The sequence below is a fragment of the Pteronotus mesoamericanus genome, unplaced genomic scaffold (assembly GCF_021234165.1).
Source record: "Pteronotus mesoamericanus isolate MK-2021 breed Mesoamerican mustached bat unplaced genomic scaffold, CSHL_Meso_final contig_82, whole genome shotgun sequence".
NCBI lineage: Eukaryota > Metazoa > Chordata > Mammalia > Chiroptera > Mormoopidae > Pteronotus > Pteronotus mesoamericanus.
The window spans coordinates 26,551,200-26,623,288 of record NW_026555265.1 but is presented as its reverse complement, the minus strand read 5'-3'; the positions used below and the strand labels follow the sequence as shown (position 1 = coordinate 26,623,288).

The 72,089-nt window shown below is 34.4% G+C and overlaps 1 pseudogene; it reads left to right on the top strand.

Annotated features, from left to right (window-relative positions):
* The first annotated feature begins 18,393 nt into the window (after nucleotides 1-18,393).
* Nucleotides 18,394-65,786, top strand: LOC129079832 (tropomyosin alpha-4 chain-like; annotated as a pseudogene).
* The last annotated feature ends 6,303 nt before the right edge of the window (nucleotides 65,787-72,089 follow it).

Sequence of the window (72,089 nt, the reverse complement as noted above, 5' to 3'; positions counted from 1 at the left end):
AGTTTCCTACATACACTATCATGTCATCCATGAATAATGATAGTTTTACTTCCTCTTTTCCAATTTGGATGCCTTTTATTTATTTTTCTTGTCTGATTATTGTGGCTAGGACTTCCAAGTTCATGGACTGGAAGAATAAACATGACTAAAATGTCCATACTACCCAAATAAATTTATAGATTCAATGCAATCCCTATTAAAATACCAATGACATATTTCACAGATATAGAACAAATATTCAAAAACTTACATGGAACCACAAATGACCCTGAATAGGCCAGCAATTTTGAGACAGAAGAATAAAGTGGGAAGGATCACAATACTTGATATCAAACTATATTACAAGACCACTGTAATCAAACCAATCTGGTACTGGCATAAAAACAGACACATAGATCAATGGAACAGAATACAGAACCCAGAAATAAACCTATGTCTCTACAGTTAATTAATATTCGACAAAGGGTGCAAAAGCAAAAATTGGAGTAAAAATAGTCTCTTCAACAAATGGTGTTGGGAGAGCTGGACAGCTACATGCAAAAAATTGAAATTTAACCACCACCTTACGCCATACACCAGAATAAACTCAAAATGGATACAAGGCTTAACTGTAAGTCCCAACACCATAGAAATCCTAGAAGAGAATATAGAAGAGAAACTCTCAGATATTCCATGCAGCAATATTTTCACCAATATATCCCCTAGAGCAAGGGACATAAGGGAAAGAATAGTAAACAAATGGGACTTCATCAAAATAAGAAGCTTCTTCAGGGCCAAAGGAAACATCAGCAAAAGGAAAAGGAAATCAACTATATGGGAAAACATATTTGTCAATGATACCTCAGACCAGGGTTTGATCTCCAAAATATATAAAGAACTCACACAACTCCACTCCAGGAAGACAAACAATCCAATTAAAAATATGGTCAAAGGGCCTGAACAGACACTTCTCCAAGGAGGACACACACAGGGTCCAGAGATATATGAAAGGATGCTCAGCATCACTAGCCATCAGAGAGATACAAATTAAAACCACAGTGAGATACCACTTCACACCAGTCAGAATGGCCATCAAAAACAAATCAACAAACAATAAGTTCTTAGGATATTGTGGAGAAAAGGGAACCCTAGTACACTGTTGATGGGAATGCAGACTGGTGCAGCCACTGTGGAAAATTATGGGATTTCCTCAAAAAACTAAAGATGGAACTGCCTTTTGAACCAGTGATTCTGCTGCTGGGTTTCTACCCTGAGAACCCTGAAACATGAATTCAAAAGAACCTATGCACCTCAATGTTCATAGCAGCACAATTTACAATAGCCAAATGCTGGAAGCAACCTAAGTGCCCATCAATAAATGAATGGATCAAAAAACTACGATACATTTACATGCTGGAATACTATGCAACAGAAAGAAAGAAGGAACTCCTGCCCTCCACAAGAGCATGGATGAAACTGAAGAGCATTAAGCTAAGTGAAATAAGCCAGGTGGTGAAAGGCAAATATCATCTGATCTCACCTATAAGAGGAACCTAATAAAAAAAAAACAAATAAGCAAGCAAAATATAAACAGAGACATTGAAATAAAGAACAAACTGACAATAACCAGAGGGGAAGAGGAGGAGGGTAATGGGAAAAAAAAGGGGAAGGGTTGTCAAGGAACACGTATAAAGGACCCATGGGCAAAGCCAAAGGGAGATAGGATTGAGGGTGGGAGGTGGGGTTGTGGGGTGGTGGGGAGTGTTGGGGGAGAAATGGGGACAACTGTACTTTAACAACAATAAAAATAAAATGTTAACATAAACTATTAAAAATTAGTAATAAAACTGCTTTATGACCTAGAGGTTGTAATCCTGGATATACACCCAAATAAACCCAAAATATTAATCTGAATAAACAGGTATTTTACACATCCCTCCTGATGACAGATTTTGCCTCTCTCATTGTATAGTTTCTTTTTAAACTCTATTAATTTTTCTATATTCAAGTAAATTCCAGTTTTTTGATAGTCATTTTCATCTTCATTATTTTTACTTGGTTGATCTCAAGATGAAATGTTACTCTATTATGTGTATATATATATATATATGGTATTATATTGAATAATGAATAATAAACTGAATAATTTGAAACAGCCAACTTGCGTAGGTATTGTAGTGTCACCTTATCAAATAATAAAGTTGAGGATTAAAGAAGTTAAGCACATATTCGTGTTACACAGTTGATAATTGTCCAAGCTGTATCTTGAACCCACGTTTCTAGAAACCGAGTGTCTAAGCATTTGACATCATCCTCTATTGATTCATTGTATATTTAATATTTAAATAGTTATTTTACTGAACTTATTTTTTATTTATTTTTTTAATTAATTTATTTTTTCAAATACATTTGTCTGTGCCTTCCGCCCACCACTTTCCCTTGCCCCCTCCCTCCCTCCCTCCCTCCTTCAACTTCTCCCCCCTGGTTTTGTCCATGAGTCCTTGCCACATGTTCTCCGACTTTCCCCTTCCCCTTATTTTACTCAAATACATATATGCATATGTTTACATACATACTCTATATATGCATGCATATATACATAGATATAATATATAAATTTTAATTCTCTTATAGTTTCTTAACCTATAAATTATTTTTTCTTGCCTATCCAAATATCTATGTCACTAATTTTGTTCTTAAATTCCGATGACTACACTTTCAGAAATGTTTTGAAAAATAGTGATGATGATAGACTACCTCATCTAGATTTTCACTATAATAAGAATATTCTTAATATTTCTCTATTAAGAACAGTACTTGTGTTTTATGGCATATTTACATGTGTTCTATTATACTGATTACTTTTATTGTAAATAAATATCATATATTAACAAATGTCCTTCCTGTATATATTAAGATATTTAAATATTTAATATATTGTCTACATGAGCGTTATCATTTCATTTCTAGAATATACTCTATATAAGTATGGAATAATTATTTTTATTTCTTCTTCTTAACTGTGGTTTCTGTTTGTAATGTTTGAATCCACTTTTGTGTTAAATTGTTATATGCTACCTGTTTACTCTCATGTGCTCTCTTTGTCAATTTTCAGTCCAAACATAATAGAGATTTTTAAATATGGGAAGATGTTCATTACATTGTTTGGAACAATATAAATGGCATATGGATCATCTTTACATTTATATTTTTAAGTTATATTTTGTTTATATTATCTTAGGTTCTCATGGTTTATTTGATTGCAATTTTTTAAAGTTTAGCTCTTTCAAGTTGTCTTTGATAGTTTTTTAAAAGATTTTATTTACTTTTATTTATTTATTTTTAAAAATTTCACACTGATCCCAAATTTTTTATTTTATTTATTTATTTATTTATAAACAGAGGGGAAAAGAGGGAGAAAAACATCAGTGTGTGGTTGCCTCTTGCACACCCCTTCCTGGGGGTCTGGCTCACAACCCAAGCATGTGCCCTGACCAGGAATCAAACCAGTGACTCCCTGGTTTGTAAGCTGGTGCTCGGTTCACTGAGCCACACCAGCCAGGGCTATTTATTTACTTTTAGAGAGAAGGGAAGGGAGGGAAAAATGAAGGGAAACATCAATGTGTGAGAGAACATGAATCAGTTGCCTCTCGCACACCCTAACAGGAGACCTAGCCCGCAAGCCAAGTATTGTCCTGACCAGGAATCAAACCTCTGAGTACATATTTGTCTCACTGCTTTACATTTAATTTTCAGTGATCTCAATATTCTTATAGTCTAGACAAAGGGATAGCAAATTGTGGCTAGGAACCAAGTGATGTCAACTGACTATTTTGTAAATAAAATTTTATTGGAACACAGAGACATTCATTTGTTTATGTATTGTATATCACTGCTTTCATGCTGCAAAAGCAGATTTGGGTAACTGAAATAATATCACATATATCACAAAGCCTAAATTATTTTATATATGTATCCCTACACAGTACGGTACAAGAAAAAAACAGATGAGCCAGGCTGTGGTCTTAGCTATGAAGAGCTTCAGCCTTATCCTTCTAGTAGACCTGGAACATAAATTGCATGGTAGATTTGGTCTCACAATGAAGAAAGATGCATGTATTTTTATCCCAATGTCAATCTGCCATTTAATGCATATGATCTTCAGTTGAGAAAGGGAGCTTAATTTCACAGGTAAGACAAAACCTGTTTATATGAAGTAAATTCTCCAGAGAAGATGCTTTGAGACATAACAACTAAATCATACAGCAGCTAGAGGATGGATGCACTTGCCAAATAAAGGCAATTTGGAGAGACACCAAAGCATTCACCAGTTCACCCATTGTGTCAGTCAGTTTTCTTTGCTTTGGAAAGTTTCACTTTACCTAGTCACAGCTTGTCTAAGATTCTGACTGGTTACAGTTTTACAAAAATAAACAAGATGGTAAAAAAAAAATTGGACTATAGCTTCTACTGCTGTAGTTGTTTCTGACATTATAAGTACTCATTATCTTCATTATTTGCTATAACTTTAGGTATAATTTCCTCTTGGCAAGCACTTCTGTTGGTTAAGGTAGCTTATTTGGTGATGGTATTCATGCCTACATCAGAAATGGATTTAAGCACCAGATACCATTCACTTTTCAGCCTATTGTCACTATATTTGTTTATTTATAATTACAAGTGGTAGTGGAATCCAAAGTGGATTGCCTGAGAGCTGAACATACAGTTCTCTACCCTTACTATTTTGTAATAGTCCCATGTCTTCATATTGACCAGAGTTAATTACCCCTACTAGGATGAGAGAACTACTTTCTGTGACTATTGGTTTGCCAGCATAAAATGATCGGGGATATTTTATAATCTCTACTCTTGGAATAAGAGTCAAAAATTCCATATGCATAAAAGATACTTTTAGCTCAGTTGGGTAGAGCATCATCCTGATATGCCAAGGTTGCAAGTTTGATCCCTTGTCAGGGCACCCAACAGTGATCAAACAGTGAGTGCATAGATAAGTGGAACACCAAATCTATGTTTCTTTCTCTCTCCTTCCCCTCTCTCTCTCTCCCTAAAAATCAATAAATAAAAATTATAAAAGAATATTGGTCTTTAGTTTTCTTGTCTTTTTTTATCTTTATCTGACTTTGATGTTAGGTTAATAATTGCCTCATAAAGTTACAGTATTCTTTACTATCCAGTTGTCTATAAGAATTTGAGAAAGACTGATGTTAATTGATCTTTAAAATTAGATAAAAGTCACCAGTAAAGCCCTCTAATCCTGGCCTTTTCCTTTTTGTATGTGTTTTGATTACTAAATCAATCTCCTTACTTATCATAGGTATATTAACGCTTTCTATTTATTCTTGAGTCAGTTTTGTTAGTTGGTGAATTTCTGAAAATTTAGAACAGTACACGCCCTTGATATTGTTTATCTGGGAGTGTCTTAATTTCTCCTTTATTTTGAGGCACTGTTGTGATGGATATAGATTTCTTGGTTGACTGTTTGTTTCTGTCTTGTTTTTCTTTGAGCATTTTGAATGTCATCTGTCTTCTCTTCTGTCTTCCATGGTTTATGGTAATATGCTGTTGTCATTACTGAAGATATTGTCTATGTTTTGAGTTGCTTCTGTCTTGCTGCTTTCATTATCCCATCTTTGATTTTGGGCTTTAAACTGTTTGATCAAATTGTCTCTCAGGGTGAATTTGTGTTTATCCTACTTGCAGTTGAATTTGTTCCCTTTTTATCTCCTTCCTCTCTTCCTGGGACTTCCACTTTGTGTATGTTGGTACACTTAATATGGTCCTATGGGTCTATTAAGCTTTATTTATTTTTCTTCATTCTTCTTTCAGTTCCTCAAACTGTATAATATCATATGACATATCTTCAAGTTTACTAATTCTGTGGGGGTTTTTTGCTCAAATTTGCCATTTAATTTCTATAGTAAACTTTTCATTTCCAGAATTTTGTTTTTTATTACCTTTAACCCTTTTTCTTTCCATTTGTTTTACTCATAGCTTAGTTCTATGAAGATATTTTAAATTCATGATTTCAAGTTCTTTGTAAATGCAATGTTTGGACATCCTCAGGTCAGTTTATATTGTTGCTTTTTTTCATAGGATAGGGCCATAATTTCTTGTTTCTTTGCATGTATCATAATTTTTTTTTGTCATTGAAAAACCAGACATTTTGTATACTATAATATGGCAAATCTGGATACAAGACTTTCTTCTTCTCTTGTTATTTGTTTGTTTTTGGTTGTTGTTTTTCACATGGGTTGTGATTATTGTTTATTTTTTGACTTTTATGACTAAATATTGCACTCTGTACTTTTAGTCATGTATTTTTGGTCCTCTGAATGTTTTGTTCCATTTAACTTAGTGATCAACTAGGGAATGGGCTGAGATTTCCTTAAATGCTTAGAACCAAAACTGAAAACCTACCAGTCTTTGCAAATCAAATCAACATCGTGTGTGTGTTTGTATGTATGTATATGTGTGTTAGGACATCCCTTTAACATTGAGTCAGTTGGAGTAATCCTCTACCTCACCACTTATTTCTTGCTTGCACGGAAGTTGAATGTTAGCCAGAGACAAAAACATAGACCCTTCTCATATCTTTCTTGAGCATGCACACAGCCTGGGAATCATCTAACTTTCTAGATTCCTGAGAATATGTTGGAGATTTTAAACGCCTTTACTTGCTAATCATCCTTTGCCCAGACTTTCCCCTCAAGATTTTAGTCTTTACTTGCACCAACTATTACTAATTGCTCTAGGCAACAAATACATTTGTGTGTGTGTGTGTGTGTGTGTGTGTGTGTGTGTGTAATCAATTGTGCATTAAGCAGCACCATTAGCACTTGGAGAGTTTGAGTTAGGTGAGATGAAACCAAGTCCCTTGAGGCTTTTCTCTGTGGCAACACCTGACAGGTCAAAATACACGATCACACATTTTATGTGTGAGTGGCATCTGTTCTGCTGTCTCCAGTACTGGTACCTGTGTTCAAAGTGCTGCCTGTTTTCTTCAAGGCCACTGCTTTTCTGGGGAAAGGGAGAAGGACCAGGGTGGTTTAACATACAACAAAATTCATTCCTCCTAGTGAGATAGAGATATTTTTTCTTGGTTAAACATTCTCCTGGTAGTAAAAGGGTTTTGATTAATATCCAAAGTTCTAAAAAAATTATTCTGACAGTCTTGCAAATTTTTTGTTGCTCTAATGGACAGACTTTTTATTGATTTTATTTGGGTGACACTGGTTAACAAATATATACAGGTTTGAGGTGCACAATTCTACAATATATCATCTCTACACTGTATATATATTCACCAACTCAAGTCAATTCTCTGTCCATCACCATTTATCACCCCATTCCCTCATCCACCTCATTACACTTCCCCTCTCCTGGCAATCACCACGCTGTGTCTTTATCCATGAGTTTGATGTTTTTTTCTATGTTTATTGCAGCATTATTTACAATAGCCAAGATTTGGAAGGAGCTCAAGTGCCCAACAGTAGAAGAGTAAATAAAAAAAGCTACGGTACATTTACACAATAGAATACAAGTTGGCCATAAAAGAAGAAGAAGGAAAAGGAGAAGCTAAAGAGGAAAAGGAAGAAGAAAATTAGGAAATTTTACCTTTTGCAGCAACATGGGTGGCTCTGAGGAGCATTATGATAGGTGAAATAAGCCAGTCAGAGAAACAGAAGTACCATATGATTTCATTCATATCTGGAATCTCATGAACAAAATGAACTGGTACGCACAATAGTGACAAACTCACAGAGAGAAAGCTGAGACCTGTCTGGGATAGGGACTAGTTGTGGGGGCAGAGGGACTGAGGAAAAAAAAAAAAACAACCACAAAGGGACAAACCTTTGGTGTTCTTTACACTACCATTCTCATTGATGTCCCTCTTTTCTTTTATTTTGAAAGTGGTGAATGATTACTAGAGAACTATCAGGTTTGATTTTTCATAAACATTATTTGATTCCATGTTAGTTGTTTTTACAAATTAAATTTATTCAGGTGGCATGTGTTAATAAATTTATACAGGTTTCAAGTGTACAATTCTATTATATGACACCTGTATATTGAATTGTGTGCCTACCACACATGTCTAATTTTCTTCTGTCCCTATATATTTGATGCACTTTACTCTTTTCTAGCCTCCATTCCCTTTCTTATTGTCTTATAGAAGATTTAATTAATTTGATTCCAAAGACCAGGAAAGTAAGGCAAAAATAATTGAGTGGCACTATATCTAACTAAAAAGATTCTGTACAGCAAAAGAGACTTCAAACAAAACTAAAAGGCAATCAACCAAATAGAAGATATTGGCAAAAAACTACTCCAACAAGGGGTTAATAGCCAAAATATATAGATAACTCATACAACTCAACACCAAACAAACAATCCAATTAAAAAATGTGCAGAGGTCTTGCTTGTGTCTTAAGAAACTCTCCTAGCACACGCATTACTCTGATTCATTGTGTCTAGTATGTATCTTAAAGAATTAGAGAATCTTCAAGTTACTTACTTTTTAACTCTTGCATGCAGAATATTTTTAAAAATATTTACTTACTTATTTTTAGAGAGAAGGGAAGGGAGGGAAAAAGTGAGAGAAACATCAATGTATGATTGCCTCTCATGGACCTGGCCCACAACCCAGGCATGTGCCCTGACTGGGAATTGAACAGGCGACCCTTTGGTTCACAGGCCAGCACTCAATCCCCTGAGCTACACCAGCCAAGGCAACATGTAGAATATTTTATTTTAATAGACTTATTATTATTATACTTCTAAATGACATATCTAGAGGTTTTATGTTTAACTATTTATATAGTTCAGGTGTCACTTTTGGTTGTTAATTTCATGTGTCAACTTGATTGTATCACAGGTACGCAGACATTTGGTAAACGTTTCTGGGTGAGTCTATGATGATATTTCTGGGTGACATTAGCATTTGAATTGGTTGTCTTGGTAAAGCAGTAAGCCCCGCCCCACCTACATGGGTGGGCCCCATTCCATCTATTAAAGGCTAAATACAATTTTTTAAAAAAAAAAGGTAACTGAAAGAAGTTGCTTCTTTCGCATGATTGGTAGAACTGGGACATTAATCTTTTCCTGCAATCAGTGTTCCTGGCTCTCAGGTCTTCAGACCCAGAATGGACTTGTATTATCAGTTTTCTCCTGGTCTCAAGCCTTCTGATTTAGAATAAATTAGAGTATTGGTTTTGGGGCCAAGTACTTTATTCAAAATTAGACTTCACTCAATTCGAAGGCCAATAGAGCTTCTTGGTCTTCAAAGTGAGTGAGTCAACTCCTTATATATCTTCATTATATATTGGTCTGTTTCTCTAGAGAATCCTGACTTGTACCCCACATTGTGGATTTTTTGGTTAAGAAGAATATGTTACACATTAGGTAAATTTAAACTTGCCTTTGAATGGCTTAAATCAACCAAAATATTTTAATATTAGTGATCTGATTTTGAGTTTCCAGAACATAAAACCAGAGTAAAGAATTGGTTGTAAGCAGGTTGTTTGGAGGATGATGCCAGAAAGCACTTTGAGGGACAGAAGGAATAAAAAGAGAAAAGCCAAGGAACTGTACGTATGAATAAGATGCTGGTGTAGCCAGCTGGTGTTCAGTCTTGCTGGGAATCTTTTGGAGAAGCTTGTGAATATGTCTCAGGATCATACTGAAATGTAAAAAAACTGGAGTGTTTATCCACCAAAACCTCATCATTCACTTTTTAGGATTGTTCCTAGTGCATTAATTTCCTGGGATTTCTGAGCTGTTAGATATTGAAGCAGAGAATAGTTTGAAGACCCAATTTTTGATAGATTCTCAGAGAGACTCACTGGAATTTGTCAGCCTGTAAGGGAATAAACAGCCTGTTGTTAGTAACTTTTGCGAGTGAACAAAGGACAGTGGATGGAGCTAATGATATTTTTAAAGGTTTGATAATATAATAATAGAAATAATCAATATTACAAATAAGATATTATACAAAATAACTTTCCATTTGAGCAATTTTCACTTAGTTGTATCTAAATAGTTATCTACAAATTTGATGTATCAAGGAAATTAAAATTATAAGAGACTTTAATAATATAATTAAAGTTAATTTGATCCTTCTTATAAAGCTCATTCAGGAGATTTCTGCTAGATAGTTAATGCCAAAGTTCACCTTGTGGGAAGAATGAATACAATTAAAATATTATTGACACTTAATTTTAATTATATAACACAAATGCCTCCATCAGATAACACAAAGCTTTCTAGTAATGTACAAATACTTCTAATATTTCAAATTGTCTTACCAATGTAAAGTTGAAGAGATCTTTAATTGAAAAATTTTAAGAGATAATATTTTCTTTTATTGTTAATGCAAAAAGATTATTTTGACAAATAGATTATAATCACCCTAATATGAACATTTTCAAGACAAGTAAATCATACATCTTTTAATAAAAATATTTTATATAAATTTGATGCCAAATAATCTTCAATAGATAATTTATCTCACAAAGATTTATATCCTACTTCTAAAAGTGAATGTATTAAATCCCTTTTATCCCTCTGTATGCTTGATTCTAATAAGAGTGTTTTTAAGACCTTAATATTTTAGTAGAAGAAAATGACTTTAAATCATACTCTCTTCTTATGGACATCACCTTGATATGTCAAACACAACTAGAGATTGCACAAAAATGTCAGGAGCAAAAAAAAGATAAAACAAAACATACACACACACAAAACCTTTATGTTCTTCCATTACTTTTTTGATATCTTTTTGCTTTTGTCCAGATTTTCTGCTATGCCTCAGACTGGAGATTTCAGGCCAGAACACCATAGCACTACACTCTACAGTCCCTTCTGACTATTACCTTCTATGAAAATTTAGCCATTCCAATATTATCATGAATATGGCACTTATTATCTGTTGCAAATAATCTGTATCTACATAAATATGTGGTTTTGAGGATGGACACTAAGCTTGTTCAAAGATATCAGAAAATCTCTAAGTGAAATAAACTCCAGGTTTATAATTAATCTATACCATTAATTCAATGCAATGCCAAAAAATATACCTCTAATTAATTTTTTATTCCACTTTATCCCTTCCTTTCACCCTAACTATCCTCTAAACTTTGCATCCATATTGGAAGTACTACTTTATAACATCTGCTTACATGTATACCATATAGGTTTAGATAGAGAAAGTACTTGGATATTTTTTATTCCAGTTCACTAGAATTATTAATTGATAATGGCATATTGAATGGAAACATTTGTATTTAAGATTCATAGTGTCTTATGTTCAATTCAAAGCCTTTGGATTTTTTGTATTCTAGACCTAGAACAAAACAAAGTTGGTAATAATCACATAATCTATTTAAATCGGGAACACATCTTATTAAATGTAATACATTTATTTATTTATTTATTTTTACTAAACTGTAATTTATTGAAGTAAAATTTATGACCTTCTTTACCACCATATTTTCTTTTTTCTTTTTTTAATTTATTTACTTTTTAAATACATTTATCTCTGCCTCCCCCCCACCACTTTCCCTTGCCCCCTCCTACCTTCCCTCCCTCAGCTCTTCCCCTTTGGTTTTGTCCATGAGTCCTTGCTATATGTTCCTTGACTTTCCCCTTCCCTTCCCTTTCCCTGCCCCTCCCTTCCCTCTTGTCTCTGTTGATTTCTTTTCCTTTCAGTGTTGCTGGTCATATTAAAGTTTTGATTATATATTGTGCTTGTGAATCCAAAGGTTGTGGCTGGGTTGAACACACCCTCTGGTTTCCTTGGGACAGTTCCTGATAACACTAGTTGTGATAAAATGATTTATAGTGCCTTTGTTTTACTCTCAAATGTATCACTGTTCAAATGATAAGTTATATGGCTATGATAATTTGGGGAGATTGCAATGAGTTAAGAAAAAGTTCGTATTTCTTGATCTGACTCCTTAGAACAACCAGTTAAAATATAAACCTTGAGTTATAACTAGAAAAACAATAGATATGAAGAAATGAAATGTTAAAATACAGAGAAAAAGAAAAATAAGAAAAGTAAAATAGAAAATAAATACAAATTATTTAATTAGACTTAAACCTAACAAGGTATTAATTATATTACATGCAAACTATTTAAATACAAAAACAGATACATAAAGTGGTATAAAATGCAAGATCCAACTGTATGTTATTTATAAGACACATTTTAAGTATATAAATGTTAAGTATTTAAAAGTAAAATGACCAAAAAATGCTTTACCATGCTAATATAAATTTAACAAAAAGATAGAATAGCTATATTAATATCAGAAAAAACAAACTTCTAAGTAAGTTGTAAATTTCTTATTAACCAAAGATTTTTTCAAGAAGACAAATTAATTAAAAGTCCTAAAGATACATGCACTAGAGTTTCAACATACATGAAGCAAACACTTACTAAATTAAAAGGAGAAATAGATTTAAATATTTTGTGGAAATTTAAACACTCCAACCTCCGTAATTGATAGAACAAATATAATTAAAAATATTAATAATCAAATGTTTCAGAAACGCTATCTAAAAAACTTGACCTAATTGTCATTTTATAGAACACTGAATCTCAAACCAGCAGAATTCATACTTTTTCCAAGGCCCTATTGAACATTTATCAAGTAGGACATGTTTTTCCATAAAATGTGCCTCAGTAAAATCTCATAAGCCTGATATTACACTATTTGACTAATAGAATTAAATTAGAAATCAAAAATAATTATCAGTAATAGGTAAAGGATGTCAAGAAAATTTCCAAATTATTTTAAAATTGCAGCATGCTTCTATGTATCTAAAAAAAATTCAAAGGATATTAGTACAAATTTTACATGAATTAAAATAATAACATAAAACATTAAACTTTCTGAAGTGCCACACACTGCTCAGAAAATAACTCATACTTTTAAATTCACATGTTAGAAGAAACAAAAAGCTTATGAGTAAGCTAAGCTTCCTTCTTAAGAAGGTAAAAGAAAGGACACATTTTAAATCTAAGTAAGTAGAAGGAACTGATATAAAAAAGATACAAGAAATAACAACAGAAACAACAGATAAATCACAAGAAACCCAGTGAAATAAAGCATAATTCATGAAAATATATGTTTAAAAAAACCCTTCACTGATCAAGAAAAAAAGGAAATAAAACACAATCAATATCAGTAATGGGAAAAAAAGGATAAGAAACTATTATGAATAACAATATGTCAATGAATTTGAGAATTGACATGAATTTGCCAAATTATTTTAAAATTACAAGTCATAGAAACTGATGAAAGAAGAAATAGAAAATATGAATAGCCTTCTATCTGCATTTTTTAAATGAATTCTTAATTAAAAACCTTCCCCAAACACAAGGACTACCAAGACTTACCAGTGTTTTTTACAAATACTCAAACAACAAATATCATCTTACTGAAACTCTTTCAGAAAATACTGGAATAAAAACAAGTCCCTACTTATTTTATGAGCCATGATAACCCTGGTACCAAAATCAGATGAATACATTAGAAGAACAGAAATTATATATTCATATTGTCCATATTCATTGAATTAAAAATTCTAACAAAATACAAATCATCAATTACAAAACCACAAATCAAATATGATAAGACAATATGTCATGAAAAACTGGAATTTATTTCAAAATGTAAGTTGGTTAAATATCTTAAAAATTCATTATCCAACGGGGTGGCGATAGACTGGGGCTTGGGCAGGACAAGGGATAAAAATGGGAAAAAATATGGGACAACTGTTAATTGAACAGCAATAAATAATTAATTTAACCAACTATAGGATAAAAATCATATGATCATCAGTCAATATAGAAAGTGTTTGGCAAAGTTTGATACTAAATTATGTAAAAATTCTCATCAGACTAAGCACAGAGGGAACTCCGCATGTTCTGGTACTATAAAACTTACTTTACTATTACATTTTAAAGTGAAGAATGAACAGTTTCACTTGTCTGTGAAACAGTATGAATATACTCCCTGACCACTGTTATTCAGCATATATAAGATCTAACTAATGCAATAAAATATAAAAGGCATATGCATTGGAAATGAAAAAAAAATTAAATGTATTTTTTTGCAAACTTTCCCATTGTGTTTATATAATTTCCAAGGAATTTACCAAAAAAATAAAATATTTTACTAATTAAATTTGACAATGGGACTGATGTCAGGATATATGACATCAATATGTAAAAGCAAATTGATTTTTATACACTAGAGGTAAAAATTAAAAAACAGCCATTAAAAATAATGTATGTTGTACTAGCAACAAAAATACTTTTGAAATGATACAATCAACAAAAGATTCATTATCCAACGGGGTGGCGATAGACTGGGGCCTATCACTAATAAAAACAAAACAAAACAGTGTTTTGAGAAATTTATACAAATGATCTAAATAGTCAAAGATTGAACTTGATAGGAAAGCAATTATTGTTAAAAGGATAATTCTCCTGTTATTGATATTTAGATATAATATAATCTTAATCAAATTCCCATGCATTTTGTATATAGTATCAATCATATTCTCAATTTTATTTGTAAATACAAAAAATCTAGCATAGTTAAAACTATGTCAAAAAAGAATGAATTTTGTGACTTACATTACCTGATGTTAAGAATTACTGTTAGCCTACAGTAATTAAGACAACGTGTTATTGACATAAAAGGAAAAAAAATGGTGGAACATAACACAGAGCACAGAGCTAAGCTCATATACTAACAATTAACTTTCAATGAGATCTAAAAGCAGTCCAGTGGGTCAAAGAAAAAATCTTTTCAATGAATGGAGCTGAAACCACTGGATAAGAAAAAGAAATATATATATATTAAAAAATACACATATATGTGTATATATACACATATACACATATAGGTATACATATATAAAATACACATATATGTATATATACATATATGTATATACGTATACATATATAATATATACGTAAAACCTCAACCACCATCTTACATCAAACACAAAAATTAACTGGAAATGGCTTAAGCCATAGCAATAGAAGTTAAACTCCAGAATTCCTATAAGAAATCTAATGAAAATACCTTGATCTTTATTTGGTGGCAACTTTTTCTTGGACTGAAACAGAAAGCACCATCCTTAAAAGTGTATACAATGAATTTCATAATAATTTAAAACTTTGTTTCTTAAGAGAGACTGTTAGCAAAGTGTTTAATAAAACAACACTTAGAAAACTATTCATGCCCTGGCTGGTGAGGCTCAGTGGATTGGGTGCTGGCCTGTGAACCAAAGGTTTGCTGGTTCAATTCCCAGTCAGGGCACTTGCCTGCATTGTAGACCAAGTCCCTAACAGGGGGCATTTGACAGGGCAACCACACATTGATATTTCTCTCCTTCTCTTTATCCCTCCCTTCCCCTCTCTAAAAATAAATAAATACAATCTTTAAAAAAATGCTATACATAAATAGAGAGGGTAGAGAGGGGATAAATGGTGATAGAAGGAGACTTGACTTGGGGTGGTGAACACATATTATGATACACAGATAATGTGTTACAGAATCGTACACCTAAAACTTACATAATTTCATTAACCAATGTTCCTTAATACATTCAATAAACTCAATAAAAAACAAATTATTTTTATCCAGAATATATAAGGAAGTCCTATAACTTAATAACAAAATATGAAAATAAGCAGAATATGGATAAGTGATCTGAACATACACTTTACAAATGAAAGGCCGATAAGCACATGAAAACATTTTCAACATTATAGTCATCAGAGATATTAAAAGAACAAAGAGATACAATAATGTACACTCTTTGCAACGGCTAATATTTTCAAAGGCTGACAACACAAAATGTTGGTGAAAATGGAAAGCAATGAAACTCTAATACATTGCTATTAGGAATAATTAATGGTTAAATGGCACTGGGACATTATAATGTAGTACCTTCTCTATGGAAAAAGAAAATTCCAATCCTAGGTATTGATCCAATAGAAATAAAAACATTAAACAAAAAATGATATGTGCATGAATGTATATAACAGCTACATCATAATAACATCAAATTGGAAAAAGCCAAATGTCCATTATCAAAATGGACAAGGTATAGTTTATTCATTCAATAGGATATGTCTATTAATAAAGTGAACAAATTACTAGTATGTGACACAAAAAGAATAAATTGTTAAAATACTACTATGAGTAAAAGTCAGAGACAAAATAGTAAATATTGTAGTATTCCATTAATTTATAGTTTTAGAACAGGCAGAGATGAAGTGTGGTGATAGAAATCAGAACTATAGTCCTCAAAGAGACAGAAATTAATTGGCAAGGGACTAGGAAAAAGTTTGGGCTGATTGAAACATTCACCACCTCAAGTCATGTGTGGATTACCCCATTTGTCAAAAGTTATCAGGCAGTCCAGTTTAAAATACAGTTGGCATTACTTTAACTAAAATTCCATTATATCATAATTGAAATGTTATGTTAAAAAAATCTTTGAGAAGGCGGGTATGAAACATTCTAGTGTTACAGAATTTACTAAAACTTCTAAATAGAGAACATAAAATATCATTGATATACAATAATATTAATTCTTATTGACATTTTAAGGATCTAAACCAAATTAATTGTACTGAAAGTTAGTTTACTAGAGAAACATATCTTTCTAAATTGGTACAACATATTTTAGGAATAACATAACTCATTAGCTTTAAGGTTTTTCTGTAAATACATATAATACACACATGCTGTTATATAGATTGTAATGGTATAAAAATATAAGTTTTGATAAATTTTACCCTATTAAAATAGAAAATAATAGAAGTAAAACAGAGACATGAACATTCATCAATGATATACTATCACAAATTTCTGAGCATATAGTCACTATTCAAATGGTATAAGATATTTTATTGGGATCCAGTGTTACCAATTTTCAACAGTTTTCTACTATGAGTTATTTTGTAATTACTCTAAGCTACAATCACCCCCATTCAATCAGGTCAAACAGTATTTGGTGGCAAATATCCATCCAGCTCTGCTAGCTTAAAGTTGTTACCTATATTTTGTGAAGCTACACTTTATAATGCTTACATTTATTAATAAATTCAAGTCCTTCACTTAATCATATTTATCCATAATATTTATTTGCACCAAAGAAACATTAATGTCATTAAACTGCACTTATTTGTATATTAATTGATTATATTTTTGACATTTGTATTTGTGTCCCAGAGACATTAAAACAGGCTCCATTAAAATCATTTATAGTCTCTTTGCAAAGCTTGAAGAAATTTCTAAAAGTAAGTTATCCTTAATGTTTAAGTTATATAGTTTCAGTGCTCCTACCAGAAAGTAAAATAGACCATATAAAACCAAATAGATTAAAACACTAACTATAATAATTATCAATATGGAATATTAAAAGTGCACTACAATCAACCCAGCTTTGTCAGATGAAATTTTTCTCTTCATTTAGGATATTTCAAAACAAATCCAATTTAAGGTGCTTTCTTTAGTATTGGCAAGTAGAGGCATTTTTGCTCAACACAAAACAGGATGAATGATATTTTAGTCCAAGTATGTTTCAAATATTACAAAGGAAATACATATACTAAAATATTACTTTTCTAAAGTATAAATTTCACTGGGTATCTTAAATTTTTTTCTGGCAACCCTATTGATTGAGGAGGTGAATAAGCAGTTGAGTTTTGAAGAAATAAATTAAATGAAAGGAAATATAGGTCCAAAGAATTAGGCTACACATTTCTTAAAACTAAAACATAAAATTTTTACAAAGCACTTGTTCAAAATAGTCAGAAAAACATAGAGTTGGCAGTAACAAATGATGGTAGAGATCAAATCAGATATAGACTCTGTATGCCATGGAAAGAAGTCTGATTTGCTGAAGTTATGTGGTTAAGATATCCAAGGAGAGACATCCTACCTAGCATTTAAATCATTCCAGCCACAATGAAATCAAAGGAATTTAGAGGGGATAGTAGGACTAAATGTGGTCATTTCTGAACCTGGAACAAAGAAAAAAAACATTCATGTGCAATATGAGAAATGTTTTTTAAAAGCGATAGGAAGAAGAGAACAGAGTTTTCTTTATTACAGCCATATCAATTAGCTGGCTTCATTTGCCATCTGGATGTACAGCAGTAAAGGTGAGGGGAAAATGAAAAATCTCTTCCACGCTTCTGTTTTGGGAAACACAGGAAGTAATGATGCTGTTTACTTAGTGGTGGAATTCAGGATAAGGGTAGAGTTGAGAAGGAGATTGTGTGTTTAACTTTGCACATGTTGAATTTGAGGAGCCTGTACAATATCCAGAAGAATTTCAAGGGGTGAGGTTGGATACATGGCCTTGGGATTTGCTGAAGATGAAAATTTTGGAGCTATTGACACAGAAATAGTAGCTGAATTTATGGGAGAAGTTGTAATGATTCAGCAAGTATGTCTATCATGAAAATATTTCATCAAATCTATAAGAACATTATTTTACAAACTTCATTTACCTCATTTACTAGTTTAAAAAATAAAGAATAAAGGCATTGTGTGTTTAAATAAATCATTTCAAGAAAAGAATCTTAATATTCTTTTAAACAATGCTTCAAGGTAGATGTTATCATCCCCATTTTCCAGATGAAGAAATTCAACTTAATTGAGGATAAGCAATTTGATCAAGGTTATACAGCTAGTAAGAAAGTAGAGGGGCAGCTATATTAACTCTAGTCAATATGATTCCAAAGCTTATAGTGCTTTGATTACATAATTTAAGGCCTTAACCTCTATATAGTCAGCACTATTACTAACAATGTGTTATTTGGAAAAACAATGAATAAACTAAGATAATTTTTAGCTAATGTTTGAGTCTAAATATTAAATATAATACCTAATTAAAATTTTGAAGACAATGGTTTATATGGTTATAAATGCAAAAGTGAACAATAAAATATGCCTATGTTTAGTTAAATGAATAAAGCACTAAGGGCTCAAATTTTTCAACTTGCCAAATTATGGATGAATAGAATATATCATGCCATATAAAATAACATTAATAAATAAAAATTTTACTAAAAAGAAACACATATGAAGAAATTTGTTGAGTTCCCTAGCTAAAATGAAAACAATAGAGGAATGTCAAATATGTCAAGATTATTTTAATCATGCCCACCAATGAATTCAGATGGTAAGAAATGATTAAGGTGTTTGTGGGTTTTAATTTGTGTGGAGACCCCTTCAGTTATTTCCATTTTTCTAATGTGTTTATTAATAACATACCCTTTTTTCCAAAATATTCCATATGAAATGATACATTTTATTGTTTCCTCACCTATGAGACATCCCAAAAATATGCCAGAGTTAAGGTGGGGAGACATAATTAGATATTGTCACACAGAAATGAGTTGAATTCTCCTTAATATCTCTATCTATTTTGGTACTTCTCTATTTATTTTTATTTTGTGTCATTTCTTCTATAGCTTAAGATTCCAGTATTATTAGTGACATGTTTCTCACAACCTATGCTAATTCGTAGCTTTTCTACACATTTTTTCTTTAAATTGTCTCAGCAGCCGTGGACTTGATAGTATTTTTAATTAAAACAATCAGACAATATCATTCAGAATAGCTTAACCTTTAATGATTATAAAGATCCTAAGCATAAAAAAATATGGGTTTTAACCTTGATCTCCAGTCTATAGGGCAGCACCCATACCATGACAAGTAACTCAAGCAATTTGTTTGCCTTTATCTCCTATCTAATGAGATAAAATCAGAGAAGTTAAAGTTTTTGTAAACTCCTTACCAAGAAAAAAATGTAGTCAGAATTAATATAACCAGCTCTTTAAGAGAGAAATATGATATAGAAACTTGGGTGAAATTTCATATGTATACACCAAAAATAGAATAAATGCTTAGTAATTCCTCCAGGCCCTCTAGAGCTGAATGGACATCCTGAACTGGGGAGTATGCACCCGTGGAGGCAGGAAGAGAGTAGAGGGACATTTTTGTTTATCTCAGTTATTAAGGGATACTGGTATTAATGGGTTGTCAAGGAATGCAATCTGGAACCATTCTACAGAAAGATAAACTATCCCTTGTTTTCTATGTGTTTGTAATGTCTTATCAAACATTCATAAAGGTGAAAAATATGTTTATAGTAAACTGAACTTGTTTACCTTTCTTTACATATAAACACATTTTTTTGTATTTTCAAGATATAATACATTTATTTTCAGGAAATTCAAATGCTAGTAGAGGGGAAAGAAAATTTAATTTGTTTTGTTTAAGAATTTAGAGTTATCCTTAATTTTGGATATCAGACCATCAATAGCAACTCAACTCATTCGATTTTCCAAGATAAGATATTTGTACAAAGCTGTGTCTGTGGCTGTGAAATTATAGAACATGTATCTCACTACTTCAACATGTCTTCTAATTTTGTTTTGCTTGAATATTTACATATTGAAATACATGTTACTTTATTATCAGTGAATTTTCTATTATTTCTCCTTATATTATAGCTATAGTTTTATTGATCTTTTGAAATTATATTTACAGATAGGCTGTATTACCTATGAATTTCATTTCAGGGTAATAAAAATGGCATTAAAATATTATTATTTTTTAATGAAAAAATGTGTTGGGCCTGTGAAAACTACTTTCTCAAAGGAATGGAGGAATGTTTCTAGGACATTAGAGAGTTCTGACTAGTAGACTATAAATTCTGATGAGTGTATACTGTAACCAAACTTAAAACAGAAATTTACTTGTCACGTCATAGTTCATTGATGGAGCGCGCTACTCTGGTTTTTACTGTTCACACTTAGAATATTCAAGGAACTAGGTGGATATCTGTGAAAAACTGGGATATCACACACATTACCTATATAATTACACTGTGCTGCACCATGAAGATCCCTTCTTCAGGAATAAAGAACTTGTCCTGACTATTAAAAACTTCTTGTCTGACAATTCTCTTCAGCAATTGGAGAATACTTTTCCTAAAGATATGTCCTCTGCCCTAGATGACTGCATTCATTAACTTCTAGATACAACGTATATATTCTCAGCTATCTTGCTCCAAGTTAGGATCATCTTGAAAAACCACCCCAGCTTTGGGATTCCCTGTGGAGTTCATTGATGTCTTATATTTGTACCACAAACACTAAAACTGCTCAGTCCTGCTACACTGTCATAGATATTGTTCCCAACAACACTAAACTCCATGTCAGCCTTAGCTTTCTGGGGAAGTCAATTTGTGACACTCAGACTTTGAGTATATTAACATGTTATGAGTAAGAATTATAGGTGTATGACTAGATATTTAGATAAATACATAGGTAGGTAGAAAGGTAGATAAACAGATTCATTTTTAAAGGGGTCTAAATAGTCATGTCATTTAATCCCTTCATACTGAAGGTGAGAAAACTACTGTCTTGTGATGGGGGTACCCTGTTCCCTGCAGAATCCCCAAGGGTCACCACGGATGAAGAAATAAAGTAAGTCATTCCAGACACTCTCGGTCTGCCAGGAAAAGGGGGTGGGGAATCCCTCTAGTGGAGAATGCCCCGAACCCTTCTCTTGAAGTGGCTTTTATTGAAGACAATATGCACAGGGGTATAGAGCATGCATGCAAAGCGCATCAACCAATGTCAAAAGGCTATGTTTGAAGGAACACAGAAATTTGCCTCAGTCAGGGTCTGGTAGACAGGGTGGCACCTAGTCGGCCCTGAAACGTTGGAAACTGATCACATTCTCTGCTGGACACCAAATATCAGTACTCATTAACTTGAGGGCATTCTTAGCAAAGTAAGTCTCATAAGATTTAATTCATTCCTTTTCCAGGCCTAATTTTCCCCGGGAACCACCTGATCCAGTTCAGGTCTGTACCTGCCTCTAGTATTGTTTCACTGACCTGGTCAGGTGGTTGAAACAGAGCAGTCAAGAGATAAGAAGTCTTCATTCAGATAGAATGAGGACTCTGGCCATGACAAAGCTGAGGAATGAGGGTCTTTTCCCCCTTCTCCGTGTCCCCAAAGTCCTTCCTTGATGGCCCCCCCGCCCCATGCAACTGTGCCTGTCTTAGGTTGCCCTGCCATCGAGGGGTCTTACTCATCATTGACTAACCAGACATCCTCCAGGTCCAAGCACAGTGATATGACAGAGGTAGAGGCTGCACCCTGCAAGGGCGACAGGTTTTGTCTCCTCAGTGGCCTATTTTCCCAAGGCCTCCTTGCTCAGCTCCAGCCTTGGGGCCCTCTTGCCTTTCGGCAAGGCTGCAGTCCCTTAAACCAGGCAGCACAGTTCCCAACAGTTTTGTTTTATATTACTCATACAAAGCCCTATGGCTAATGAGCGGCAAAAGTCTAAGTATCTAAGCCTCCAAACCACCAAACCAGGACTTTCTGCCACCACATAAGATTGTGAAATTTAAATCTATAATATTACTTTACTCTTTTCATGAAGTACCTTTACTGTTTCTCAGCTTTAATCACTACTCTGTTTTCTCAGTTTCCAATATGTAAGATGTGAATGTGCAGATCTTTTTGATAATCTGTTACATATGTTGTTGAGTAATTTCATTGGAGTCTCTTCTGATTTATTTACTTAATAACTTATTAAATATTATTTTATACCCTGCCTGGTGTGGCTCAGTGGATTGAGTGCCAGCCTGTGAACCAAAGAGTTTCAGGTTTGATTCCTAGTCAGGGCACAAGCCTGGGTTGTGGGCCAGGTCCCCAGCAGGTGTGCAAGAGGCAACCACACATTGATGATGTTTCTCTCCCTCTCTTTCTCTATCCCTTTCTCTCTGTCTAAAAATAAATAAAAATATAATCTTTAAAAAATAAATATTATTTTATGAATTATAAATATCACAATATTTGAACAATAAATATATTAATACCTTTATTAATTTATAAATATTTAATATTGTTTATTATTTAGAGAAAATTCTGTTGCCTATAAGTGAACATATTGAAAATAATGTATGCCTAGTTTCATTTTCAACTCCCTTTCCCTAAGGGTGATTTACCTCATCATAAACACACATTATTATTATGTGCTATCATATACATTAGTTATAAAATATACTTCATAAAATTTTATAACCCCACTATTCCAATTATATCTAGCTTTAACTTATCATTTTAGTTTATTTCAGCTTCCCCAATCTCTAGGCAACTTTGTATGTACTCTTATTGACTTTATTTCTGTTTTTCTCTTTTTTCACATTTGACTTTTTTATTTCTAGTGTCATCAGACAAGTGACCACTAGAGAGCTGTTCTTCATCTTTTCATTACCTAACAGAAGTGGAAAGATGAAAATGACCACCACAAAAACAACAACAAAAAGTGTGAAAAGAAAAGGGGGAAAATGGTATTTTTTTATACCCTGAGATATGAAGGAGCATTCCAATTCCATGATTATGGGTTTCCCAAAATCATCTACTCATAGCAATATAGTATCTGTGCTTGCTCTTTGATTATCATCTTTTACCATGCAGCTAACATTATATAAATGTGTGTATTTGAAAAGGTATCAGGCAAGTCTTTGGTAATGACTCTTTTCCTCTTATGTAGAATTTCCAGTGACATATCTCGCTAGAAAAAGAGATTAGTTACTAAAATTCATTCATTATTGTGACCTTTCAGCATTCACAGATACTGAAACAGCGAATTCATCTAATTAATAGACTGTCTTTGGAAAAATCATGTGCTATATATAGTTTTATGATTACACTCTGTAATATTATTCAGCTGTGATAAAGAAGGAACTCCTGCCAATTGTGACAACTTGGATGAAACTTTAGGGCATTATACTAAGTGAGATAAGTTACACAGAGAAAGACAAATACTGTATGATGTCATATATATATGTAATCTGAAGAAGCCAAACTCATAAAAGAGAGAGTTGTAGTTGTCAAGGGCTAGGGGTGAGAGAAAGAAGGAGATGTTGATTAGAAGGCTCAAACTTCCGGTATTTAAAATGAATAAGTTCTGAGAACCTAATGAACAGCATGGTGATTATAGCTAATAATACTGTACTATATAATTGTAAGATGCTAACTGAATAGTCCTTAAATATTCTCAGCACAAAATAGAAGCATAATTATAAGGTGATGGAGGCATTACCTAATGCTGATGTGTTAATCATTTTACAACACAGAAGTGCATTGCATCAACATGTTATATACCATAAATGTATATAACATCATATATAAATTATATCTCAATAAAGCTGGAAAAAAACAAAAAAAATGCACTTAAGACACAACCATGACAAATTTGTAAATAAGCCAAAATAAAATATATATATGATATATTTTTATGAGAAAGACAATTTTATTTTTTTTTAATGTGCCAAAAAGTGGTTGAAGGAAGAAGCACCTGGGCCATGTCCTAAGGGGCCTAAGATGAGACCAGGCCTAATCAGGACTTGGGAGAAGCAGCTGGAAGGGACCCAGGCAGGCCCAGGGATGGGACTTTGTTCTGCTGCACAAGGGACCATCTGTAGCTGCAACCAGACTTGGAGGCAGGGTAACCAGTGACCCTGCTCTTCTCCACTTGTGTGGTCTGGGGAAGGGCTCATGCAGAGGGCTCCCTGCAAGTGATCATCTCAGAGTGATACTCAAATCCACAGACCCCTCTGTCCCTCCCCTCTAGGCCACTGTAAACATGAGAATGGTCTCACAACTGACAAGTCCCTCAGGAAAAACAAATAAAAATAATCCAACAAATCCAAATATTTTAATTTATACAATTTTAGTTTCTCTTATATAACCTCAGTATATATTCCCATATTTTCAAATTGAATCTCATATTAATTCCTTCTTTCCCAACCATCATCTTATTTCAATGTCTAAAAATTTTATACGTGGATATTTTTTTTCCTGTCACTAGTTTATTTCCTATATGATCCATTGACAAAATGCTGTTAGACAAATCATGTATACTGTTGTAATTTTAGAAGAAAATTTTTCATAATTTTTCAATATTTTCTTATTGCTTATTTTGCGACTTTTTAACTTTTCTAAGCATTCCAATTTTAGAAGAGTCTGGTCTCAAACCTATTTTGTAACTACAAATTCTAGTTTTATATTACAATATTTTTTTGGTGAAAGTGATTTAACTTAAAGTAGTTTAAATCAAAAAGGGAAATTCATTGGCACATAAATTTCATAACTCTAAATCATAGAACAATATCTAGTTCAGTTATAATATGATGTAATAGTCAATCACCAGCCAGGTTTATATCATGTGCCATTCCTGCTGGGTTAACATACCAGTACCAAAATTAGTGCCGGTAGCCACTAGCACTGCCTACTTAGTCATTGGTATTTTTCCGGGAAAAACATAAGTGTCCAAGCAATCTCAGAAAAAGTTCAAACATTCACTTTGTTGAATGAGTTTATGTCATATATTCACTCAAGAACCAATCACCATCACGGCCAAAGACAGACTAACTTTATTGTGTTAATCAAATCCTTGTTATATTGGTCGCTATAACCAGGAATGGAATGAATTCCATGGCTGAGAACTTGGGGAGCAGGAATTTCCCAAACAAAGTTAAAGTTTCTTTCATCAGATAAGAATGCTGTCTAGCCAGCAACAGGCATGCGTTGCTCCTCTTATACGCCCTATTATACTCCTACCCATATTGGCTACTCATTGCCTCTTGAGAACGCCATAGTATTTTCATCCATTCACTTCATTCATTCTTGTTCTCCCATCTTAATATTTTAAAATCACCCTTTACACATAGTTCAACTTCAGGCTTTCTTGATTTTCCAATTCCTGGTTGTTATGCTGTCTTCTGGATCATTGGAATTATTTAAAAATTATATGGAATGTATTTTATTTTTCCAACTTCTCCATTATTTAACTACTGATGTGTAAGTAGCCAGTCCCCTGTTATTAAATTTTAAAAACTTAACAAAGAACCTGAATTAATTGTTTTGACATTTTCCAAAATATCCAACCTTATAAAATGCTGAGCAAATTTATAGCCAGAAAAGATATTAATTTGTTTATGAGTTATTTCAAAGTCCAAAGGAGATATAATACAAAAGGTTAAACTTGATGAAATTATTCTATTTTGGGGTCTATCAATAGTGTATTTTATACAACACATGAAAAACATTAATATATTACTTTATATAAAAATATCTTCTTTTGGTATTATTACAAAGAAATTTTATTTAGGTTAATAGTTCCCTAAATAGCCAAAGTGATATTAAAAGAGAAGAACAAAGTAGGAGGATTCACACTTCCTAATTTCAAACTATACCATAAAGTTGTGGTAATCAAAACAATATAGTACTGTCATAAAAACTGACATATGGACCAATGGAACACAATCAAGACACTAGAAATAAACCTTCACATTTACATAAAACTAACATTAAACAAGATAACTAAGAATACTGAATGAGGAAAGAATAGTTTCTTTAATATACTATGTTGGGAAAAGTTAATAATCACAATAAGAAATTTAAAATTAGACCCCTATCTTACATTACTCACAAAAATTAACCCTTAATGATTGTTGAATAGATTTCTAAAATTTGGAATGTTTGCTTAATTGGCCATTGAAAAATTTATAAATTAATGTTTGTTGTGTAGAAAAATTGCAATATAAAATCTAATATAGTAATATATCAGAGAATAATAGATGTAAGCATATTCCTATTATATTGGTAACATAATAAACCAAAATATTATATTATTGTAGTTTTGCCCATTTGTGAAAATTGTAGATTGGACTGAGATTGGAATACTAGTAGGAGGACAAATCATGATAAAATTAAAAATAATTGGCATTTTTACAGAATTCACAGGAACATATTGTTAGTTGTTGACTTTACACAAATATCAGGTGAATTAAAAAATAATAATAGCACAACTAAATTTGTAATTGAAATTATTAGATATTAAACATGTAAAGATATTTTTATACTCTACAAAATTAAGTGCTGGTGCATGCATTGTATTTATAATTTGGAATACATATTAAAACTGTGATATTTTATGTATTTATATTTAATCTTAGCCTTTTCTTATAATAAAAATTTATTATTAATTTTGAATGTTTATCATAGAGTACTTGATAGAAAAATAATTTTCTAGTTCAGAGCTAATTATTTTCAACACATTTCAATATAACATTACCTCTGAATAAGAAATAAACTGAAGGAAATGAGAAAGAAACTATTGGCTATATATTATGTACTACAGGATACTTTTTCAAAAAAATATAATCCAGAATTATCATTTTCAATTCATTGTTTTAGTTGACATTTTTAGTACTATTTTTTTCTCTCAAAATCACTACACTTTTACTTTTAGTGACAACAGTATTTAAACAATCATTTAAACTTAATATTGGAAGCTATCAATGGCTTATCCCCACAAAAACAAAGCAAAGCAAAATCATCCTCCAACAACAAAAAGAAGTTATCAGTATCAACATGCTTAAAAGTTAACTCCAAAGTACAATTGAAAAAAAAAAGAATAAATCAACACAGATACACAAGTAGCTCAGAGCTCTATAGTGATTTTTATATATATAAAACTCCATAAAAATATATGAAGATGATCATTACCCAATTTTTATGCTTCAATTCAGTTTAACTGCCCTAAGTTCCGAGTCCCATCTATGAGAGAGGTAAGTCTCAGATACCAAGGACTAAAGAAGAAAGCTTACTATATTTGTTTATATCAATTTGAAATTAGTTAAATCGATGTCTTCTAAGAGATATATATCTTTCTGAAATGTAAAATTTTATTTTTATCAGTTTTCATGTTGAAACATCTCTGTAAGTGTTCATATATGTTTATAACAGGATTTCTTACTTTTAAAAACGTCTTTAAATTATCTGTTTTTAAATGCACATACTGATTCAATATAGCTATTAAATTGTGAAGGAATTTACACTCCTCTTTACTGCATATTGCAAAATGATCTTTAACATTTCATGCCATCCAAAATATTATACAATATTTATCAAAATCTCTTTTCACTGATAACATTAGTTATCAATACTGCTTTTGTATTATTCAAATTTAACAATGTTTAAAAACCTTTAGGCCAATTTTCTATGGTATCCTCTTGGATGATTTTGAACTGGTATCATAGCCTGTAGCCACTCCTTTAATGTGCTGTTTGCATACATCCAGAAATTTCTTATTATTTATAGCTAATTTCCTCAATATATTTATTTTACGTCTTTCATCAAAAACAAAGTTTTGGTTATCATAATTTCTGTTGATCAGGGACAATATATTTTTTATCAAATCCCCATTTCTGTGTATTACCAACAGCTGACAGCCTGTGGCTTCTATGTATATTTTACAATTTTAATGTGATTTGGTGACTGATGTCCATGTTCAAAGGTACACATTACTTGGTATAATTGATGAGATATAAAATATTTCCCAATGCTTAATGACTGAGAAAACTGCAAATATTGTAGTAAGTATTCTTTCAAAGATGTCTACAGTGTAATTTGGTATAGAATGAAGATGTATAATCAATGTCAGTGGTGTTATTTTTTAAATATATATAATAAAAGACTGCAATGAAGATGTTATAATGTAGAGTAATTAGAAATTTCACTCTCTATCTATTGACAAGCCATCTTTCATAAATGGAAGCAACAGAATTCCTGGAAATTGAGATGTCTAAACTTAATTTTAGGGGGGAAAAGGAAGCTACTGAGATGTCAATAGTTAATATTAAGAGAGTGAGATTAGTAATGCTAATTCATATTGATATGAATGACATGCTTTGAAGATAAACTTCTCCAATTGTGTTATTTGGATTGAGTATTGTTAACTTCAATATCAGGACACATTTTCAAAACTGAAAAGAAAACCCTGATAATGGTAAAGTGGTTAGTAAAAAGCTTTATGTGTCTAGAATACATCATTACATAGAAAAATTTACTTAAAACTTTGCAATAGAGGAGTTTATATCCAAAAGCTGAATTAGAGTTCTAGCCCTATCTCATTACAAAATAGTTTTAGTATAAATTTTATTATTTTATCTTCAGTGTTACTGTTTAGCGTTGGGCATTTAGTTAACTTGTCTGAGCTTTTGTTTTCTCACCAATAGGACAATAAAGTGCAGAATATTCTCTACAAAAACTCCAGCATGTGTAGGAGACACAAAGGAAATGAAGAAGATAAAGTAAGTGTTAAGTATTTATAAATTATGGAGCCATACAAAGAATGTTGTTATACTAGTAACATAAATGCAGGCACTGGAGTTTGTATAGAGAATATTCTGCTACTATTCTTGAGCTAAGGTTCATCAACAGTATTTAACTGAAATTAAAGAATTTCTTACCACAAATGCCCAGAGAAATCTTATAGTCTACATCTTTTTAACATGTAAGTCCAAGACATACTCACTTAGTCTTACTTCAGCAGTAGTAATGGAGACGTTCACTTATTTTACCTAAGGACTTTAAAACATCAATCTTATTTTAGATACCTGGAAGTGACATATTTCTAAACACCTGATGTGTAGTAAGTGCCATAGTACTACATATCAGAGTAGTTTCATATCAATGAGATCATGTTTGTTCCAAACACCACTTCATGGAGGCCCACCTTCAGTGTCCCAAATCCTGGTGCAAAACTTTTATTGCAAATAGAAGACACAATGACACATGTTCAAAAGAGAATGTAATTCAGCAATTGCTGTGTAAATTAGGAAATTTAACTTATAGCTGCACAATTGTGAATGATTACAAATTGTTTCAACAAGGGAAAAAAATAGAGCGTATTTATTGAGTGATCTACAAAACCTAAATGTTCTGTCAAATTAAATCCATACTTCATATTCCTAATTCTCTGTCTCCTAATAGATAAGAAATTAGGATTCAAACATTTTGCCTAGGAGGTAATGTTTCGGGGGTGTTCTGGTCAACTACTTGGAGGAAATGGATAATGTTACAATCACACCCTATTCACTGGACTTATAAAATTCTTAACACAGGATGGCAACCCAGAAATATATGTACGGCTGGCTGAAGCCACATTCAATAAATAGAACTTTAAGGAAAATTGTTTGTCAGTAACCAAAGGCATTAACCAACACAAATGCCTTCTGCTTTCTGCTTATCTGCTGGGGCAGATAAGTAAGGAATCCTAGTAAAGTCACAAGATTTCCACCACAGCCAAGGTATATAGAAACTCAGAGGTCAAGTTTTGTGGAAAACCTAGATTGCTGAAATTATTTCTACCCTAATATCAATGAAAGCTAAGAGATGGGCTATTCCTAATACAAAGCAATTGCTAGGGTTCTTAGTTCTAAATTAAATGGAATCTAATTCCAATACCTTAGCTCATTGCATTAAAATCTGTATCTTATACTTGCAGAGTCCAGTGAGATTTTATAATACATTTTATGTTTGAGTCATATCAAGGAAGAAAATAATTATTTTGCAAATATAAGAAGACTGGATGGTGGAAGTTGTGAATTCCCTTTCTGTTATGATTGTTAACGTGTTAACTTCCTATGTGACTAGGGGAATTTAAAAAACCTAATGGACATGGATGTCAAAGTTTCCAAATGGAAATAAAAGCATAATTTGCATAAATGTTTTTAAAGAAAATGGAATATATGTATATATAAATACATACTGATATATATTCAAATAAACATTTTTATATTCAAATAAAATATATGTATATTCAAAAGTTTATTAAAAAAATTAAATTGTATTGTATTTCTCCCATTGCCATTTAGTCTCCTTATACCTCTCTCCTCCCACCCCCTACAATCACCACACTATTGTCCATGTCCATAAGCCCTTTTACCTTTTTGCTTGATCCCTCAGCCCTCTAAATTCCCCACCCCCTATAGCTGTCATCCTGTTCTCCATGAGTCTGTCTCTATTTTGCTTGTTAGTTCAGTTTGTTCATTAGATTTCACATATGATTGAAACCACATGGTATTCATCTTTCTCTGGCTGGGTTATTTCACTTAGCATAATGTTCTCCAGATCCATCCTTGAATATATATTTGAGCACATATTTATTAATAATTATAATAGAAATCCACGTATTATCACCAACAGTAAAACAGCACATTTAAGTATGGCTGATACAACTCAGAGAATGTCTAGTACAGGTTATCCTGTGTATGGTTTTCATCCTGTCTTTATTTGCTCTGTAATTGGCTAAGATTTACTACCTAAGGGAAAGAGTCATTGCCAATTTGACTTTGTAATGCTCAGTGGAATCTAGTTTACCCTTAATATCTTCTTCATTGAATAAATAAAAACATGAAAAAAAATTCTTGTGAAATTATTGCTTTTCCAAAAATAAATCGATCAGGGGTAGGCAAAGAGCTTATGGAAAATAAAAAGTGAATAAATATTTGTGATAGAGATGGTCATAAAGTTTTTGTCAAAGGTATGCAACTTGATCATTTTAACACAAAAACAGCCATAGACAATATATTAAAAACAGATGCAGCTGGGTTCCAATAAACCTTTATTTGTAAAAACAGTGGTCTAGATTTGAACTTGTGAGTCTTAGTTTGCCATCCTCTTATCTAGACAATAAATTGCAGGTGTATGAGGGTTTATGTGCATATCTATGTATATGTGAACATCTGTAGGTATTTACAATGTATATGTATATATGTACATACACATATACATTATCATTTGTACATATATAGTAAAATTTATATGTAATATTTATATAGTAAATATAAAAAGAGCATAAATAAATATATATCAATGTGTATATATACATACATATTTGATTAATAGAAATTTTTAAGTAATAAATGGCAAAGAAATACATAGGTCTGTCTGTAAAAAGTCCATCCATTGTTAATATAATGAGAATGGTTTGCACAACATCAGTGTAACCTGGTAGCCAAGGAGAGTATACTGGAATGCACATGCTTGAACAATGATGACTTCACTGTACTAGTCAGTGGGGAATGTGGATCTTGTTGAGTGAGCATGTGTACCGTGTGACCGTCACATTCAAAATGACTTAGTGAGTAGAGTAATAGATCTGCATAAAATATTGCATTAAGCTTGAACATTCCTCCATGAAAACTACTTGGATGATTCAGAAGGCCACTGCCATGGTCAGCTGGTGACTGGTAGCTTCATCATGACAATGCACTCACTCATGCATCATGTTTTGTGCAGAGTTTTTTGGTGAAACACCAAATCCCCCATGTGATTCAGCCCCTCTACAGCCCAGGTTTGGTGCCCTGAGACTCCTTGCTTTTTCCAAAACTAAAATCATCTTTGAAAAGGAAGAGATTTCAGATCATTGATGAGATTCAGGAAAATTGACAGGACAGCTGATGGTAACTGGAAGAACTATGTAAGGTCCCAAGATACCTACTTGGAAGGAGCTGAGGCATCACTGTCTTCTGTACAATGCTTCTGGTAACTTGCATCTTCTTCAATAAATGTCTCTATTTTTTATATTACATGGCTGGATACCTTCTGGACAGACCTTGTATGTATGTTTGTTTCACATATATTTATAAATTATATAAATATATAACACAGCTAGCATATTAGTGAACTCTAGCATTACAAAATAATTATTGTGAAGAAAGAATAGAAAGAAAACCAAATGATTAGAGAATATAAGGGCAGGAGATAATAGAAGGGAAGTGAATGAAATGAAAAGAACTGGGAACCAAATTTGAAAAGAGATGAATGAATAATATATAAATAATGAAAGGTTCCATGATAAATAGGGTGACTTTTATTGGAATAAATTGGTATTTAATACAAATATATTCTTTATAAGAATAGGAAAGTATACTACTTTTGGAAAAATAAGAGATTAATGCATCAGAGTCTCTGTGATGTGTTTATTGGCTTGAAATATCATCAATCACCCTACATAACTTGGCCACATCAGAGACATAGTATTTGCACATTACTATTTTTTAGTGTAACATATTATTGTTCTGGTGGAATAGGCCCCCTCTCTAGATCTTAGACCTTGGTATTTCTTATGAATGGTCTTAACCTTGACCAAGTAATGCTGAATCTCTATTGCTTTGCTTAGCTATAATTTAGATTGGATGCACGTATATTTTTTGAACCAAAATTAATTAAGTTGGGTGACCACCTCTGCCTCTTGGGAATATCACTTAAATGATAGGCTCTTTGGTTTTCTTGCAAAAAAAAACAAAAACAAAAATAAAAAACTGTAGGAGCTTTCTTATTTCCCTAACATGAAACAAAATATAGGTTTTTTGGAGGGACCAACTAGATTCTCCTGGGATTCTAGGCTACCTCAAGGTTGGTGGTCCATAGATCCATGTCCACCTTTGAAACCAACTCTTCTATATTCTTATTTGTTGTATGTGTTTTGAGTATGTATGTGTATTTTAAAAGTAATATACTTTATTTGAAGAATATGTTTTAAAGTTCATCTTACAGGTTGCTTCCTTGATGATATTTAATGTATTTGGCTATACAAGATCCTAGTCATTTAGGGTGAACAACTTAAGCTCCTTAAATTTACAATAGCTCCTTAAAAACTTTGTTTATTTGTTTATTTGTTTGTTTATGTTGAGGGTGTTATTGTACTAATAACCACTGTGAACAAATGAGGGTTGGACTTTCATCCTTATATTTTTTCCAACTCATTCTACTGTATATATTCTTGCTACTGTATTAATTCTTCAAATACTTACTCTTGATCAAACACTTAAAAGTCATCTGAAATAAAGGAGAGCAAAAATGGTGGCCAAGTAGGTAGAAGCTCAGTCCACTTGCTCTTGCACCCAACTCAAACATTTGGCTGATATTGAGAAAAATAAACTGAATAATCAATGGAATCTTAGCTGATATGAAGTTTGGAAGCTAAGGAATACAGAAGATGCTTCACAACAGGAGGTAAGGTAATTTTACAGGTGGAAGAGGGAATAAATACTTCATGTGTAGCACCTGCAGCTGCAGAAAGCCTGGTCAGAGATCAAAGCTCTGCAGCTTCCTACCCTCCCAGGGCAGGGAATCCCTAGAACCAAGCTGGAATCAACTTGGGTACACAATGTTGGAGAGATCAGGCTACACACACATGCACAGTGAGCAGCACACCAATAGTTGCAGTGGCAAACACCAACAGGGAGAATGCCAAAGAGAGAGAGAGAGCCACTATCTGCAACTGGGTCAGGTGAATGAGGCTGGTTTTGTCCAGCCATGACTATAAGAAACTATTGACTTATTGGGAGAGGTGGCATCTACAGAATGCCACACAGTGACTCAGTGCTTCAGTGGAAGTGCCTGGCGAGAATTATTAAAAGGGGAGCTGAGGCATGCTGGGCAAAGACCCTACCTGCAGCTGCCCTGCCACAAAGGGAAAGGATTTAGGGTGTGGTTTGTTCCCACTACATATAGTTGGGCAGACTGACCATGAAAGGTGTAAAACAAGGGGATTTCTCAGTCCCAGCTTGGTGCAGCTGCAGGACAATTGCTGTGCAGCGTGGAGAATGCAAGCCGCCATCTGCTAGTAGGACAGTGGACTAGGAACTGTGCACATGAGATTATTTAACAGAACCTCTTTCCCTGGGAGAACATCCAGGAAGGCCACATCCAGACCCCACTTCCTGCAGTAGTGAAGAAGATCTACAAAACAGGCAGGGCAGGCTCAGGAACTCTGCAGGGTGCATTTACACAAGAGAAAGACATCAAGAGGAATGCCCAAAGGGCTGCTTTTGAACCTCTCTCAGGGAGACAAAATACACTGGTTCATAGGGGTCTATTTCAAGGAGTTCAACACATCAAGAAGATCAGAGAGCAGTGAATCAAGAGGGAACCAGTGCCTCACCAAGCCTTAGCTTGCACACAGAGCTTTCATCAGTACTAAGCAGAAGAAAACCGATCCTTGTACACAGATTACCCCATCCCCCATGGAATGGGCAGCTAATTAATCAGACACTATACATTATAGAAAATAAACTGGGACAGACCAAGACAGTTGGTGAGGGGTAATACACCCACAAATTCCCAGAAGACTGTATAGTGCCTTCCAGAGGAGACCAAGGGGTCCCACCCTCCCGATCGCAACAGAAGCGCCCTCTAGAAGCAAGTGAAGGTGATACAGGTAGTGTTGCCAGATATTGGACCACCCACTCCAGGACCGTGAGCTAATAAAGCACCAGTGGCAGATCCAGAAAGAAATCAGAAGGTGAACAGCAAACGGCTGAGAGGAATTTCACCTTGAGTGAAATTCTTCCGAATTTGCATTTTTTCCTTAGTGTCACATAGCCTTTTAATATTTCTTCCTTTGCTTCAGTTTTATTCCAACAAATTTACTACTTTCTTTTCTTTTTTCTGTTTTATTCACATTTTATATCATTTTTATTTTATTGTTATTCCAAATCTTACATTGTACCCTCCCCTTGTCTTACACCATTTTACATTCTTCCTGCCATTTCTTATTTTCATTGTAAATTTTATTTTATCCCATGTTATACCTTGTTCCTATTCCTTACTCTTACTATATCTCTTCCCTCTGTCCTCTCAAAAGCATTCTTTCCTCCTTTAATTAGCTCACATTCTTTTCTCCCCCATATGATATTCTTATTTCATTTCCACCTTTATAAATTGTGGTTCATTGGCTGTAGTAGATATTATGGTTATTGTTGTTCTTCTTCAATGGTAATCTTATTTGTTTACTATTTTTTGTATTTCAGATCTCATAGGTTACTCTCCCCCTGTCTTACTCAATTTACCTTCCTCCTGCCCTGGCTTATTTGAGTCAGGTACTTTATTTTATTTTTCATTTCTTAGCCTGGATTCTATTCCTTACTCTTATTATTTTTCCTCCCCCTACCCTCTCACAATCATTTTTCTTTACTGAAGACATCTCATATTCTCTTTTGTATAATATTCTTATTCTCTTTCCACATTTATTAATCTTTGTTCAGCTCTCATTGATATTGACACTGCTGTAGTTTTTCACCAGTTTTGTTCCCTTTGGTTCATGATCTTTTTAATTTTATTGCAAACCTCATAGTATAATCTTCCCTTTTCTTACTCTATTTTGCCATCACCCTTCCCTGTTTTATTTACATTTTACATTTTATTCTCTCCCTTTCTTTGCCTTGTTTCTACTACTTACTCTTATCATTTCTCCTCCCTCTCCCCACTCAAAATCATTTTTCTCTTCTTTTATCATCCCATACTCCTTTTTTCCTATCTTATAATATTCTTAATCTCTTTCCACATTTGTTCATCATTGCTCAATTGCTGTTGATATTGCTGATGTGGTAGGGGGGTATTTTTTTCTGGTGTGGGTTTGATTTTCTGGTAATATCGCTTTGTTAGTCAGTACCTGTACAGTAGCATACAAGACAGCATGAGAGTTGTGACTCCCAGTCAGCCAGATGGAGGGGAGAACCCAACAACAAATGAGTCACCAATAATAAAAACACAAGTACAACAAGAGAGCTCACATAAACTTAATAAAGGGTAACCCTAGAGCATCCAGATCAGGAGGTCGAAGAGACTGCATCACTGAATCCCATAGAACTCTGACCACAGAGGTCCACCCCAGGCAGGAAAAGCAGAGCAACCTGAGATGCAGAAACAAACAAAAAGAGTCACCTAAAATGGGGAAACAAGAACCTCCAATAGAAAGGAATGAAATAATCCCAGAAAAAAGATAAAGGAAATTGAAGTAAGCAAACTATCAGACATAGACTTCAAAATAATGGCTATAAGGATACTCAAGGAAATTAATGATAACTATAAAGAACTTCATAGTAACTACAGCAACATGAAAAAGGACATATAAACTATGAAGAAGAACCAGTAAAAAAATGAAGAATACAATTTATGAAATAAAAAATAAACTATAAGGAGTTAAAAGAAGACTGGATGAAGCAAAGGACCAAATCAGTGAGCTGAAAGACAAGATAGAAATAAATGTCCATTCAGAGCAACAAAATGAAAAAAGGCTAAAAAAGAATGAGGATAGTTTGAGAGCTTCAGCATGACATGAAAAGTAACAACATTTGCATCATGGGACTATCAGAAGGAGAAGAAAAGGAGGAAGAGATAAAATACCTGTTTGAAAAATATGGCAGAAAATTTCCCTAACTTGTTGAGTGAAAATGTCACAGAAGTTCGAGAAGTACAGAGGGTCTCAATCAAGATGAATCCAAAGAGGCCTACTCCAATACATATCATAATTAAAATACCCAATTTTAAAGACAAAGAGAGACTCTTAAAGGCAGCAAGAGAGAAAGAGCAAATAACATAAAAGGGGCTTCAATAAGGCTACCAGCTGATTTCTCAATAGAACTATTATAAACCAGGAGAGACTGGCATGAAATATTCCTAGTAATGAAAAGCAAGGACCTACAACAAGACTACTCTATCCAGCAAGGCTCTCATTTAAAATGGAGGGTGCAATAAAGAACTTCCCATACAAAAGAAGGCTGAAAGAGTACACCTCCACCAAGCCAACAAGGCAAGAGATGCTAAAAGGAGTGTATAAAAAGGAGAAGAGAGAGAGAGAGAGAAACACAGGTAAGGAAAAAAATGGCATGAATAATTACCTGTCAATAAAGACCTTAACTGTAAATGGATTAAAAGCTCCAATCAAAAGACATAGGGTAGCTGAATGGAAAAGAAAACATGAACCACACATATGCTGTCTACAAGAGACCTGCAACAGAACAAAAGATTTACACAAACTGAAAAAGAAAAGATGGAAAAAAAATATTACAAGCAAATGGACACAAAAAGAAAGCTAGAGTACCAATACTTATGTCAGACAAATAGATTTCAAAAAAAAAGCCATTAAAAAGGACAAAGCAGGTCAATACATAATACTTAAAGGAAAAATCCAACAGAAGGGTATAACCCTTGTAAATATATATACACCCAACATAAGAGCACCTAAACAAATAAAAAAAAATCTTGGAGAATTTTAAGAAAGATATCGATAGCTACATAGTCATTGTAAGATATTTTAATATCCCACTGTCAACAATGGATAGATCTTCCAAACAAAAAATCAGCAAGGATATTCTGGCACTGAATGACATTCTAGGTCAAATGAACTCAATTGAAATATACAGAAACTTTCACCCCAAATAAACAAAATATACATTTTTTTCAAATTCACATGGAACATTTTCAAAAATAGACTACATGGTAAGCCACAAAATGAGCCTCAGCAATTTCAAGAAAATTGAAATCATATTGATCACATGCTCAGAACACAATGGATCAAAACTAGAAACCAACCACAAAGAAAAAGCTCAAAAACATTCAAATACATGGAAAATGAATAACATTTTATTAAATAGTGAATGGGTCAGCAATGAGATCAAGGAAGAAATAAAAAAAACTATCTCGAAACAAATAGAAATGAGCACAAAACAACCCAAAACTTATGGGGAACAGTGAAGGCAGTATTGAGGGGGAAGTTCATAGCAGTACAGGCCTACCTGAAGAAGACAGAAAAATCTCACATAAACAAACTAACTCTACATGTAAAAAAAAACTAAAGGAACAACAACAAACAACCCTCAGAGTAGGAGGAAGGAAATAATCAAGATAAGAGCAGACTTAAATAAGTAGAGACCAAAAGAACAATTCAAAGGATCAATAAATCCAGGAGCAATGTCTTTGAAAAGATAAAGGAAATTAATAAATGCTTAACCAGATCCATTAAGAGAAAAAGAGAGAGAACTCAAAAAAATAAAATCAGAAGTGAAAGAGAAGTTACAACAAATACCATAGAAATACAAAGGATTGAAATAAATTATTAATAGCTATATATCAGGAAATTGGATGACCTGCATAAAATGGACACATTTCTAGAAACATACAATCTTTCAAAACTGAATCAAGAAGTAGAAAACCTGAACAGACCAAAACAATTAGTGAAATTGAAACAGTAATCAAAAAACTCCCAGCACACAAAGGCCCTGGACTGAACAGCTTCAGAGGCGAATTTTACCAAACATTTAAGGAAGAACTGTTTCGTATCCCTCTCAAACTATTCCAAAAATTCAAGAAGAGGGAAGAGTCCCAAACTTTTTTAACGAGGCCAGTATCAGCTGAATTCCGCAACTAGATAAAGGCACAACAGAGAAAACTATAGGCCAATATTGCTAATGAACATAGATGCTAAAACCCTCAACAAAATACTGGCAATCTGGTTTCAGAAATACATTAAAAAGATCAAACACCATGATCAATTAGGATTCATACCAGGGTTGAAAGGATGGTACAATATTAATAAATCAATAAATGTAACACAACACATAAACAAAATGAAGGACAAAAACTACATGATCATATCAATAGAGGCTGAAAAAGCATTTGATAAAGTCTAGCGACCATTTATGAGAAAAATGCTCAGCAAAGTTGGAATAGATGGAGCATACTTCAACATAATAAAAACCATATATAAGAAATCTACAGCCAAAGTTATACTCAATGGGAAAAAACTAAAAGCTTTCCCCTTATCATCAGAAACAAGACAAGTGCGTCTGTTCTAACTACTCTTATTCAATACAGTACTGGAAGTTCTAGCCACAGAAAAGTGATCAGAAAGGTGATCAGAAAAGAAAAAAGAAATAAAAGTTATTCAAATTGGAAAGGAGGAAACATTTTTTTGTAGATGACATGATAGTGTACATAGAAAACTCTATAGTAACCACCAAAAAACTACTCGATCTAATAAGTGAATTTGGCAAAATAGAGGTATATAAAAGCAATATGCAGAAACTGATGGCATTTTTGTATACCAGCAATGAAATATCAGAAAGAGAAACTAGGGGAAAAAATCCCATTTTCTATAGCAACAAGAAAAATAAAGTTACGTAGGAATAAACTTAACCAAGTAGGTAAAAGATCTGTACTCAGAAAACTGCAGAACACAGAAGAAAGAAATTAAGGAAGATATAAATAAATGGAAATTTATACTGTGTCTATGGATTAGAGGAATTAACATCATTAAAACATTCATATTACCCAAAGCAATCTGTAAATTCAACAAAATTCCTTTTAAAACACCGATGACATTTTTCCCAGATCTAGAAAAAATAATTCAAAAATTTATATGGAACCAAGAAAGACCCCAAATAGCCTCAGAAATCTTGAGAAAGAAGAACAAGACAGGATGGATCACAATACCTGATATTAAACTATCTTATAAGGCCACTGTAATCAAAATAGTCTGGTACTGGCATAAGAAAGACACATAGATCAATGGAACAAAATAGATAACCCAGAAATAAACACATGTATCTATGGCAAATTAATATTTGACAAAGGGGAAATGAGCATACAAAGAAATAAAGATAGACTTTCAATAAATAATGTTGGGAGAACTGGAATGGTACATTTAAAAATGAAACTAGACTACCAACTTATACCATACACAAGAATAAACTCAAAATGGATAAAAGGCTTAAATATAAGTCTTGATGCCATAATAGCCCTAGAGGAAAACAAGAAGGAAAATTTCAGATATCCTATGTAGCAATATTTTTGTCATTGTATTTCCTAGGGCAGGGGAAATTAAGGAAAAATAAACAAATGGGACTATATCAAACTAAAAATCTTCTGCATGGCTAAAGAAAACATCATCAAAATGAAAAAAGAACCAATTCCATGAGAGAACATATTTACCAATGATACCTTAGACAAGGGTTTGATCTCTAAAATATATAAGGAACTCATATGACTCAACACCAGCAAGACAAAACATCCAAGTAAAAAATGAGCAAGGTGTCTGAACAGACACTTCTCCAAGGAGGACATACAGAAGATCCAGAGACATATGAAAAATTGCTCAACATCACTAAGCATCCGAGAGATGCAAATTAAAGCTGTATTGAGATATCACCTCACACTCCACAGAATGACCATCATTAATAAATCAACAAACAACAAGCTGGTGAGGATGTGAAAAAAAAGGAACCCTAGTTCACCATTGGTGGGAATGCCAACTTGTGCAGCCACTGTGGAAAACAGTTTGGAATTTCCTCAAAAAACTAAAAATGGAACTGCCTTTTGACCCAGTTATTCCACTGCTGGGAATATACCCTGAGAATCCTGAAACACCAGTTCCAAAGAACTTATGCACCCCAATGTTCCTAGCAGTGTTATTTATAATAGCCAAGTTCTAGAAACAATGTAAGTTCCCATCAGTAAATAAGTGGATCAGAAAAACTGTGGTCCATTTACACAATGGAATACTATGCAGCAGAAAGAAAAATGGAACTCCTACCCTTCACAATGGTAGGAAGTAAATGGGTGGATGGAACTGGAGAATATTATGCTAAGTGAAATAAGTCCGTGAAAGACAAATGCTACATGATCTCTCCTATAAGTTGAATCTAATGAACAAAATAAACTGATAAACAAAATGGAACCACAGGTGTGGAAATACGGAGCAGACTGAAAGTGACCAGAGAGAAAATTAACAGCTTAGAATTGACTGTGGAAACATGGGGTGGGATGGGTGGAGGAGGGCAAAAGGGGTCAACTGAGACAACTGTAATAGAATAACAATAAAAATGAGTAGAATAAAATTTATTAACAATAAAAAAATGATATGAAATAATCTCTTCCTCAAAGATTCCAATTCTATATGGGCAAGCTCAGGTCAACTTGTTGTCAATAGTAATGGAATAATTATTCAGACTCTGAGGCTGGATAATACCTGACCTTAAGAATGATGTCACCATCATTTGCCATTCTATCATTTACCATTAACAAAATACCCTCAGCTTGATAAAACAGTAGGCTTTTCATGAAATAAATTATAACAAAAGATGGTAATATCAGTTTTTTTTAACTTTGCTATTTTTATATTCCATCCATAATCCCTATCTCTTGAGTCAATAGTCTTCATTATTATTACCTTTTTGTTAACCTGGCTCTGATATTTTCAATTCAGCTCTTACATTCTCAATTCATCTCTCCAGGTTATGCTTCAAAAACCTTCTTACTACTCTTGAATCCTTTGGTTTTGCTTCACCATTTCTAGAACCAGTCTAGGTGATGACACCAGTATTATCACCTGATTCCAGGAAAGTTTTGAGAGGGATTATGCCTTTGATATACTCTTTCATTTTCTTTATAATGGCGCCTTTGGCATAGGTACTAGTGGTAACTATTGGACATTGAAATCACTGTTCAAAGCTATCAATGGGAAATATTGCAGAGTAGCAGGAAGTTGGCAAAAATCACACTAAGAGAACTTTCTACACATTTTTGATTTCCCGTTAGTAGTTAGGCAAAATACAGCCAAGAGAAGATTCTTTAGAATGCCAAAGTTTCACCCTTTTCTAGAGGTTAGAACAATGCTTTATTCCTGAAATGGAATGAAATGATATCAAACAGAGAACATGGGGGATTATCATGGTTTAAGATAAAAAGGCTATGTGTCCTTAGATTGTTGGCAAAATATGATTCTAAAGAATTCAGAGTAGGTAAAACTCCACACGTATTTGTGGCATCCCAGATACTGAGCTAAACTGTGCAGTAGCAAGAATGGTATTGGGTCCTAAGTCTTGTGGGTGTGAAAATACCCATGATATACTTTTTGTTTTGGTCCAACTAGGGAAAAATTTTGGATGGCTGGTAAACTATTCCTACAAAATGGATTAATCAGTAAATAAGTTTTCAGAGAACTGAGAAAGAAAAAGGTAGATAAAATGTAGAAAGTATTCATAATTTTTTTCCTTTTATTCATGCAATTTCTCATCGAATTGCAAAACAATGCAATATAGACAATGGACAATAATTGTCCATTCTGTTCAAGTGATAATCTCTCAGAAGAGGAGTTCAGTAGGAGTGGTTCTCAGGGTTCAAGATAGTTAATAACATCAAAGTCTAAGGGTACATTATGGTAAAGTTCTAACCCCCTACATATAATATTCAGTCAAATATATAAAATTTATATTCATATTTCTTTAAATGTTTGTTTCTTTTTAGTTAAATTTATTAATTCTAAATTTTTCTGCACAAAATATAAGATTTTTCCCTCCCTAAATTAAAGTGACTGTAGAATTCCAGATAGCTTTGAAACTTCCCTCAATTCTGCACTATTTTTTTTAATGAAATCTTCTACACATATTTTAGTAGATCTTTTCTGTTCTTTATGGCTTCTTAACCACAATGTTACAAGGTTTAAGAGTTAACTGTTTTGTATTGATTAGTGTTCATTTGTGATTAGTAAAATCATATTAAGGTTTAAAATATTGTTGAAGGTTTTAATATTTTTCTTTTCTTTTTTATCCTTAATTCACCCTGGGCATATAGACAACAAGTAAATGCTGAATTGAGTTATAATTACCATTAATATGTTATAATATGAAATTATTTATTTGAAAAGAAAAAATGAGTTTTATTTCTGATATTTTATGTTCTAAAATGAGATACTTTCAAATAAATATTCAAAGCAGAATTTAAGCTCATCCTTTCTGCCTTTCCATTTCCCTTTTTAATTACTACTATTGTTTCAGTAGAAATTTTTTAAATGTTTTGACTATATTATTTTTTAAAGGTGAATGACCTAAAAAAACAAAGTTACTGATGTAAGGTGGGAAATAGAGCCCTAAAACAGGCCTCCTGATGTGCTTTATTTTACCACAAGTATGCATTAAAAGCTGTAAGATGTCTTAGATTAGGATCCCTACATAGGTAGATTTCTAAAGGAACATACCTTATTTTTAATGATCTAGATATTAGTAGAACAAATGAGAACAATAACATGATCTGAAGGTGAAAGTGCTGAGAAATCACTTGCTGAACTAAGTTTTCTAAATTTGGATGACTTTTTAAAAGTCCATTTGATGTTGATGTAGCAAGAGATCAGTTTGGTGCTAGTCAACTTTCTTTCTTTTTTTAATTCCTTGTCACAGAATAGCTAGCAATGAGAGCAGGTGCCAGAGGCAGCCAAACCTGAACCACTGCATCCAACAGGATCAGAAGTCTGGTTGCATCTGTCCCCACTTTCTGAGAACCAAGTGAATTTCATATAATGTTCTGAATTCCAAAAAGTTCAATAATATTTACTATATGCCTAAAATGTTTCAATTACTGTGTTTTATACTGCGAAGGGCATAAGCTTTTCAAAAAGCATAGGTGTCTGCTTCCCCTGAGCACCCTGAGCACTCTTTTGCTGACTACATCTATTAATCATCTATTTATCTATCATCTATCTATAGATATAGTAATACAGAAAAAATTGATTTTTTATGATGTGTTAGATTGGTTTCCTTAAAGCTTTTAATCTTTACCTCTTTCTGTATCTACAGTTCTCATCATGTAAATTTGCAAGGCTCTCCCATACTGATTCTGATCTTGGTCATATTATTTGCTTTGACCGGTGGAATTCTAGAAGGTATAATATAATAGACTTGATAAAACATTTGTGCATTTTCGCTTGTGCTTTTTCCCCTGCAATCACTATGAAAAGGATATGTTACCAACTGGATGGCTAAATTATGAGATCCACAAAGAGCAATCAGGTTTCGTTCATCATCTCACCGGAGGCCTGCTATATTAGCCAGGGTAGGAAAGTGCTGTTAATATCAGCTGACCCACATAGCCAATGACCCTAGATTCAGGAACACTGGATACTATGGCTGTATGCTGCAGAGGTTTTTTTCCTTATAATTATTATGACAATAAATATTGAATACCAATGGCAATGCATTATAGCCTAAATTTTGTGGAAGAGTCTGCAAATTGAGGTTCCTGTGAGGACTGAATCATAAAATATTAGTGATAATCCTGCACTTAATAATATTTCAATAGTTGTTCATCTTTTCTTATTCCAGACAGCATTGAAGACTGCCATCAATTTTCATTCAGAATAGTATGTGTGAATGCAAATAAGACAGTTAGATAAATAACCCAATGTTAAGGAGCTTTGGTCACATGAAATAACATCAACACAAACACACATTTGCCCATAAGCCCATGTGCACAGACACACATATGTCACCAAATATCTAGTTTTTAAGGACACATTTTCCTTAACTGTTATAATATCACAAACCTTTATTCTGCACAATCAGAGCACACATCATTTCAAACTTTTTAAAATTCTTGAGATAATAAAATAGAACTGAATGACTAAAATTTCTCCTGATTGATTTCTTCAGCTACTTGTTCCTTTGCAGTCAACGGTCACTAGCAATTTGGTTTCAGGAATCCCTCTACAGAGCTGCCTCCTTCTCTTGTTTCTTATTTCCTTATTCATGCTCTGGATTTGTCTCTTTCTCTCATCCTTCCATAGTTTTTTTTCTTTTTATGTATGAAATATGTTGAATATTTCTTTTTTTTTTTAATTTATTTTTTCAAACACATTTGACTCTGCCTACCCCCCACCACTTTCCCTTGTCCTCCTTCGCTCCCTAAGCTCTTCCCCTTTGGTTTGGTCCATGAGTCCTTGCTATATGTTCCTTGACTTTCCCCTTCCTTTCTTTTCCCCGCCCCCCCTCCCTCCTTCCCTCTTGTCTCTGTTGATTTCTTTTCCTTTCAGTGTTGCTGGTCATATTTTCCTTGCATCTTTGTATTGTTGGTTAGGTTCCACTTATAGGTGAGATCATATGGTATTTGTCTTTCGCCCCTTGGCTTATTTCGCTTAGCATAATGCTCTCTAGTTCCATCCATGCTGTCGCGAAGTTTAGTAGTTCTTTTGTTCTTTCGCTGCGTAGTATTCCATTGGGTATAGGTACAATAACTTTTTGATCCAATCATCTACTGATGGGCATTTAGGTTGCTTCCCACACTTGGCAATTGTAAATTGTGCTGCTATGAACATTGGGGTGCATAGGTTCTTTTGAATTGGCGTTTTGGGATTCTTAGGGTATAGTCCCAGCAGGGGAATCACTGGATCAAAAGGCAGTTCCATTTTCAGCTTTTTGAGGAAATTCCACATTGCTTTCCACAGTGGCTGCACCAGTCTGCATTCCCACCAACAGTGGACTAGGGTTCCCTTTTCTCCACAGCCTCGCCAGCACCTGTTGTTTGTGGATCTGGTTATGATGGCCATTCTGACTGATGTGAGGTGGTACCTCATGGTGGTTTTGATCTGCATTTCTCTGATGGCTAGTGATGCAGAGCATTCTTTCAAATGCCTCTGGGCTCTCCGTATCTCCTCCTTGGAAAAGTATCTGCCCAGGTCCTTCACCCATTTTTTGATTGGATCCTTTGTCTTCTTGGAGTGGAGTTGAGTGAGTTCTTTATATATCTTGGAGATCAAACCTCGATCTGATGTATCATTAGCAAATATGTTTTCCCATACAGTTGGCGCCCTTTTCATTTTGCTGATGTTTTCTTTCGCCTGCAGAAACTTCTTATTTTGATGAAGTCCCACTTCTTTATTCTTTCCTTTGTATCCCTCGCTTTAGGAGACATATCAGTGAAAAATTGCCAGGTGGGATATCTGAGAGTTTCCTGCCAATGTTCTCCTCTAGGACTTTTATGGTGTTGTGACTTATATTTAAGTCTTTTATCCATCTTGAGTTTATTTTTGTGTAAGGTGTCAGCTCATGATCCAATTTCAGTTTTTTGCATGTAGCCATCCAGCTCTCCCAACACCATTTGTTGAAGAGGCTATTATTGCTCCATTTTATGCTTCTGCCCCCTTTGTCAAATATTAGATGCCTGGGCATAGAGACCTGGGCTTATTTCTGGGTTTTCTATTCTGTTCCACTGGTCTATGGATCTGTTCTTGTGACAGTACCAGATTGTTTTGAGTATAGTGGCTTTGTAGTAGAGTTTGATGTCCGGTATTGTGATCCCTCCTACGTTGTGTTTCTTTCTATAAATTGTTGCGGCTATTCGGGGTCGTTTATGGTTCCATATAAATTTTTGAAATGTCTGTTCTATTTTTGTGAAATATGTCATTGGTATCTTAATAGGGATTGCATTGAATCTATAAATTGCTTTGGGTAGTATGGACATTTGATGATATTAATTCTTCCAATCCATGAGCATGGTATATGATTCCATTTATTTGTGTCTTCCTTAATTTCTTTCTTCAATGTTGTATAGTTTTCTGCATGCAGGTCTTTTACCTCTTTGGTTAAATTTATACCTAGGTACTTTATTTTTCTTCTTGCTATATCGAATGTTATTTTTTTCTGATTTCTTCTTCTTCTATTGCATTTCTGGTGTACAAAAATGCCTTTGATTTCTGAATATTGACTTTGTATCCTGCTGTTTTGCCAAATTCACTTATTAGGTTGAGGAGTTTTTTGGTAGAGTCTACAGGGTTCTCTATGTACACTATTATGTCATCTACAAACAATGATAGCTTTACTTCCTCCTTTCCTATTTGGATGCCTTTTATCTCTTTCTCTTGTCTGACCGCTGTGGCTAGGACTTCCAATACGATGTTGAAAAGAAGCGGTGATAGCGGACATCCTTGTCGTGTTCCAAATCTTAGTGGGAAAGCTCTCAGTTTTTGCCTGTTGAGTATGATATTGGCTGTAGGTTTCTCATATACAGCCTTTATTACATTGAGGAATGCCCCATTTATTCCCATTTTGCTGAGTGTTTTGATCATAAATGGGTGCTGTACCTTATCGAATGCTTTTTCTGCATCTATCGAGATGATCATGTGGTTTTTGTCTTTTCTTTTATTTATGTGGTGTATCACATTTACTGATTTGCGTATATTGAACCATCCCTGCATGCCTGGGATGAATCCTACTTGATCGTGGTGGATAATCTTTTGAATGTATTGCTGGATGAGGTTTGCCAATATTTTGTTGAGGATTTTAGCATCTCTGTTCATCAGCGAAATTGGCCTGTAGTTTTCTTTCTTTGAAGGGTCTTCATCTGGTTTTGGGATCAGGGTGATGCTGGCCTCATAGAAAGAGTCTGGGAGTCTTCCCTTCTCTTGGATTTTTTGGAATAGTCTGAGAAGGACAGGGGTTAGCTCTTCCTTAAATGTTTTGTAAAATTCTCCTGGGAAACCGTCCGGCCCTGGGCTTTTGTGTGCTGGGAGTTTCTTGATTACTGCTCCAATTTCCCCAGCTGTTATCAGTCTGTTCAAGCTTTCTGTTTCTTCCTCCTTCAGTGTTGGAAGATTATACTTTTCTAAAAATTTGTCCATTTCATCAAGATTTTCTAATTTCTTGGCATATAATTGTTCATATTAGTTTCTGATGATCCTTTGTATTTCTGTGGTATCAGTTGTTATTTCTCCTCTTTTGTTTCTGATATTATTAATTTGGGTCCTCTCCCTTCTTGTCTTGATGAGTCTGCTTAAAGGCTTGTCAATTTTATTTATCTTTTCAAAGAACCAGCTTCTGGATTGGTTGTTCCTCTCAATTGTTCTTTTCATCTCTATGTCATTCAGTTCTGCTCTAATCTTGACTATTTCCTTCCTTCTACTTGCTCTGGGATTTATTTGTTGTTGTTTCTCCAGTTCTTGAAATTGTAGTGTTAGGTCTTTTTTAGGTATGCCTGTATTGCTATGAACTTCCCTCTCAGGACCGCCTTTGCTGTGTCCCATAGGTTTTGGACTGCTGTCTGTTCATTTTCATTTGTTTCCAGAAATTTTTTGATTTCTTCTCTTATCTCATTATTGACCCATTCATTGTTTAATAGTGTACTGTTCAGTCTCCATGAGTTTGCAAGTTTTTGAAGTTTCTCTTTGAGGTTGATTTCCAGTTTCAAGCCCTTGTGGTCCAAGACAAAGTTTGGTATTATTTCAATTTTCCTGAATTTGCTGAGGTTTGCTTTGTGTCCTATCGTGTGGTCTATCTTTGAAAAACTGCCATGAGCATTTGGAAAAACATGTGTATTTTTCTTCTTTGGGATGTAAGATTCTATTTATATCAGTTAAGTCTCTCTGATTCAGTGTGTCATTCAGCGCCACAATATGTTTATGAATGTTTTGTTTGGAAGATCTGTCCATTTTTGACAGTGGGGTGTTGAAATCTCCTACTATCAGTGTGTTGCTGTCTCTATCTTTTTTGAAGTCATCCAACAATTTCCTTATAAACTTGGGGGCTCCTATATTGGGAGCATATAAGTTTACAATGTTGATGTCTTCTTGATAGTTTCTTCCTTTAAGTATTATAAAGTGCCCCTCTGGGTCTCTCTTTATGGCCTTTGTTTTGAAATCTACTTTGTCTGATACAAATATGGCAACCCCGGCCTTTTTCTCTTGCCCATTTGCTTGGAATATTTTTTTCCATCCCTTTACTTTCAATCTGTGTAGGTCTCTTTCTCTGAGGTGGGTCTCTTGTAGGCAGCATATGGGTGGGTCATGTTTTCTTATCCATTCAGCTACCCTGTGTCTTTTGATTGGGGCCTTTGGTCCATTCACATTGAGAGGTATTACTGATAGAAACTTACTCATCTTTTCTCTTTGTACCTGTGTTCCACTCTCTCACATTCTTTTCCTTCATCTTCTTAAACAAGTCCCCTTAGCATATCTTGGAGTGCTGGTTTGGTAGAGATGTATTCTTTTAGCCTTCTCTTGTCTGGGAAACTCCTTATTTCCCCTTCTATTTTAATTGAGAGCCTTGCTGGGTAGAGCATCCTTGGCTATAGGCCCTTGCTTTTCATGGCTTGGAATATTTGTTGCCATTCCCTTCTGACTTGTAGTGTTTCTGTTGAGAAGTCAGCTCCTAGTCTTATCAGAGCCCCCTTGTATGTTACTTTCTCCTTCTCCCTTGCTGCCTTGAGGATTCTCTCTTTGTCTTTGACAGTTGCCATTTTAATGATGATGTGTCTTGGAGTGGACCTCTTTGAGTCCCTCTTGAGTGGAGTCCTCTGTGCCTCCTGGATCCATGAGAGCCTTTCTCTCCTCAAATTAGGGAAATTTTCCATCATTACTTTTTCAAGGAGGTTTTCTATCCCTTGCTCCTCCTCTCCTTCTGGTATCCCTATTATATGGATATTATTGCGTTTCAGGTTGTCCTTCATTTCTCTAAATGCATCTTCAGGCTTTTTGAGTCTTTTTTCCATTTCTTATTTTTTCTGCGAGCTTCTTTTACCTTATCCTCCATCTCACTGATTCGATCCTCAGCTTCATCCAGCCTGCTTTGGATTCCTTCTACTGTGTTCTTCAATTCAGAAATGGTATTCTTCATATCCTCTTGTGTCTTCTTGATAGTTTCTATGTCCTTTTCCAGGTTGATATAGTTTGTTGTAAGATCGTGATAGTTTCTCTGCAGTTTCTCATAGTTCTCTTTGAGCTGGCTGAGCTCATTGAGCTTCCTTAGAACCATTGTTTTGAATTCAATATCTGATAGTTCCCTGGCCTCTATTTCATTGAGCTCTCTCTGTGGGGAGTCCCCTTTTCCACTCCTTTGGGGGGAACTTCTTTTTCTTCCCATTTTTGTGAGAGTCTGTTAAGTAATTTACCTATTTATTTATTTATTTTTGCTCCTGCTTCAATTGGGCTGTCTAGATTTCCTGACTTTGTGGATTAAACTTCTATGGTAGTAGGTGGGTCTTTTTATTTATTTATTTATTTATTTATTTATTTATTTTTCCCTTTACTTTTCTTTCTGGGGCTGCCTCTGATGATGTCAGTTGTTGACCCTATATGACCTTAGGTAGTTTGTTTGAGCCTTCCAGGAGTCTACTGTCTGTGTCTGACACCTGCTTGGGGAAGCTCTGTGACCCATTCAGTCATGGCTGGACTATTTTTTGGGATCACTCTGCACTCTCACGCTGGCTCCCTGAGCGCGCTCCCTGTCGCGGCAGGATCCTCCGCCTGCCTGGGCTCCTGCATGCTTGCCCCAGACCAGGGGGCTTATTGGCGACCTCACGTACTGTCTGGCCCCCCTGGCTGGGCGAGCTCCCTGGCGCTGGTCAGTTTAGGGTCTTCTATTGTGTGTTTTCCCAGCTTTTGGCTCTTTGGGTGTGTTGCTTGCCCTCGCCAAAAGGAGACTACGGAAATGGGAGGAAGTCAGCTCCAGGACTCCCCCGTTAATCCTGTCTCTGGTCTCTCCTCCAGGGACTCTGGGCAGCTCTGTGACCCCTTCCGCCCAGGATCTAATAATTCTGTGAGCCGCTCCGCAATTGCGGGCCCCGGGGTCAATTTATGCCTGCCCTTGCCACTCTGTGCAATCCCTCGTAGGCCATGTGGGTGCCAATCCGTGGGAGGTCTTGCCAGCTGGTGGAAGCGTTCGCCAGCCCGCGCGGGTCATACACACGCTCACCAACCCTCGCCGGTCACTTGGCGCAAGTGTGCGTGCCTGCACTGGGTGTTTGGGGGGTGTCTATGTGTGCTTTTCAGCTTTTGGCTCTTTGGAGGTGGCCTCTTCCCGCACAATGGAGACTACAGAAAGGAGAAGGAGTCGGGGACTCCCCGGTTCCTCCTCCCGTTCTTTCCCCAACGCCTCCATCTGGAATCTCTCCTCAAGGCTCTCAATGCGGCTGTGTGACCCCTTTGGCCAGGGATCCTCTATTTCTTCCAGCTTGTCTGCACTTAGTCCCCCAGCTCACATGGGCACAAGTTGTGTGTGGAGCGCACAAAAGGCAGGTTAATTGATTCCCTTATGCCTGAGCGAGATGGTAGCTGCAGAGTGGGAGGTGCGTTATCACTGGGGTTCCGCCGGCCGCCGTGTCAGTTCTCTTCACAAAGTTTTCCTCACCAGTCTTTTCCCAGGCACCAGCCCACCCTGCTGCCGCCTCTACCCAGAGATCAGGGAAGGTGGCTGCCACTGCAATTTTTGCGTTGGCCTTTTAAATGTCTCTTTGCATCCCCAGCCACCTGTCTCTGGCAGAGAGCGCCCCTAAGCTTTTCGGGGTTGCGTTTTGTCTGTATTTTCCTGGTTTTAGCTGCTGTAGTTTAGGGGTCTCTGTTTATGATTCAGACCCCGTTCTTCTCGGGGGAAGCTAACTGGCCGTTTCAATGTCCCTCTGGTGCTAGTGCCTGTGGGCACCCAGCCCACCCTCTCGAGCCTCCACCGTACTTCTCACCCGTTGGGATGTGTGAGAGTCGAATCCACTGTTGGCGGCTCCAAGGCTCCTTTCCCACTATCGTTCCATTGTTTTCCAGGTGCTTACTCCATTATTTAGTGGCAATTCCAGTTTGGTCTTGCGGGGAGGAGCTCAGCGTGACTCCCATTGATTCCTCCACCATCTTAATCAGGCCTTCAAAATATGTTGAATGTTTCTGAGTGACAGAATATAAGTACAACACAGGCAATAACCCAACTATAAATTCTTTCCATTCTTGAAACATATCTGTATTTTTATATCTCACCAATTATCCCCCTTATCCTTTTGTCATTTTAACTTGTCTCATTTTTATATCTCCTTTTGTCCTCATAAATTTATTTATGTACCAGGTATGCCATCCTTCAAACACAAAATATTCAAATCTACAGTTATTAGGAACAATTTCCAAATGTAGCAATGTAGCTATGGTTAATATTTTTATTTAAAATTATTTTTATCTTTGCTTTTTCCTTTCCTTTCCTTTCTTTTCATATTAACTCTGTTTTTAATTAATTTTTTTCCATCATCATTTATCCCCCCATACCCTCTTCATCCTCCACCCGCCTTGTCCTGGAGTAAGTAGTAAGTAAGATGGATTTGGTGAGTCATTCAATATACTGTTTACTAGTCCATAAGTATATTTATAGAACAATAATTATAACAAAAAATCTCTCTGTTATTTCTTCTCGAAAGCATAATTAACCAAACAAGTTTTAGTTGATATGTATATATGTATATATATTACATATATATACAAATAGGACACTTAAATATATGTGTATGTGCATTAGGTATAAAATTTATAGATATTCAATGTATTTATGATATCAAATTTTTAACTGTATAGTTATAGAAGATATTATTAAGCAAAACTGTTTTGAATTATGTTATTTAGATAAAATTCTTTGGTTACAATAGTCACATTTTGTTTTGGTTGTCTTTTATGTCAATCTCACTCTATATAAAAATTTCTATTATCTTTAATGTACTTTAAGTTTCGAATACAAGAATGTGCCATATCTATGACTTTAATCTTAACACTTCATATGAAGAAAATCAAATTTACTTACTTTAGATCCAGGTGGATGGTTATTCTACTATAAGAATGAGGTTAAGATTTTTATAATGAAAAGTTTTATAAGTAAGAAGAATTAGGGAAACTGATTTGAATTAGAATAGTCCAAGGACATATTAGATTTTATCTAAGCCCAGGGTTGGCTTTTAGTTATTTATAAAAGATAATATCTATTCTAATAAGCATTGATCATTTTAGTTCTTCCTGTCCTTTTTTGATTCAACCTTTAAATTTTGAGAATGCTAAATCTGAACAGTTATTACAATGACAAAAACAATATATTTACAATCCTTACTCAGCATTATCTATATATGTCAATACTTTAGCTCTATATTACAATTTATTCTAGAGTGATAGTGACTATCTCTTGTCATAAAATAGCATGTGTCTGGGTAAGATAGTTGATAATGAGACTAGCAGTACTAGAAGAATAAAAAGGAAAATAGGTTATTTGGGAATAAGTGGATGGACCATGCAATATAATTTTACATTCTGAATATTAGATGCAGCTGCTTTTGAGAAAGAACACTGAAACACCACATGAAGGAAAAAGAACCACTCTGTGAATATACTTTGTCTTAGTCCTTTCAGGCTGCTATAACAAAGTAACACTGACTGGGTAGCTTATAAAAAACAGAAATTTATATCACACAGTTCTAGAAGCTAAAAGTCCAAGATCAGGGTGCCAGTAATTTGGATTATGGAGAGTCCCTCTTTCAGATTGGACTGCTGACTTCTCACTGTGCCCTCATATGGTGGAAGTGGCTGGGATCTGGGTGGACTCTCTTTTATAAAAGCACTATCTCAATCATGAGCCCCCTTACTTGGATGGAAATATGAGACCTAAATATTTCCAAAGTCCCTACACTTTAATGCATCACATTGGGCACTAGAATTTCAAACATATGCATTTTGTTAGGATAAAACATCAGACCATAAAATCCAGAAATCTCTCTCATTAGAAATATAATCTTGCTCCAAAACAGTCATAGTTCCAGAAAACAAGGATTTAATTTCAAACATCAACACTTTTGGCTTCATCAGATCAGCTCTCTCTATTGCCATGACTGAGCATCCAAACTGCCAGCATCAGCATTCATGTGTCCTTGGTATGTAACCTTGTCTTGCAGAGACAAGTGAGCCACCTATTTGTTGGCTATACTGTACAATGAAACAGTGACTTTAAGTTTAATTTTATTTTCCCAACTGCCTTGCTTTTGCTTGTGCCACTATTGCTGGTTCTTTCAGTATCTCCTTCACTTTTATGTTATCACTTAGCATTGCTTTTTGGGGTCTCAAACATGGTCAGCTGAAGGACAGCAGACATTGAATTTGGGGTACTGTATAGGATGGATTTCATTCTCTGAACATATTTTACCTTTAGTCAGAGCATGTAGGCCCTGGATCCAAACAATGGAAGAACAGGAATAAGTTCTTCTTATTATATAAGAGGTTACGTTTCACAGTCTCATGAGTCTATAAATTAGATGTTAGGAAATGAGGGGGACAGTGGTTCTATATACCCTCCACAATAACCATTCTGTAGGATCTTTAGTTACAGCCATCTCACCATTTCATAATTCTCACACCACTAAGTGAATGAGGAAAAGAATAATGCAGCTATAGTATTATCTAAGAAAGTTTTTCTTAACTACCAAGGGGGTTTGGGAGAGTGGCAAAGCAGTGCAGTCATGGATGGGACTAGAGGATGCTAAGGAGCATAAGAATACCATATCAGTACCCTGACCAGTGATAACAGAAGAAGCATTATAGCCCTTTTTATACAGTTAGGCTAAGTAAGAGTATAGGTCCTTCAATATTGTTAATTTAGAATAAAATATCTCTAAAATTATTAAACATGAGAAGGTCTGAACCATAATCTGATACAAAGCAAGTAAACCATGTGCATTAATGATATCTTGTCACCTTACAAATCATGGCTTACTACAATGGAGTCCAGCAACAAATACGAACGACTATGTAACTCAATGATTTTCAACATGCTAAGTAAAGACTCAAGCCAGAGCTGGCTGTGGGTAGTGATGAGTTCTCAAAGTAGGGCAGTGATTGTAAAATAAAATAAAATAAAAACATTGTGTTGTTTGTACTTGAGATGGTGCAATCTCCCTTCTTCTTATGTCTGGGCAAGAACCAACCTATTTCTGAAAGTTAATTCCAGCTCCATGATTGTCAAACTTCAGTTATGTGTAAGTTCTTTTTCAGGTAACTGTGTTTCTGCTTTTCCTTTCTGTTTGTATTCAACAAACTTTGATTAAACTGACAATATTCCTTATAAACAAATTTTCATTCCAAATATTAATGTCATAGTGCAGGACTCAGATTATGTGCCCCACTTAGATATGTAGTATCTGATTTGCAAGAAACATTATATTCATTTGCAGAGAACCAGTTTGGGAAGTATATTTTATAAAACTTATGCCATACTTCAGATATTAGGTATTGAGCCATACTTTTTCTTAGGAGTATAAATTTTCTCCTATCTATTTAATGTCTCACACTATTGGTTTCAAATTTTCTATTTTAGGAGAAATTTCCTTATTAAAAGACAAGTCATCCCTAGATTTCAAATTCTTCTGTTGTTTCAAATTCTTCAAATGTTTCCACTCAGTGATTTTAGTTTTAAAAACATTAAAAAAAAAAAAAACAAGCGAAAATGAACCAAAGAAGCCCAAACACATTTCTATAGCATAAGGATTATAAAAAACTTTATTTTTTAAAAAAAGTAAGGAATACTCCAGTAGCACGCCTGGTTAGGTTTATTATGAGTGTCATAAAAATCTGTAAGAGTCGCACAAATACACAGGAAATATTTCTGAAAATAATGTCAGTCGTTCACTAATGGCTGTTCCCAAAGAGAGAGCATTTCTTCACAGCCTACTCTGGTCATGGGTGAACTCTGCTGTTAATGGTCTGTGAATGGCATCATGGGTGCTCTCCTGGGGACAGGCCTAGTTGCTAATAATTTCTACCATGCAAATATGCTCATTGACCTACAATGGGGATGAAAGTACAGCCTTCTGGAGCTGTTTGCAGCAATTAAACTTAATGCCCGGGGTGGATAATTTCCACCATCAGAACAAAGAGAGTGGCTAACACTGTGCTCCGCCTTTGTCTCATATCCTTGTAATTCTTGTTGCATTACTCTTGAAACTTTGTCAAGTGACTTCTCCTAGTGAGGATTTCCAGCTGAGTCAATGTGTCTACATTGTCACATATATGAAATTAGGCAGTTCAGAACATAATAAGGCTAATGGGAACCCAAGTAACTTTCTGTACATTAATGCCTGTATCTTTGATGTACTTTCACTAGAACCATGAAGGTGTGTAGGTGGAAACGACAGCCTAATAGAGCTGTATACCAGCTCTAAATTGGAAGAGAGCCAGGGAAGAAGTCAGACAAGCCTTTTCTCTCCTCGCCATGTGAACATACCATTAGCTCTCATCGAAGTATACTAAAATACAGTGCATTGTTCACAATCATTATGCATCTGGTTTTGAATGTTTGATAAAGTGATAACACACCCCTTAAACGCCAACTCCAAAAGGGAGAATAAAGAAAAATGTGATCATCCTTTCCACAAAAGTTAAAAAGTGTAAGATAAAAGGATATATGTCTCCTGATTCTTGTTTCTTTTCAGCAATCAGAAGAGACGGACATAAAGTGCTTAAAACATGTGTGTTTGTTCTAACATATCTTTTAAATGCTAGAAATTGGACCCTTTAAAATATATGTGTGTGTGTATATACAAATATATATTTACCAGTGTTTTTTTAATAATGTGGGTTAATCAATATTTTTGTAATAGAAGACTAACACAAGCATTAGCTTCATTGTCTAAAACAAAATCACTCTACTAGAAACTTGTGAAAAAAATTGTTTCATTTACTGATTGGCATTGATCTCAACACATTTTACTTTCTGTGTATTTGTGGTGCTGTTGCTTTTTAGTATTTGTGAAATGGTGTATGTAAATAAAAACATTAAAAATTACTAGGAAAAGAATAGTAATTACATTATTTCTTTGCAATTGATAAAAATCAGGTAAAAGTCCAAAACATAAGTAAATGTAACCAACCATGTCCTTAAAAACTTGCATAACAATTAACATAGGCTTAAATTTTGGTTGTGTTTTTAACCTTCCCTAAGAGAATCTAAACCACACCTCCAGAATTTCTGTTTGAAAAAGTTCTTTTTAGTTAGCAACAAATAACTTTGGCATGCGAAGGACTGAGGTTCAATTCTTACCAATAAACTATTTTTAAAATATTTGGAAAAATTTTGGAATGACATTCTTTAGAGAAACCACGTATTATTCTTAATTAAGCGAAATGGTTGTTTTCCATTTTAACTCCCCCTCTCTATATTTTTTTCACAATCCAGCATACTTTATTTTTACTATTGCATTTATTGTTTTTCTACTCTTTTAAAATGTAACCTTCATGAAGGCATGGACTTTGCTTACTATTTCAAATTCTAAATCTTGGAACCTACACCATTTCCTGGCATACAATGAGTTCAATATCCATTTGTAAGAAAAATGAGTATGTCAATAAGACATCCTCCCTGATCTGAGCTGGCTTTTTATTTTACATCATAGACCCTATTGGTCTTACAAAATAACTTCATTTCTTTGATAATTAAGAGACTAAAGTTCAAATACTTTTACATAGTTAGAATATATAGAGCACCAGCTGAATGTATTTTGGACATCATAATATCATTGTTCTTATCTCCTGTATTTTAATTCTCATGAATACAGGGTGGGGCAAAAGTAGGTTTGCAAAAATAAGAATATAATACAATAATTAATAAATAATAATAACAAAAGAATGCATTTTGTATCTTGTGTACTCACAACTGTAAATCTGCTTTTGCCACACCCTGTATTTGACTTACCTTTCTATTTTGTTATTCTTTAATGGGATATAAAATATTGTTAGTTTTGTTATTCTATTTTGTTTTTCTCTAAGGGTACATAAAATATTGCTTTATAAATATTGAAAGTAAGGAGAAAAATATGACAAAATAAGAAAGGATAATTAGAAGACAGAAAAGAGAAAAGAAAGATACAAAAAAGAAGAAAAGGAAGGAAGGAAAGAAATGAGGAAGGAAGGAAGGAAGAGAGAAGGGAGGGAGGGAGGAAGGGAGGAAGTGGGAGAGAAGAGGAAAGAAGGGAGGAAGGATGGATTGTACAAAAAGTAAGCAAATAAGAGTAGAGAGGAATAGGAAAGTTAAATGAGAAAAAATTTAGAGAAGAAAACTGAAAAGTGACTTTGGTAGTGAAAAAGAAAGAAAGAATTTGGGAATAATTCCTTAATTGGAAAGACCAAAGATTCAGAATAGATGACAAATATTTCTTGCTTAAACATAATATATTCCAAGTAAATACAAATCTATCATGGCTAACTGCACTTTGCTTCAGTTTTGGAAGACTTGAGGTGCTTTTTAGCTCTCTCAATAAATCTACCAATCATAAGTTGAGATGATTCAATGAAATCAAATTTATATAATATATATGATGGAGTTGATATCTAATGTGGTATATTTTTAAAATTCTGAATAATAGTAGAAATAACATAATTGTTTAATGATAAACTTATAGGAAGTAAAGCCAGAGGCATACTGCAAGCTGTTTCTATAGTGAGAAGCTGGTTGATAAGCTAAAGAAACTTATAGCAATAAACAAACAGTAAATAGCTCACTCTGATCTAATGGAAAAAGTTGAAGTTGTCCTCCAAATGCATCCATCAGTAACTTACAGGAGCCATAGTTCATGATGTGTATGAAGGCTTAAAACACAAGTGAACAGTATGCTACTCCAAAGCACTGGTGTTGGTTCCACCCCAGCAGGCAGGGCAAAGAGCAATATAAGCATTTGATGACGTACGGTTACTGATTTACACATTAACACAGAAAACACATTTATTCTTTTCTCTAAAATCTTCCTTCAGAATTTTTTTTGAGAAAGTAAGAGCATTTTTTGTCACGTGGCTCCTGACATGAAGTCTTCTCTTTCTGAAATCCATTAAAAATAAATGACTTAATGAGAGCTTACCCATCTCAAACTCATATACTCTTGTATATGAGCATGTCAATACTCTAACAACCCACTTCCTTTCCCTATAAGTCTTATCTGGATCATCTTAACATTACAATACACAATGGTGTTGGGCTGGAAAATGGCTAGTTAACCTTACTGCCCTTCTCTACCCTGCTCTATATCTTGGGAGACTATTAGACCTGCATGAATTTGTTGCCCGTACTTTCTGGCTCCAAGAATGATTTGACCAAAGAGCAGAAATGACAGGAGATTAAAGACAGAAGGAGAACAGAGCCAGACTGTTCATCTCCTTACTCACTTCTATTCTGTGTTTTAAAGGATCCAACCTGCTCTTCAACTCAGACTTTATCAATTAGTCTTCCTCTTAGTACCACAATGTTCACTGTGCTCAGTGATATCCCTTCTTCTCTCTGCTCCTTCAGAGCTAGGGAAATAGTGATTCTCTGCAGTCATTAAAGCCTGTGTCCCTAAGCCTCTCAGTTCATATTGTATTAAAAGTCTCTAGTAATTTGTCTTCAAATAGTCAGCTTCTGTATCATTCCATGATATAATGGCACTACGTCATATATCCATTCTAGTCTTATGAACTTAGGGTCATGTAGGGCAAGAGTATATGATTTCAAGAAGAATTGCTTCTTTCTAAAAGCCATTTTATATTTGTGATACTCAATTTACCATCTACGAATATGTGAACATTTGGGTGATCTCTCTTTACTTGGCAAAATATGTCAGGGAATATTCAGAGTTAGATTGATCTCTCTCTCTCCACCCCACCAGCCCCTTCCATCCCCCCTACCCCCTTCCATCCCTTACACTTCTTCCCTCTCTCCCTGACTCATTCCCATGACTCATTCTGCTTATTCCTTTAAGTATTCAACAAAATACCTTAACAAGTACTGGGAGGAACAGATCTAGGCTCAGATCAACACTAATAGAAATCAATGTGCCAATACTGTGGCTAATGTGTCAGAGAATCTGTCATTTCATTTCCTCCTATACTGCACAACAACACCAAGACTTGCCTGCCCATGCCTCTTGTGGCCTGGAGACATAAGACCTAGGCTTTCTTACCAACTGATCTTAATCTGACCAGCTTCGTGGTGTTGAGCTTTTTATTTTATTTCTGAACTTCTCTTTTGTTAGCTCTAAGGAAATGGTACTACATTCCGTTAAAAGTACAAAATCTAGATAAAAACACTGATGATCTGGAAATTATATAATTATTGGCTACCTTATTCATTTTATTTTATTCCTACAAGGATGATACATTATATAACCTATTGGAGAGAACACCTGAGTTAGTAGAGAGCTATTTTCTTTCATAGCCAAGCTCCCCCCCCTTTTTTTTTGGTATTTCTGCCTGCATTTTCAAAATTCCTGTCATGTTCATTTATATTTTCATTTATATTATTCACCTAGAATCTCTTTGTCTTGTTTTTTTTTATTTTCTTCGTGACTTCAAATTCTTTAAAATTATTTAAAGGAAATAGTTTTTTTCATTTGTATTATAATAGGAATCATGTTTTGAGATATTAAAAATACAGAAATATTTTAATGGAGCCCTCTTTTATGTTTTATAGTGTTAACATTTTCTTTACTGTTATTATTTTTTCTGTTTATTTAATGTACAGTATGTTTTATTTTAAAAGATGATCTGTCATAATTAAAAGTCATATTTCCTGGCAATTCATGTAAAAATTATGGGGATTGTTTTGAGTACTGACTGTGAATACACTTATTTCTTTGTTGACTTATATTCCTTTTATTCTTAAAGGAAATTTTCATCACAAGTAAATACCAAAATAAATGTGATATAAAAATAAACTAACCCTTAAGTGAAAGGACTCAACAGAGGATACAAGAAGAAATCATGTGCCGTCTTGTTGTTTTTATCTGATATAATCATTAAAGATTTATTAAACCTCTTAATTTTATTTTGAGAGGTAGCAGCCATTATATAGGTAATAAAACCGACAGCATGTCATCTGAAGGTGAAGTTTTGTGTGGAATAAAATCCCTACTGGGTACTGAAAGATAACCTGACCTAATCATGATGAAAAACTTGTTTTTAATTTTATCTTAATTGTATTTTTTCCCATTACCATTTAGTCCCTGTACTTCCCCCTCCCCAACTCCCAGCAATCAGAGGAAAGAACAATGGTACAAAAGAGAATCTTGAGAATTTAAAAGATTGCCTTTGAATCGTTTTCAGAACAATGGCTTTTATGAAACACTTTGTTATGTTATCTTGTTGCAAGATGAAGACAAACATAAACAGGTAAGATAAATTGTTGTGAGGATGTTTCACATATAGTCTTTTCCATAAATCAACCAGACAACTGCTCAACTAGCTGATCAACCAGGCACCAAGGAACAGACATGTTACATGAGGTAACAGCTATTCATACAAGTAAAGGTTCACTCAGAGTAGAACATCAACATACACTAATATCCTACAATTTAAGAGGAATATAACACACACAGCAAACAATGAGGGATAACGAACCAGAGTCCTAAAGTCTCAGCCGACAGGTCTGGAAGGCAGCACAGTGGGCAAGGGAGTCATCAGTATATTGCAAAGAAGAGGCAGTCTTATGAGTCTCCTGGGCCTCGTGGGCCTCATGGGTCGGAGAGGGGACTGTCTTGATCTACTGGAGCAGAGTCTTAGGTGGCCAGTGCCAAGGGAGATCAGCGTGGCATGCAGCAGCACTCTAGCATGTGGAGCTCAGCTGTCTCAACAGTGGTCTGAAACCTGCCTCAGTTGTACCCTTGAGGGTTGTGTATTCTACGCCTCTGCATCTCTCATTCTTGTCCCTCCTTCTCCACCTCCCCTATTATGGATAATACTAATCTCCTTCCTACCAGTGTAGATGAGTTTCAACTTTCTGTCTATAAGTAGAATAATCAGCTATATAATTATTTCTGTTTACTTCAAGCAGCATAACTGTTTTAAGATTTTTCCATGCTGTTTCGTGTTTCAACATCTCATTCATTTTCATCAATGCATAGTGTTTTTCTCTATAGATATGCCAGACTTTATTTATTCATTAACCATTTGATAGACTTTGAGTTATCTATCCATAGTGTTTAGCTAACAAATAAAACTGTTATGAACACGTTTGTATTCGACTTTTGTGCATATAAAATATAATTTCTCAGGTAAATACCAAGGAGTAGAATGACTGGGTCATTTTTAAGAAACCAAAATTCTTTTTCTTTAAATTGGTACCATTTTACTTTTCCAAGATCAGAGCTTGAGAACTGAAACTTGTGGTTGTTTTTTTTTAATTAAAATTTAATTGGTATGCAATATTATTTTAAGTTTTGTTCAGGTATTCAGAAAGCACTTAGTCCAGGGCTACTTTTGTCCCACTATTAAGGGAAAACCTTTCTGGACATGCTAACTCCCATTCACTTATGAATTTTTCTATTTTGGCTAATGAGAAGAGAAACTATTCTTGACAATATGTGAGCTCCTGTGATTCTCTGGCGTATTATTTTTGCCTCCTGGCCTCATATACTTTCATACTATGCATGCAGTAATTAGTGCTCAGCTGAAGACTTGAGGACCCTTTGCAAGCCCAGAGGTCTGGTTCTGTGTAGCTCTTTCTTCTCCAGTAATCTGTTCTGTTAACTAAACCATTTGTCTTCCTTAGAACACAAGCTTCATCTCCTCATCTTAGAGAGACCTCTGGACTCTGCCCTGATTTCCTCTATTTTGGCCATGGCTTAGAGAGTTTTCCAGAAAAGAAGTCCTAGCTATTTCAAGCTCACATATTTTGTTTTAGGCAAAAGAGTAAATTCCTGTTATTCTATTTTAGCTAGAAGCAGAAGTCTCCATGGTTTGGTCATTACATTTGTTTTCTAAATTACTTTTCTATTTCTGTACCTGATGCAAGTACTGGTGTGCTTTGTGTTGAGCTGGGAGCGTTCAGTGTCAGAAGAATCAGAGACCATATTCCCTTCAAGCAATCACCTTGTAGGTCACTCCAGCACTTGAATTAATATGCAAATTAACAGAGTAACTGCCCTTTGCAGGTCTTTATGAAAGATAAAAAGATAATTGTTTTTCATAGTTATTCAAGTTCTTTAACTCTCTCAAAAACATGTCTGCTATAGTGAATCATACCCTGGCTGTATTTTGAAAACACCTTGATTAATTTTTAAAACCACTTGCATCTTAGCTCCACTGCTGAAATTAAGAACCTTTGATATTTAGACCTCAGCATTAGTGTACTACTTAAAAAACTCCCTAGATGATGCTAATGAATATGAGAGCTGCATCTTGGACTTAGCTATTTTTAGAGACTGTGTGTATGTCTGCATGCACATGTGTGTGTACATGTGTGTTTGTTATCCAATACAAGTGACATTCTGGGCATAAACTTGTAGAAAAAGAAAATAATGAAATCAATTTCTTATTAAGTATTTAAAGATCATTTTATTTGAGGCAAGTTTTCATAAGAACTGGGAATTTTTCCTAGGTAAATAAAAGGAAAGGAAAGGAATCGACAGGAATAAAATGAACAACTACAATAGCATCAAAATCAAGAGAGCAAATCAGGAAATACTAAAGTATCTGAATTTTAGAAAACTTAGTGTGTACTTCATTGGACAAATGGTAACTATATCTTGAGAATCACAGCAGAACTCTCTGAAAGAGCATTACTTTGTTTGAGATAGTGCAAGACTGTAGCTTTGCGTGTTTATACATTATCTACAGAGAATTGATGCCTCAAGACTTTTCTAACACATATGAATTCGATTTGTGATTATGTCTATTCTGCTTGGTTAATTAAATTTTGGCTTAGCATTAATTTTGTCTGCACATCATGAGAATTGCTCTTAGATATAAGAATAAAGGGGGCATGTTTTTAACTTTGTGACTCATAAATTCTGGTCGAGTTTCTAGCATATACATTGGAAAAATAAATGGTTAATTGAGTTTGGAAATAATTCATATCTTTCTTGTATATAAGAAAGTCTAAAAAATAGTAACAAGGGTTTGTGGTAACTCTTGTAATTATTTTAATAATGGAAATATCATAAAATATTACCAGAAGAAATATATATGTGTGTATGTATACATGTATGTACGTATGTATAGTCTGTCCAGAAAAAGTCCAACTATTGTTAATACAATGAGAACAGTTTGTGTAACATCACCATCTGTGTAACCTGGCAGCCAAGGAGAGTGGGCTGGAATGTGCATGTGTGAATAATGATGACTTCCCTGGACAAGTCAGAGGGGGTGGTACATGATATTGAGTGAGCATGTGTACTGTGTGGCCATTGCATTCAAAATGATTGAGTGAGTAGAGCAACAAATCTGCATCAGATTTTGCAGATGTTAAGAGGGAACAGTTCTCTGCAGAAACTGTTGGGATGATTCAGAAAGCTGCAGCTATGGACAGTTGGTGATTGGCAGCTTCATAATAACATTGTGTCTACTTATGCATCATGTCCCATGCAGAGTCTTTTGGCAAAACGTCAAATCACCCAGGTGACTCAGCCCCCCTACAGCCCAGATTTGCTGCCCTGCGACTTCTGGCTTTTCCAAAAACTAAAATCACCTTTGAAAGGGAAGAGACTTCAGATGTCTAGCAGAGTCAGGAAAATATGACAGAGCAGCTAATGGCAATAGGATAAAGAACTACATGAGGTTCCAAGGTGCCCACTTTGAGAGGGACTGAGCCATCGTTGTTCTATGTACAATGTTTCTTGTATCTTGTATGTTCTTCAATAAATGTTTTTATTTTCAATATGACATGGCGGTATAGCTTCTGGACAGACCCTGACCAATGATCCCCATTTTCACCAGTATTTTTAAATAGTGTTTAAGAAATGCTAGCCATGCAAGCAAAGACTTGGGGGCTGGGGCATGACTGCTGCAGCTTCCAGACAGGTCTAGCCAAGCAGAGCACCACTGGCTGGCCTCAGCTCCCTGGGGACCATGAAACACAAGATCCAGATGCTGCCCCAAAAGGTAGACCAGGGGGAAGACTGCACACAGGGCCCGGAGGGGTAATTAGGTGGAAGGAGTGAGAGCTGAGAAAGCTGAAGGAGATATGGCAGCTCTCAATCCACACATCCAGCTCATTGGAGAGGAGTTTCACAGGGTTCAAAAGCAACTGTCCACAGCCCTGCAGAAGCTAGGGGAAGCAGAAAAGGCTACCAATGAGAGCCTGAGGGGAATGAAGTGATAGAAAATGGGGCTGTGAAAAACAAGGAGAAGATGTAGATGCAGAAGTTGCAGCTCAAGGAAGTCAAGCACTTTGCAGAGGCAGCTGAGCGCAAATACAAGGAGGTTAGCCCCTAAGTTAGTCATCGCGGAGGGCGAGGTGGAAAGGTCAGAGGAGCGTGCTGGGGTGTCCGAACTACAATGTGGTGATCTGAAAGAAAAACTCAAGAATGTCACTAACAATCTGAAGAAGCTGGAGGTTGCCTCTGTAGAGTATTCTGAAAAGGAGGTTAAGTATGAAGAAGAAAGTAAACTTATGTCTGAGAAAATGAAAGAGGCTGAGACTCGTGCTGAATTTTCAGAGAACAGTCACAAAACTGGGAAAGAATTGATGACCTGGAAGAATAACTTGCCCAGGCCAAAGAAGCAAACATGGGCCTAGACTGGACAGTGGATCGGACACTAAATGAACTTAACTGTATATAACCAAAACCAGAAGAGTCTTGATGCAACAGAGGCTCCAGACCTCCTTGTCTTTCTCTTGTCTTATACGAAGATTCTTTTGTTACTGCATCTGCACAAATTGTGAATACCTGACCAAATATTTTGTATCAGAGAAGATTTAAGCACCAGTTTAATTTAACCCTATTTCTTTTTTCCCCTCCCAAATGGCACCATATTTTTCAGCTGTATTTTTATTCTTAAATTGCATTTCTTTCTAAACTAGGCATGGTGTTTCTTATTGAACATTAGTCTCCTAAGACTGAAGGCTTTTGGTTCCTGGGAGATTGGACAAACCCACACCTTAAAAACCCAGATTCTAACATCTAGTCACTGGTCAATTTAAAAGGTTGAAGAACTGAACCTGTGGGCCACCACTGCACACACTACAGGAGGCCAGGGACCGTTACACTAACATGGGTGGAGATTTTCTATCCGTAGCAATAAAAGGGGGGTTAGGCTATTGAGGGAAGGCATGAACCATTGATAGATTAACCTAAGCATTCTCTTTTCCACATTCTATGGTGAAGAACCAACATCCTCTGAATAGTCAGCATGAGAATGCTTGAGAAATAGTCATAACTTTTACTCTGATATGAAGCCATCTACTCAGCAGGAATGAATATGGCACAATTCAGTCCGTTCAGGAAGCAATATCAAAGAGACTGCTACTTGTCAATAAAAAGCAAGAACATTTTTCCATTAAATATTAAGCAGAAGGGGCCACTTTGGCAGCAGAGACAAAGTAACTGGCCTAACTTCATCTTCTCTTAAGGGGAGGGTAAATTGAAGATTTATTTATCTAGGACTTTAATTCCTTTGTCAGGACCAAGTTAATAAAAGACCAGGAAACTCCTGATTCAACTGCATATGGAGTATTTTATAGACTGGGCTGCATGTTTGGCTTTGTTATATTTTTGCTTTTTCAGTTCACATCTCAGCTGAAACATTCCATATTCCCCAGCAGTGTGGGGGGCAAACGAAGTTTACAGTTCTGACTAAAAATCACCCTACTTCTAGCTTACCCATCTCCTCTGTCCCTCTCTCCCATTTATTGTGCATAATGCTACCCAGGAGATACGTTAGCAAATTGTGCAATTGAATAAAACCCACACTTTTCATTTAGATTTTTGCAACTGTATCATATGTAATAGTATCACTTTTTCTACATTTTGGTCAAATAAATTTTTACATGAACTAAAAAAAAAAAAAAAACTCACCAAAGCAATTCTATTTAAGAAACATCTTGAAGTATATAATATAATGGGACTAGAGGAAAAATACTATTCTTTAGATATTATATAATTGTGTCCATGGAAAATCCAAAAGAGTCACCTGAACTTTTTTACCTGAATTTATTGGGGATGACATCGGTTAATAAAATTATACAAGTTTCAGGCGTACAATTCTACAACAGATCATCTACATTGTATTATATGTTTACCATCCCAAGTGAACTCTCCTCTCATAATCATTTATCCCCTCTTTGCCTTCTACCTCTCCCCATGCTCAGCTGAATATTTTTGAAAAGAGTAAGAGAAATCAGGAATATGGATGAGGTTCAAAAATCAATGACTTAGCGCACGTATGGTGAGTGAGCAGTGTGAAAATAGAATGAAATCGTTTACTTCCTGGTGAAGTTGGGCAGAGTAAGTCAAATCAATCTCTCCATTGAAAATAACTATTAAAACTTAAAAAAGGGGATATATAATTGAAGACAGCAGGGAACTCAAAATAAAGAAGAATTATGAGAGTGGGTTCATGGAAGGGAAATCCACTGAGTTAAGCTTGGTAAGCATTTGGGGCTGCTTGGAGGATTTTATTTATTTATTTTAGCAATCTGGTGCAATGTTAGACTTCTCCTGACACCAATGATTTTTACAGCATAAAGTAAATTATAGATTATTAAAGGAAATAATCACATAATAATATGTTTTCAAATATTTTTAAATTGTTTTTAACACTTTTGATAAAATATGACATCAAAACAAAAGCTGTATTCATTTCAAATGAGTGATGAATTACAATTAAGTTAAGGGTAAGCAAACTGAATGAAAACAAATCTAAACAAAACAAGGAACAAAGCAACAGTGACAAAACACACACATAGGGATGGAGGACATATTACAAAACATTAAGCAACAGAGAGATGATGCAATATATAAAGATAAAGCAGACTTAAAATTTAAAAGTGTATACTCTAGAAAAGAACATGGTAAATTGATAGATAGATAGATAGATAGAGCAATACTAAATACCTAAGCTCCTAGTAACTTAACCCCAAAATACATAAAGAATAAAAACAACAGAATTAAAAGGAAAATGAAATAAGTCCACTATGATAGTGGAACAATTTTATACACATTTCTCAGGAAGTTATATATAAACATCAAGAAAAAGATAAAAAATAGTTATTTTAAATGAGCAAAGTATTTGAGCAGAGACTTCAAAACTAACTATACACAATGACAAATAACCATAAAAAATCATGCTCATTAGTATACAAGAAAGACAAAAATAATAGCTTATGCAATAGGATTTTATACACAACAAAATGGATAAAATTCTAAGAGTGAACAACCCAAGTGATAGTGAGTTTATGAAATAGTGGTTTTCTTAGCTGCATGAGGCAGTAAGAACCGGGGTGACTACATTGGGAAACTATTTTGCAGAGTTTACTAAATGTTAAAATATAGGTGCCCCACAAACCAGAATTTTGCTTCTGGGTATGAACCAAAGAGAAATGTATACATCTGCATACTATGAGGCATGTACACAACTTTCCAAAGTGTCATGGTTTGTCATGACCCCAACCTCAAACAATCTAAATATATATCAACAACAGAATGGGTAAAGTTATAAATGAATCACTGCTATCAGTAAGAATGAATCTCACATATAAAATGTTACACAAAAGTAGCCAAATAAGATGTTATGAATGCATGTTTCTATTTATACAAAATGTAAAAACAAGAAAAGTAATCTATAGTTTTACAAGTCAGAATAGTGGGTATTTGGAGGAAATATAATATAAAAAGGTGAATCCTTTCTCATATGTTTAATTTGTATTTCTATATCTTTGCATGTGAAATGTTATAATATGACAACCTCTCTTTGGCCACAGAGTCATTATATATCAACAAGTTAAATTATTTTTTAGTGTCTAATTCAAGTCACAGAAATAAATTTCTGGGTGATCTTATGGTGACCTTCTATCTTCACTATGTACACACTTACTGTGGGTAAAGTCCAGGTCTGTCATTGACAAGGGTTATTTTTCCAGGGAGCTCTTTTCAGAGAGGCTATTTAAAATGTCAATTTGTGCTGATGTTGTCTAATACCGTATTTTTCTTGACTAAGTAACTATGGGCTCCTGGCTCTTCTGCCTTCATTGATTATCTAGCATTCTTGAACAAAGACTAATGATCAAACAAGAAAGGCAAAATGGACAAACATGAAGAAAGCTAGTTAAAGGGAAAGCCTACATGTCTTATGTCAGCATTACTCTCCCAGTCTAGTTCTGGACAGTGTCTGTGAAGCCTGTGTAAGCACAGTTGTCAGCATGTGCTGATTCAGTTGTGTCTCTGATTATAAGAATAAAAGTATGCAGTTGAGAAAGGTTATGCCCTGGAGATTCTTTTGAATGATTGGCTAGTCCTTGGCCTAGTTTTTGAAACTTTAAGCTGATCTTGAAACTTCAGTAATAAAGGTACAAATGCAAAATTTCAGAACAGGTAAAATCATTGTTATATTGCTAAATGCAATTCATTTTATCAGTGGTAGTAAAAAAAATTTTCATCTGAATATGATTGATGGAGTTTATAAACAACTACCAGCACTATATAAGACATTATTTTATCTAAAATGTTATCTCAATGTAAAAGTTATCTAAGATTAAATGCCCAGCATGATTTTGAATAAAATGCCATCTTTAACCACCTTTATTTTTGCTATTTTAATACATGATAACCCCATGGAATATCCTAAAACTCAAATGTGTTATGATTTCACAATTAGGTTTTGAAGTTATGAGATACTATTTTCTTTCCAAAATATTCAATATATAAGTAGATTTTATTCCTTATGGAACTATGCTTCAATTTCTCTTTAATTGACAAATATAAACAGGAAATCAAGTGAATCCAATTTCTATATCAATGAGTGTTAATATAGAAATGGGCACACAATAAAACCTGGAATTTATTTATAAAAAATTGTGTGTTTATTCTTACATGTTTAAGCTTCAGCCACCTTCAAAGTACTCTCCATTTAATGCAATACATCTATAGAGAATTTTTCCCACTGCTCAAAACAGTTTTGCACTTGCCAATTTTGATGCATTTTAGTGTGATGTGGGTTGGTGCCCTCAGCGTAGCATACCTCAGTGTGGCATACCTCAGTGTGGCATACCTCAGTGTGGCATACCTCAGTGTGGTTTGGGCTGGTGCCCTCGTAAATCACCCATCATGAAATGGGCAAACCCATTGAGAGAGCCTTCAAAAAAAATTCACCGAAGCAGAAAGCAGCCTCTCATAACAAATTCAGATAGAACACTGATACAGATGCGCTCCTAGATCACTTACCCAGTGGCAGAATCCTGTACTACAAGGGGTCCAACATCCAGAAGATAATTTCAGGTTTTTGTGGGTCCTCCCATATACCTCATCTTGTATAAAATACCTGCAGAAGTTCATTTTAAAATTTTTTATTGTAAAGACACTCAGGTGGTTGAAATTCTTTAATATTGCCCCACCTCGTACCTTTCCCTCCCCATTCTGCTGTTCTACTATTTTTACCAATGACCTACTAGAATAAAAATCTTTATAACTGTAATATTTGAACATGCAAGTATTTCCTCTTCATTAACACCACACTAAGTACATTGCAAAAACCTGGAGATTGGCTTCTTGGCCAGAATTCTATTACCGCATTATAATATTTATCATAGTATATGCCCATCTATTTTCAAAACTGTAGGATTATTGACGAGAGTCTAGAGAGAAATTTTTATCTTTGTATTTTCAGGGTCTCCCTCAGTATCAAACAATAGCACCTCAATATATCTGTGTAAATCGATTTAAATAAGAGAATGAGGAAGTCATTCATTCATTTAATAAATATGTGCAAAGTACCTATCACACTTCCATTATTCTAGGCCTTGCTAATATGGTATCACCTAGAGCAAGAATGATCTGTTTACATGGAACTTCTGGTCTGTGGATTTCTACCTCACTCCAAACCTCATGTATTTCTGAATTTTCTTTTTCTCCTAAAGCTCAGTGTTCAGTGACTTCTCAGGGTTTAACCTTGAAAAACATACACACATTCACATTGAGTCAAATATTCAGTTATACTTCAAGAAATTTGTCACTTTTTCATTTGTTTAGAGTTAACTGAAGTGAAAAAAATAGAAAAAGTTTTATCTTGGCCTAAAATTTAAGTGTCACTTAGCATATTTTGAGTAATTCAAAGGTAGCTAACTTTTAGACAATTTTATTTTCATTATGTACTTACTAATACTTTCACTATATTTTTGCACTGATATTCATAAAAGATTTAGCCTCTTGATTGCATAAGCAGTTTAGGTTATAAGTAAAGGTAATATACATGTAGCATTTGAAAAAAATTATATTCATTCACTCCAATTATTTTAAATGTCAAAAGTTCTGTGCTTAGATGAGCAATATCTGCCTCCCCAATCAGGATAGAAATCAACAGAAGCAGAATAAAAGTTTTAATGTTGATCTCTTGGCAGAAGGATGGGAGTAGCACTATTGAAATAAAAGTTCAGTTTCAATTATTCAAGTTTTGAATTTGAATCGAAAGATACACTGGATCAAGAATATGGTTTTTAAATGAGAAATATAGTAGCATGAACATAATTTTAGCATTCTTCCAACTCTAATAATTGTTTAACTTATGAAGCAGAGTGCAAAGTAGCATGGTCCACAGGCACAAGAAAATGTACTTTAAAAAATTACTAAAGTAGGATAAGTAAGTAACCACTGTGGTAGACTTCAAAACAATCTTACATCTATTTCTAGAATTCTAAGCTCCTTTAGTTCTTTGACATCAAGTTCTTCCATTAGAGTATGAAAAAATACTGGTGCCACTTTAATGAAAGTTAAAATTTGTACCACTAGATTTAAAAATGAGTGTATTGTTAAAAGTTAACTGTAAGTAGTCATAATAATTGAGGTTCTGAAAGTGATTGAGAAGCATTTCATCTGGATAGTTCTCAAGAGA